Here is a 72,089-nt window from a genome sequence, read left to right as displayed (position 1 = left end):
GAATTGGTTGCAGTGATGTGTATAGTGGTGTAAGTGTTGATGGTTGATGGTGAAGTTTTGTCACTAGTGATGATTAGAATAGAGTACTTTTGTAGAAGTCGTTTAGGGTTTTAAGATAAGAGTGAATATTAAGTAATGAGTGATGTAGAACCACCATGACGGTGATGGATGTTAGGTATATCTGAAATGTTTGTTGAGTGACTTCGTGATGACATGAATAACCGAAGTTATCCCTGGAGTGAGGGTGCGATATGTAGTATCTTTTGGTCTAAATGTATACCATGTAGTGGCTGATTGGGGTGAGTATTTGGATCTTTTCAGACATAAATTATGCTGGCTTTTAGGGGAAAACTTGCACCAGCGACGTGTGTAGTGAATTGATGGTGAAGTATGGCACTAGTGATGTTTACACTTAAGTACTGTTTGTATAAAAAGCTCTGTTGTAGGAGACATGTATGGATTTAAGAACATGAAGAGTGAATAATTAGTAATGGTGATGGATGTTAAGTATATGTGAATGTTTGGTAGGTGATGAGATAGCTAACCATAGGAGATGAATGTTAGGACTGGATTCAGTGTTCTTGGAGATGAATGTTAGGAATGGATTCAATGTTCATAATGTGGTTATGAGTTTGATTAGGCTTTCAATAGCATGTATCACTTTGTTGCAGCCTTTAATGCCTATTTTTAAAATCACCTTTATTAACTTTTACAATTATCATGAAAGATTTACAGTGGCATTATTAAAAAACTTACCTTTTAGTTAAATAACACTTCAAATCTATTGTTTGCATGCACATAAGAGGTTATTTTTCTTTTGCTGAGCTTTTGTCTTGGGTCTTTTAAGTTATGTTTTTTTTTTTTTTTTTTATTTCAGTTACAAAGTCAAGTACTTTTTGCATGTTTTTCTAACTAGATCTTTGTGAACTTAATACTTTTAAACTATGTCAACATGTTTGTAGCCTTTTAATGGCAACACAGCTGTGTTTTTTTTCCTTAAAAAGACTGTTCTATTTTGTTGCTGTTTGTTAAGCTTTAAGTATCATGCCATCAACTTTGTTTAGAATTAAGGTTGCATGCTTAGGATCTTACATTCTGACCGCTCTACATGATTGTCAATAGCTACATGTTGCTTTAATGGTTTATACATATCCTATGTTATTGTTGGATCTAAATTATTTGTTCTGGTGCTTTAATTAAAGCTCCAGAAGGAAACCGATAAGGCCAAAGCAGAAAGGAGGAAAGAAAAGAAATTAAAGAAGGAAAAGAAGGAGAAAAAGAAAGAGGAGAAGGAAAAAAGAAAGAACGAAGAGAAACTGAAATCACAAAAGAACCAAAGTGAAGTTTCTCACAAATTGTTACAGAAAGAAGCTGGTATTACCGAGGCCGAAATCAATGGAAAAAAACCCAACACAGAAGTACTGGAGAAGAGTGATTTGACTGAAGAAAGTGGTCAACCCATCAAACCATCCTACTCTTCTGATAGCACACAGAACAGTAACAAAAGACGAAGAGACGATAACGATAATGATGATGTCTTGCTACATGATGACTCCGCTGGTCATGGTATGTTGCATTTGTTTTTTCATCCTTTTTGTGTTCATTACAATTGTTACTAATCTCGCGCTTTTTGTAATAATAATCAGGGAAACACATCAAAATTCGATTACTAAAGAAGCTCAAGGAGTCCGATCCCACCACCAGTTCAGGTGAAGACGCGAGATTAAAAACTGTTTCTATACCACCGCCTAGAAGAGAAAACAATGCTGCACAACGGGCTCCTTCGACCCAAACAAAGTCAAACGGGCTTCGTCTCAGTAGAGAACCGTCTCCAAGTTCTTCTGCAAAACCGATTCTTCCTCCTGTATCAAGAAAGAGTGGCGCGGAAGCACTTAAACCAGGTTCATCTTTATCAAGACAACAACTGTTGCAGCAACAACAAAAACACCAACAAATTGCAAGTTTTGCCAGACCAGTTGTGTCCGAAAGTCAACTGAAACATGATATACCAAGTTCATCTGCATCAAGAAACATTGGTGTGCAAGGACCCAACTCAGCTAGACTAGGCCTGGTTCAAAGCAAACCAAGCCCGATAACTACGGGAAAGAGGCCTATTAATGAAATCCCAGTTGCTGGTAACATCAGTTTTCAAAGTAAACCAAGCCCGATAACCACAGGAAAAAGGCCCGTTAACGAAATCCCAGCTCCCGGTAACATCAGTCTTCTAAATAAACCAAGCCCAATAACCACTGGAAAAAGGCCCGTTAATGAAATCCCAGTTTCTGCTAACATCAGTCTTCTAAATAAACCAAGCTCGATAGCCACAGGAAAACGGCCCATTAATGACGCCCCAGTTCCTGGTACCAGCGGGCCCACAAGCCTCGGGAAGAGAAAGGAAGGCTCAGAAAAACCAGGCCCGTCACGAGCCGAGAAAAAGATGATGAAAAAGCATGCCAAGTATGAAAAGCTGATTGGAAGTTGGGTCCCACCTCCAGCTTTTCAAGCTTTATTACCTCAAGTTGTTAATGATGAAGAAGATTGGCTTCCGAGAAGGATTAAACCTGCAAATTCATTGGTCTCCAAGGGTGAAGTGGAAACATGTGGAGCAGGTGAAACAGGGTTGTGGCAGCCACGCGCACGATTCTTGCCGGAAGCAGACATACACGCGTTGCCCTATACGATTCCGTTCTAATATGGTGGTAGTATCGAAATGTGTACAGTTTTTTTGATTTGGTAGGCGAAAGACGAAAAAAAGCAAAAAAGAGATTTAGATTCTATAAATGTTCCAAGAGGAAGGCATATTATGTGTTGCCTCTTTTTTTAAAGATGAAATGTTTTCAAGTGTATGAAGACATGTATTGACATTATTGTGTCTAGCATGATAGTTTAATGATGATTGTAGCATTGTTTTGGTAGAAATTTACATGCTTAAAATGGTAATTAGTTTGTTGAGATGGGAGTTAATGTCATAGTCAAACTAACAAGTGGAAGCTTCCACTTATGTATTTCATTTTCAGAGTGTCAATTTGTAAGTGTTGGATTTAGTTGTCTTAAATGAACCGACTAAAAAGACCAAATAAATGTTATAAAAGGTGTGGTAGCTAGGACTTGACATAACTGGTGAGGGACCCTAAATGTGGGCAATTATTTTTGTAAAGGCAGTGTATTTATTTGAAAGATGATGAAAACGATAGTAGCATTACAATATTTTATTCAATATTATGAGAACATGAGATTGAGATGTGAAAAGGCCATTGCGCATGCCATTGAAAATGCAAAATTTGTGACTACGGATTAAGTTTCGGCTTAAGCAACAAGTGGTGGAAGGTCTGACATGTTAAAAGAGTCTAAATAACGAACCATAATGTAAGACTCTAAATAAAAGGCCCTTCAGTTAGGTTGTGATGAGAGAAAGAATACGGCTTGCTCTTGGAATAAGTGTGTTTTCCGGGTCACTTGGAACATGTGTGTTTTCCGGGTGTCAAAAGGCAGTTTGATGCTATTTGTTACTCTAAAGACAAATTAACTCTATTTTTAAAACTGTAACGCCCCTCGGTTTGCATGGTGTGTTTTGACGAATTACCTCTCATGATACAATCTTTTAACATGATATTCAACTCTACAAGAACATAGTTTCTATAACAACAAAGTTAGATGTAATTTTGTACATAAGGGTAAGCACTAGAAGAGTTGGTGTGTGTTTCTATAACAAATTGAATATTAAATTAATAAGAATCAATATTATTAAAAAATATATATATAATTAAATTTTGTACAACGGGGAGAGAACATTTACATCTTCACTGCTTGTAGGAAACACACTTCAATTGTATTGTAGTAACTAAATGACTGAGTGTTTGGGGATTTGGCGCCCCTCACACTCCACATGGGTCAATTTTATTGGATTGCAAGTAGAATGGGGCTTTGGCGAAAGACATAACAATTATTCAAAAATATTTTTCTGTAATTCAGTTTTACTTTTTATCATACTCAATTAATTATGACTATGGTATAGGGTAACTGAAAAGGCTAATGAAAATATTTTTTTAAGATAACAAATAATGTTCTCTTTATCAATGGGGTGGTAGTCTATTGGCAAATGCAAAAGCTTTTAAACGTCTAGGCTTTAGAGGTGCTCTTGGGTTTAAGCCCACAATTAGGATTAAAAAAATGTAGCTGTTTAAAAAAGATAATAAAAATAATAATGTTTTCTTTATTTGGAAAAAGAAACGTGGCCGAAGATAGAAATTTAGGGTCCAATCTCCAAATATGAGAAGTTGGCTTTATGGTGTGTGGAATACACGTTGGAGACATCGTATCATATGGTGGTTTTGACCATTATACTTTACGATTAGAAATTAAATATCATATATTATTTTATGGTTGAAAATGAGAAATTAAAATAAGTCCCTTTTAATTAGTTTGTGAAGAAATTCAAGACTGATTGCTTATACACATTAATGAAAACTTTAAATATACACTATTATTCTAATTCATACAAAACTCAATGATGTGAGTTCAAAGCCTTGAATAAGTGAATTGATAAGCGTATATCATCAACCTTAATTTTAATTGATGACAAACAAAAGGTGGACCCGGTGTATTGCTAGGGGTGTTCAAGAAATCCGAAATCCGAACCAAAACCGAAATAAACCAATCCGAATTCATATTTGGATATTCGGATCGGATCAGTCCGAATACCCGAATAACTAATTCGGATTCAGATATGGAATTTTAAAATATTCGGATTGTTCGGATTATTCAGATATCCGTTTAATCCGAATAAAAAACATGTTTTTATTAGTATTTTCCAGTTTGGTATATTTATTAGACTATATTACTTGAAGTTTGAAATTTAAATTTGTGTTCAAGAGTGATTTGTATTTTCCGGTTTGTATGTTTATTATGATTGTAAACTATTAAATGTTAGGAACAAAAGATTAGGAAATTTTTTAGGTTTGTTTCAGATAATTTCGGATTATTCGGATATTATTCGAATCCGATCCGAATTGAATTCAGATAGATTTGGATCGGATAGGAATATTCCTAATTCTGATCGGATTGGATTTCGGATAGGGTCCTAAAATTTTCAAATCCGAATAACTTTAACCGAATAATCCGTTATCCGATCTGATGGACACCATAGAATGGATCGCTAGCAGAGTAATAGTAGAAAGCATTCATTTTACACATGAGAGTGAAGATTTGAACCAAAAAAGTAAATAAAATAAATAAAACCTTTATTTGAGGAAGCCATTGCTTAACTTGAACAAATGGATCTTTCAGGTTTATCAATTATGCTCAATGGTGTTTATTTTCCACTTCCTAAGTACATAGAGGATTCTGTGTTGTGGGCAAGGCTGACAATTAAACCCGATGATCAAACTCGAAACTCAAAAGATTCGAGATGGGTATTCGGACATGGGCAATAATGGGCCTAGGTATGAGTTTAATTTTAGAAACTTTTTGGACACGAGATATATCCGAAAAAATACGTAATTTGTAACTTTTATTATCAACTCATCTACTCTAGTAAGAGCATTCACATCCTTTTCTTTATCTTTATATATAATTTGACAAAAAGTCAACTTTAACCTTAAATTTTGTCTCTCTTAAAAATCCTTCCCATTGCATTCCTTATATTTATCTCTATTCAACTAAATCAATACACTTTTAATAACCTTTAACAATGATTTATATCTTTTCTATTCACAAAAAAAATTATATGGATGTATGGATAGTATAAAGAATGGGATGGAGTGATTTGTTTTTTCAATGTCTTCCATATATATTTAAAAATTGTGAAAAATTATAAAGAATAAGGTATCAATGATCTAAATGCTCATTCTATTGGCTTTATAATATGATTTTTTTATACTATTTATATTTTTTATGGTATCAAGTCCTAACTTATTATAATAATAATTTTACATATTTTGTTGGTGCATTTTGTGACAGTCGCTATGCAATTCTGACCAGCGGAACGCTACAGGCGAAGTTAGCACAACTTCGCCCACTGAAGCCCAGGCCCGAGAATGTTTTATATATATATACGTGTGTCTTGTTTAGGTTTAGTAATCCAGAAATTAGTGTGTGTTTTGAGCAGTTCAAGTAGCTAGAGAGTGTAAGAGACAAGGAGAGTCGTGTGAGACGACCCGAGGTAGAGCTCACCTCGGGTCAGTCGTGTTTTCTGTTTGGTTACGGTATGTAACGTGTTTGTTTGATTATTATATAAGAATCTGCAAATTTGATTATCCTGTTTGTATTTGTTCGTGTATTTGTTCGTGTATGTGTTTATGTACGTGTTTAATCGTGTTCTTCGTCTTGTACACCATTAACGAGTCTAGGAGGATTCCGCACTCCTAGACCTCGTGCGGATCTCGTATCGATCGGCGACGCCCCGGGAGGACCTACATGTGGTATCAGAGCCTTCGGCTCTTATGCTATGGTTCGAGATCGGCGTTTTGGTGTTTCTGGCACGAATCTGATGCGTTCTTGGCTGAACAGCGCCGCAGGCGAAGTTATGGAATTCAGGCGAAGTTGCCGTCACTGTTCGTAGGGTTTCGGCGATGTTATTGGCCAGGCGAAGTTAGCAGCCAAGCGAAGTTATGGCCAGGCGAAGTTATTGAGGGACGAAGTTGACTTTTAGGCGAAGTTGACTTTTAGGCGAAGTTAACTTTAGGCGAAGTTAACGAGAAAAAAAAAAAGAGTATTTTGGTGTTTTCGTCTGTATGGCCCGGTGTACACGATTATTGTGAGACCGAAGATGTTGTTCCGTCAACGAGTGATCTTGTTATCTCTTGGTCTTACGTGTGAACAAATACGTGTCAACTCTGGATTTGGAGTTGAGGTTGTGAATGGGATATTGTTTGAAACTGGATATTGACACATATTCGGGTGTTTGTGGGCAATGAAATTGTTGTTGTTCGAGGTTGACCGACTGAAGAAAGTCAAATTGAACTGAAGGTTTTCGTCATTACTGGATTGCGGTCAGAGCATATTATTTATGTTATTTTCAAGGCGTTCGAGAATTGGATCCTGAAACGTGATGCTTATTTATTAGAGTGAAAATTCTGGAACAAGTTGGATTTAATCGGGAATTAAAGTGTTTATGTTCTTGATCGTTATCCCTGGTGATTGAAGATGCTTCGGATTAATTAATGGTCACGTGTTAGATTCTGTCAAGGTGGTTTTGTGATGAAATTGATCACTTGATGTTGAGTAGTTAAAGATTAAACCTTATCGTATGCCGACGAGTTGGTGAAGTTGTGGAGGAAGCCCAACTTCACGTGTTGGTGAAGTCAGATGGACTCACGTGATTGGTTGAGATGATCTATTGGCACGAGGATGCATGCATTTCAAAGACCTCAATCGTTATAGTCGGAGAAGCTTACACTGAAGGGAAGATCTGATATGGAAGACGCTGGGTGATTGGTAGATTTGTGAAGCTACATGACAGATTCAGACACGACTGGTTGACTGCAAACAGAAGATCATCAGTTAAGAGGGGGACTGTTGGTGCATATCGTGTAACAGATGATCTTTTGTGTTTGTTAGAATTGAGAGCAATGGTCAAAGGGGAGACTGTTGGTGCATTTTGTGACCGTCGCTATGCAATTCTGACCAGCGGAACGCCACAGGCGAAGTTAGCACAACTTCGCCTTAGGCGAAGTTAGAACAACTTCGCCATAGGCGAAGTTAGCACAACTTCGCCTACTGAAGCCCAGGCCCGAGAATGTTTTATATATATATACGTGTGTCTTGTTTAGGTTTAGTAATCCAGAAATTAGTGTGTGTTTTGAGCAGTTCAAGTAGCTAGAGAGTGTAAGAGACAAGGAGAGTCGTGTGAGACGACCCGAGGTAGAGCTCACCTCGGGTCAGTCGTGTTTTCTGTTTGGTTACGGTATGTAACGTGTTTGTTTGATTATTATATAAGAATCTGCAGATTTGATTATACTGTTTGTATTTGTTCGTGTATGTGTTTATGTACGTGTTTAATCGTGTTCTTCGTCTTGTACACCATTAACGAGTCTAGGAGGATTCCGCACTCCTAGACCTCGTGCGGATCTCGTATCGATCGGCGACGCCCCGGGAGGACCTACATATTTTAATATTTCAAATTGTTTCTAGTCATCAAATAATTTAATTTACTGTAGTGATTATGAAAACACAAATTAATGACAGTTAGAATGGTAATAAACTTGTTATTATTTATTTTTAATTTGAACAGATTAACATTATGAAGGTATATTGGATGATATGTTTTGATTTTACAGCATAGTATAAGACTACGATTACCAATAACTATGCTATTGTCATCCTTAGTCGTGGTCTGGAAATATCTAGAGAATTCTCTTGGTTTTATATTATAGTTGTCCTATTCAATGATCTTTTATACGAATTAAAAGGAAAAAATTAAATGAATTAAATAACATTAGTTGTTTCAATTGGATCTCAATGAACTTTCAAATATTCATGCATTTAAATCCAAAACATTCAAAGCATTTCATTACAAATTGAAAATCAACACTAAAACAATTCATATATTACAACTTATAAAAATCAATCTTGTACACCACCAAGAAAAAAACTCAGGCAGCCAACACAGATTAAAAGTAAATACAACATACCATAAGAACCCTAATTCAACACTTTTAATTTAAAATAAAAATACAACAATAGAACACAAAAGATAAATAAAGCCTCAAAAACCAGCCTTATTCTCCTCTTTTTGTTCTTACATACATGCTAAAACAGTAATAATAATAATAACATGCATAAACCAGGTAACAGTAAATTATCATTTAATCATTTATCAAATTCTCAGAAGCCGCCTGAGACCATCAGTAGCTCCGGCATCCACACCGGCCGCCTACGCCTTGCAACCGAGCTTCGGCCTAAGCGAAAAAGTCGGCAACGGCACGCTGCTAGGCGGTGGAGAAGGTGTGAACACTACAGACCCTGAAAACTTATCAACAATATCAATTGACTTGTTATTGTCAATAGACGAATTTAAAACCTTAGACACAATATCCATAGGTAGATCCTTGGGATCTAGAGCAACCAGATCCGGTTCAACTACCTGAACTGGATCTGGTTGCTCGCGTTTTGAATTCCTCTTCTGGTTCTTGGATTTCTTCGGGGTGAGAGACTGGTCTCTCACTCGGGTTTTCATGCCTTTGTTAACGTGAATAATATTATTGGTTACACCACTGTTACTACGGTACATATTCGTATTAATATTCGGATGATGTACCGGTAGAGGGAGAAGGGGCGGTTGTTGTAGGTGGCGCGGGAGATTTATTGGCGGATAGGAATTATAAAGAGGCAATAATCCACCACCACCACTAGCGAATATACTCGAGAAAATCAAATCATCATATGGGTACGAGTATAAATTGTTACGGTTAGTAACAAAATTCGGATTCGGGTTTCCGATCCGGTGTTTGTAATTGAGAGATTTGTTGTTCATGTGAACTTTCTCCATTAGGAAAATACAAATGAATATAATAGCAACAAACAACTTTGAGAAATAGGAATATGTGAATGATCTCAAATAAACACGGATCAAAGGCACATAAAATAGGTAAAGAAAATAAAAACTAATTAATAGTTATGATAATTATGATATATTAATATGAATATGAAGTTAAATCATAATAAGAGAAAAGGGGATCTAGAGAGGATGAATACCCAAGATAGGGTTTTTGTCATGAACTGCCCGTACACCAACGCAAAGGATCTTTAAATAGTGGAAGATTACAACGGCTACTTATTATTTTATTTATTTTTATTTTTATTTTTATTTAATATTTGATGGGTCAATTGTAGGTTTGGTTTCTTTTTTTTTATTGAGTTGCCTACCAAGAATATGCTAAATATGTATTAATGTCACGTTTTTTAGATTGTTATACTATTTATGGAAATTTGTATGAACGTAGAAATTAACGTAATTAATTTTTTTGAAGTTTATGTAGGTGATTGTTGCGTCTGTTTTAGGATCTTTTCGTATTTTATGTTAATTTGTGTGCTTTTAAGTGGTCTTGAGATACGGTCATATAGATAAGTTCTTACGAAATTAACAATTTTAAAATGAGATTTGTTATCTAATCATAATTTCATACAAACAAAATCTAACAAAGAGATGGACAGATACATACATTGTTCACGACAAAGGAGATGTCACGATCGTAATAATCGACGTTTTTGAGACATGCTAGTGAATCCTATCGAAACTATATTGTTAAGCATTGCATGGTACTTATAAGATGATTACTTATTCGGAAAAACAATTGTGGTCTCGATCACAAACAAAATCTTTGAAGTCATGTCCAAATATACCATTCTATAGAGCTTAATATAGTGGTTTGTGACGGCTAATGCGTTACAAGTGGTATTAAAGTAACCTTTGCGGATTGTGAGGGCATGTAACACCAGTCAACGAAGACATTGAGTCGTAATGAGGGGATGGGTTATAAATGTTATTATAGAGAAAGCTCACATAGACATCACGAGTACTCAAGAAAGATGTTTGATCTTGATGAAGCCTTGGCCATCTAGATACTACACATTTGGTGACATCTTAAAAGTTCTGAGTAAAAGAGAAAGGCCTAGAGAATCAAAACTATGCTAAAGTGTGATTCAATATATTTTCAGAAAAAAAAAACTATCAAAGATGATTTTGATAAGATTATATAAGGCATACATGCTCAATTAAGTAACAATTTAAAATCAAGTAATAAAACTTTTAAAAACAAATTAATCAAAACTTGATGTAATAATGATTATTAACTAAATACATATATTTTAATAGCATATGAATATATAATTCAATATTTTTAAAAAATTAACCATGAAAAAACTTCATGAACCATTAGGATGTGTCTTTTACAGTTTATTTATGTATATTATAAATGTTTAATAAATTAACTAAACAAACCCTTAAGAATAAGTCAAATAAGATTACTAAAAACCGAAACGAACTTAAAACTGTGTGGTTGACAACTTTCTAAAAACCGATTGTTGTGGCTCGGTTTGATATCATTTCAATTATAATAGTGTATACATAAAAAAAGAAGGCAAACATGCAACATGCTACACTGTTATCCCTTTTTGAATTGCAAAAAGGTTTTGGTTGATGTAAGTCATAGCCGAATTAACTGAACCAAAACAAATGTCCCATATTTGACATACATTCCTTCAATATATATGATGTAAACTGATCCAAAATGAATGTGGTCACTATGATAAAAATGAATGCGGTCATTGTGATCGTTGTAGTCGTGTTAACTTTTGTATATGGGCACTGGATCAAAAATTTTCCAACATGTTTGATTGGAGATGTGAATACTGAAATGTTCTGCAGTAGCTACAGCCTACAAATGTTGTTTAGTTGGTTTTACAATATTTTCGTTTATTATTAATAAGATGCTGAATTGTATATGATTCAAATTTAAAGGATTAATTAATATGAAGATGTGAAAATTGAAGTATTGGGAATATACAGCCAGCATTGTTGTTGATATGGGAATCAAAAAAGAAAAAGAATAAATTTTGTTATAAGAAAGGTTTGCAATATTGAAGAACTGTTTCTTAATGTGTGCATTTGTCTATCCTACATTGGAGGTTTTATAAAGTTCCCACTCAGGATTTCCTTTTAAAAATTTATTAAACGAAACCTAGTGCTTACATTGAAATAGAAAGCAAACGGACAACAAGCTGTGTCGCTACACATTTTTTAATTTTAAAACCCGGTTTTAAAAAAACTACATTAGCTCACAATCTAATTATATTAGGTTATTTGTGATGTCTAGTGATAAATAAAATAAAATAAAATAAAATGGTTGCATGTACATTATAATAAATTAACAATTCATTACTTCTTATTAACGAGGATCAACAACGTGATTTTATGTGATTTGGTCAATGGAAGATATTGTATCTTTAGGCCATTGAATGACGTGAATTGATATTTCAATTTATACGTAGAGGAGTTATTTTTGTCTTGGTAGGTTAAAGATACATTTCATCATTTAAGTTCAACAACTTTTTATAAACAACATTATTTAGATGGTTTAGTTTAATTTATGTATTTGTTTTATAGTATGTGTATCATGGTTTTGTTGTCTGCGTGTATCTTTATAGCATGTGTATGGTTGTTTGTGTTGAATCAACTATGTAGGATCTTGAATGTTCGATCTTAATTAAAATGACTTCTCAAATGAACTTACTCTCTCCCTCTCAATTATATTTTGTCTATCTATTGTCAAATTCTAAAGCAAACTTAGGTTACTTTTGATCTTTTAACATTAATGAAGAAAATTAAAAAAAAAAAGTATTACTCCTTCCGTCCCTCTACAAGTGTCATAGTTTGAAAAATACAAAGTTTAAGAAAGTTTGAATGATTGTACTTTTTGATTAAAAAATGACTATAATGCCCTTAATATATATAAAAAGACAAAATTTAAGAAAGTTTGAATGATTGATTTATGTAAGGGTAAACTTGGAAATTAACTAATAATTTTAAAAGTGAACATTTGTAATGAGACAAACTAAAAAGGAAATGTGGACACTTTCAAAGGGACAGAGAGAGTATCATCCAACATCATCAAAATCTTTCTTTTCCATAGATAACATTCCAGCTATTCTAATGCTGATATATCAAGAGCATGTAACATTTTAAGCATATATAGAAAATAAAACCCTTAAATCATGTAACATTGATACATTATTATTAATCTTACATACATTTGGTTTCAAATCATCCAATAAATTTTCTTTCAAGTCTTTTATTCATTCAAGATCTTTCGTATTAAAAAATTTAATCGTGTAAATAAAGTTTTATTTAGTTTTGTAAACATTTCCTAAGCACCCTTAAGCGTGAAGTTTTTTTAACATACAACTTTTTAAATTTACACTACTTTACTCACAATAGGAATTGAAAGAGACTCTACCTTATAAAACATGTTAATGGCATGGCATTAGGCTAATAGGTTTCAAAGTGTTTAGTTGATGAAAGAGACTCACCATTTCACTTTTCGTGAGGAAATCCATCATAGGTAAAAAATTCTATAAAATTCCATACTTATTTTTTTGTCACGGGTGAGAATTGAACCCAAAACATACACCTTTTTAAATAAAAATCTTTTAATATCGTTCCTCAACCACTTAAACCAAAGATCCTAGACAATTTTCTTTTTAAATCATCATTTTAAGATTTTTAGTTATAACTTTAAAAAATACATACATAACAATAATAAAATGATACACCCATATCTGATTCTGCTTAACCATTGGATGAAGGTGGTATAGAAAGTTAGTCGTCCTGGAATTTAGCGACGACCGTTTGACGTCACAATTAAAAAATAGGGTTTAAAATATAGGAATCTTTTAAGACGAAAGATATTATGAAACTGGGCGGCAGCCGTCACTTTAATCGTGACCATTCATCAGTCAGAACCGTTGGAAGAACAATAGCCGTTGATCTATACTTACGTTCTTGTAAAGTTAAGGTGGTCGGAAAGCACACAATTTTTTTTTTTTTGAACAGTTTGGCTTACTGGCAATGCACACCCCCTAACACCTAAAGGACCCGGGTTCGAATCTCCCAGAGAGAGGGACCTTTCAACCTAAAATGGTATTTTTTTTTGCCTCCGCAGAGACTCGAACCTAGGCCACCACCCGGGCGGGACCCTCGCAAGCGAGTTATCCCCCCCACCTCCGACCAGCTGGGCTGGACCTCATCGGCACACAATAAGGTGATCCCATCGTGGTCATGTACCCATTCCCTCACGTGGACTGATTTGCATTGCCAACACATTCTCCAATTTCTAGTTTTTTTTAACTTTTCCTCTTTAATAAAGCAGGTAATAAAAGCAATACATATCTTAACTTTAAGATGTTCAAAGTAGAACGTTTACTATTTTACAAGTATTGTTATAGATGTTATACAATTATTAGGATGTAATATTGCCTACTAATTCACTTCATTTGTAATCTTGGACAAAAACCGAACCATAACTCAAAATTGAAAAAGTTATCAAATTAACTATAACCGAATAAAACTGACGATTATGGTTAAGTGAATTTGATTAACCAATCGTTTGGTAATGGTTACAGTAATGTGTATTCATTACCCGACTTAACCGAAACCAAAACCGAATCTTGCATGTTTGTGCATTTTCAAATTTTATCTCTATTTCCATATTTTACATCTTCATTTCTGGCTTCGAACATTTAACATTATGCTTAAATTGTTTATAACGTAGCTTAGAACACCTTAATCAAGTTTGAAGCCGACATATTTTAGCTTTAAAACTTCATAATTGACTTTGAACACCATAATTGAACCCTTTTCAACTAAAACTAAAGAAAAAAAAAATACATTGGACGGCTAACTGAACTTAAGCAAAACCAACCCATAATCAGCGGTTAACTGACATATGGTTAACCGACCATTCACTTATGGAATTCGGTTATGGTTAGGCAATCTTTCATAACCAAAGCTCATTTATGGTTATGAATAAGCCCCTGTAACCAAACCAAGTTTGCCCCAGGGCCGGCTCCGAAAAGACGAAAATTTTTTTAGGCCAAAGGTGAATTTTTTTTGGGCCTTAAGCACAATAAATATTTTGTTGGGTTTAAACAATTTAATTATAAATAAGCTTATTTGATTATGATTTAAGTTGTGTAAAAAACTTTTGTATAAAATAAACTTAAAATTGTTTCAAATAAGACTAGAACCCACAACCTTTTGGTTAGATGCATACCCCTTTACCATTAGACCAAGCTAGTGGTTATGTAATTGTGTTGAAACATTGATTATACACATGTTCTTGATAAAAATACATATATATATTTTTTGATAAAAAAAAAATTTCGGGCCTAACGGAGTGTCGGGCCTGTGACCGTCGACTACCCTGTCATGCTTCAAAGACGGCCCTGGTTTGCGCACCCCTACTTTTTAATACTACGTATATGAAAATTATGTGAATTTTTACACTTCTATATTCAAAATCAGTTATATATTTAACATGTTCTAATGAATGGAACAAAACCTTGTAAACTCGATTAGTTAGACCTACCAAAAATATGTTTCATAAAGAGAACTTATGGAATACCATGTTATCACATTACAATATTATCCTTGTATCTTTCCAACTAAAACAAATAATATTAATATCAAAACTCGCTCTATATCACAAGTTATGATTGGACAGAAACAATAGTATCAACACCAATGTAGTCCCATTAGTATGTCAAGTTTATTCAAGACGTCTTATTCATATAAACAAGACAAACCTAATATGATAGATGTGACTCGCTTACAAAGTTATATAAGCAATAATCAATTACAATATTTACTAAAATAAAGTAATAAACTCGCATTTAGGAAGAGAATTTAAGTTGTAAAATTAGAAAACACAATTAAGGGAGCACTTTTAGGACTATTGTTCACCTTTAAAAAATGGTGATGGTGGCCGTGGATGATGCTGGTCAGCTAAGGCTATGTGAAGATAGTGAAAAGGGATGATGCTATATTTTGTATTTTAATGAATGTTTAAAATTACAACTACTCTCTTACACATGACAAGATTTAACGGCAAAAATTAAAAAGATTAGAGCAACATGACATAACGTGTAATTTTTGATACATTGGATACAAATCTCGTCAATTTTATGTACATACGTTAAATTTGGTACAATAATAAAGAACTTTTTTACGGTTAATAACTACTAAAAGTTATATAATCTATATAACCATAAACTAAAGGGAATAAATTACAATTTTTTTTATTATTTTAGACGACATAAATTATTATAAAAAAGTAAATTATATTTTATTACTTATTGAAGATTTTTAATTGCAGGGTTTTGATGGACTTAAAAGAGTTTAATGATTTGACATCAAACCGATTATATGGATAAAAACTTGGTTTGAGTTGTATGTCCTTAAAATTTAACTGATATGATTTTTTTAACAACCAACTAATAAAGCCATAATACATGGGTAACTTAATGGTAAAAGACGACCTATATGCCGTATCACGTATGTATAAAACCCTATATTTATTTGTTTATAAAAACAGCTTATATTTTGAAGAGTAGACTTAACAACCATATGCTTCGTACTGTCGTAGTTTTGGTCGGTCCATTATTTTATGATGCATTATACTTTGTATCTATTATAAATCAAATAAACAACTTGTCATTTATTTATTTATATATATTTTTGATTTGATATCCTCTTCCTTCGCTCGGTGGAGACAGTATTTTTAATTAGTTGTATATCCTACGATCATAACCTTTTATTTAGTATATTCTGTTTCTTATAAAAATATAATATATTTATGGTTTTAAATTGTTTGAAAACTTTAAAGATTCTCATTCATTGTTCAAGTCGTTCATATCTTTCACATATTTATTAATATGAAAATTAAGTTTATGACTTTGAATCCGTATCTGACTCGAATTGGCAACTTTTTATGAATCCATTGAAAGATGAGATATAAAGCTACTAACGAGTCAAACGTTTATAAAGTATTTGAGACTAAAGATCAGAAGTTACTGAGCTCTCACATTTTGGCACTAATTGATATTAAGGGGTCCGTTTACAGCCGAGACATTAGAATTCATCAAATATTTGTTATTACTTATAAGTTATAACAATTAACAACCAAGTAATTAGAATCCAACATTCAATTCAAATTAGCAAAGGAATCAAATTATCCGAATAAGTTTTGTCTAAATAACTAAATCCAAAAAAACAACTAATTTAAAACACTAAACAATCAAAATATCAAATGACTAATTTCAAACTATCAGAAAGTTAACATTTATATAATCAATCAAACAATAACATTCAAATATATATGAACAAGAAAACACACTTAAAAGTTAAAACTGGGGTTGTTCGGGCATATATGTCTTTTAAAGTTGTGTAATTGATTTAATAACTAAAAAATGCGGTAAAGTAAGTAAATTACTTAAAAATTAATAGATTATATTTTGTTAACTTAAATGTGAGTTATATTGTAACTAATTGCTTTCTTGATAAATCAATATCTAAAAAATATAAAAAATAACTAAAATTTCGGTGTCAAAAATATCTTTTACTTGCGTTTCAGTTACATATATAATACAGATTAAAGAATTTCATAATTGATGGGTGACACACATACCACCCTGCTAGGCCTCTAGTGATTAAGAGTGAAGACAAGAAATAAAAGATAATAAACAATTTTACAATGTTAACTTTAGGTGTTTTGAGTTGACACTGAGATTATTTTTAATGATTAGGCACTTTATTAAAGGAAAATAATTGTTTTCTATAATATAAAAAACAAGAACAAATAATGTTATAAAAAATGCCTATTAAATTAGAAAAGATCTTTTTGGGAAATTATAGCAGACAAACGTAATCATAGTCAACTTGCATTTCCACCGACCAGTTAATTTTAAAACCCCCACGACTATATGTGATTCACTTTGTCTCCCAGATGTAAAGATAATCTTGTAATTTGATTTTGGTTTGCATAACTTATCATAAAGTATATTTATTTAACAACTACTAACTTGGTCGGTCTAGTGTTAAAGGTGTATGACCTTCAACCAAAAACATTTATGTTCTCGAGATTTTAACGATTGATAGTTAAAAAAAAATATAAAATAAATCTCTCAAAATTTTTCTTTCAGAATGGGTGGATTTGAAAAATAATCTCCCCTCTTGGCTTTCTTAAAATATACGTAATTTATTTTCCATTCAAATTCTAGAACAAGAAATTTAATTATATCCTTTCATTATCTCACATATTTTTTCTCTCTTCTTAATTCCCTTTCCTTTATTTTGTTTATTAAACTTGAGATCACAATGTTAGTTTGAAGGGTTGATATTTACAAGAAAGGTAAGACTTAAAATATGTAAATGATGTGTATCAAATATAGATTAGGCTGTCTCTAATTCGCATCGGTTTCATGAAAATGCTAATTGATATAGATATAAAAACACTAATATGTTGTGAATTCGACGCTAATAACCATTAACCATACATGGTCAAGCTAAGAAAAGAGCAAAATAGAATGTGTTTATAGAGAAATCTCATTTTTGTTGATTTTTGTGTCATCAATAGCGTTAGTTTAATTGAATTTACTTATTTACCAATGTGAACAGAAATAAAAATTGTTACATGTTTGAAGGTGTTGACTACACATTTGTATAAGATTATTCTCGTCTTCAACATCTTAGAACATGTGGTTCAAGAGTGAACAGGAAGTTGCAAGGAGGCATCGTCGTAGTGGGGTCGTTCAATGGGTAATGCCCTTGGTGAGGTCCTGGAGTAAGCCCTTTATAATTTTGATTTAAATGCGTGTGATGGATAAAAAAATGCATGAAATTGATTGATAGTTGAAACTAATTATTAATAGTAAGTGCTATCAACGAATAATGAAATCAGCTTCAACTTATTCAATCCGTGACACAACCGGTCAGTAGTAACAAATCTATAACAACTTGATTACCAATTTCAATTGACCCGTTAAAGTATGTGTTGTGGTTTGGTTTGGCCTGCCCGTGATGTATTTTAACAAAACAATGTATCAGTTTGGAAAAATAACGCCTACAATTTGTCACGTGTTATCAGGCTATCATTTGATCTAGATTTTTTTATTTTATTTTTTATTTTTTTACTAAAACCACCTTCATAACCTTCATGAACTCAATTATTTAGGCAAGGGATCCTTCCACATCACCCTGGATCTTCATACACCATTTTTTGTCCTATACGGCTCGTATAGGGTTATACGGTCGTATAGGACCTGAATCGTGTCAGAGGTTGTCTGCCATCGTTTATTGTGCCTCGTATAGGCCTATACGGGTCGTATAGGCCTATACGGCCGTATAGACACTTTTTTTTATAAAAATGATGACCATATATACAATATTGTGATTTATACGGGTCGTATTTGGCTTGTTTATAGACACTTTTTTTTTAAAAAAAATGATGACCATATATACAATATATGTGATTCATACGGGTCATATTTGGTTCATTTATCTTAACGAGTTTAAATGTTGAGCTCAAGCTTAGCTCGTCAAAAGCTCAAGACTGTCTAGACATATTTGTTGCTTACATATAATAAAAATTTGAGGTTTTTTTAACATCTAGTCAACATACATTAAAATAAAAATGCACCCCAAAATTTGAGGTTTTTTTTTAAATCGTTTTCCGGCAGCGATTAAGGTAGTTTGAATGTTTCTGCAAATGTTTTCTATACGGTCGTATAGCCCTATACGACCGTATAACTTTTATTTTCTATACGGCCGTATAGGCCTATACGACCGTATAGGCATTAAATGTCTCGTATTGCATTCAGACAAAAAAGCTGTTTTTTTGTCCCCTTGTCAGACATATGTACCCTATACGGCCGTATAGGCTGCAAAAAGCTGTTTTTTTGTCCCCTTGTCAGACATGTGTACCCTATACGGCCGTATAGGCCTATACGAGTCGTATAGGCATGTGGGGGTGGTGGGGGTGGTGGGGGGATCACATCCCATTATTTAACATCCTATCATAAAACATTTAACACCATCTAGATATGAAACTTTTTGTTGGGCTTCAAGGCCCATTTATTAAAACATTAAACCCATCCGGCTACCTGAAACATGTGCTTCCAAATTTATGGGCTACTTGTTTCATTGTCTTGATGTCTTCCCTCATGTCAATTTCTTTACCTGTTAATATTATATGTTTGATCTTGAGCATAAACTTTACCAACTATATACAATTATAAAAAAATTTACTTAAAAACTGTTATATCTATCAAGATTGTATATGGCTGGAATGATTATACCATTCTCATTCAATAATATATATAGGAGTACACCCATAACTAACAAGGAGTTTACATATGACTTCTACAACAACCTTGACTAAGATTTAAATTTGAATTTAAATATAATTGACACAATTAACACATGTTAATTATTTGACTATTCCTTGTGTCGTGATACGCCCCCGCAAGATGGAGGATCCATCGGAGACTCCAATCTTGGACCGTAAGCGGAGGAACGAAGCTCTTGACAGCGGTTTTGCTAGCACATCCGCGAGTTGATGTGATGAACCTTGAGGGAACCTGTAGCTACCTGGTCTCTTACAAAATGGTAGTCCAAAGCTACATATTTCATGCGAGAGTGATACACGGGATTAGCACATAGGTATGTGGCACCTGTGTTATCACAATAAAGGCGAGGAGGATCCTTAATCATTAGACCAAGCTCTCTGAGAAGATTTTTGACCCATGACACTTCCGCCGCTGCATTTGCAAGTGCTTTATACTCTGCTTCAGTGGAGGAGCGTGAAACTGACTTTTGACTGGCTGATTTCCATGATATTATATTGGACCCAAGGTACACGATATAAGCCGTGGTGGACCGACCAGCTGTGTAGATTCCTCCCCAATCAGAGTCTGAAAAAGCGGTTAGTTGGAGGGGTGACTTCCTGCTTAAAAACAAACCGTGATAGAGTGTGCCCTTTAAATAACGCAAGAGACGTTTGAGAGCCTACCAATGTGTTTGTGATGGGGAGTGCATAAATTGTGATAACCGATTGACTGCAAAGGAGATGTCGGGTCGTGTAAGGCAAGATATTGTAACGAGCCAACAAGCTTACGATATGGAGTCGGGTCTACCCGTGGGGTGCCATCATCAAGCGTAAGTGTTTGGGAGGAGTTCAATGGTGTAGTTACCACTTTAGCACCATCCATGCGATGAAGTGTAAGAAGGTCAAGAATATGTCGATGTTGTGAGAGAAATAAACCAGTGGTGGTTGGAATTATCTCAACACCAAGAAAGTGACCAGGGAAGCCAAAATCTTTGATGGAAAACCGGTTAGCAAGGCTAGTGACAAAGTGATCGATGAAAAGAGAGTTGTTACCCGTAAGAATTATGTCATCAACGTACACCATGAAGTAACAAATGACCCCCTCACGATTGTAAATGAAGAGAGAAGCATCGGCAAGTGATTTTTGAAAACCTGACTCAAGTAGAAAAGCTGTTAGAGCCATGTACCAAGCTCGCGGAGCTTGCTTAAGACCATAGAGTGATTTTTTTAGTTTACAAATGTGGTTCGGGTATTTTGGATTATCATAACCTGGTGGTTGAACCATGTAAACTTCTTCTTGCAATGTGCCATGCAAGAAGGCATTGTTGACATCGAGTTGCCGAAGAGACCAACCCCGGGATAGAGCAATGGTGAGAACAGTTCTGATGGTTACGGGACTAAACGTATCAAAATAATCTTTCCCATATTGTTGAAGAAATACCTTAGCCACTAGTCGGGCTTTGTATTTAGCAACGAAACCATCCGGGTGTCGTTTAATACGAAATACCCATTTACAACCAATCGGGTTATGAGGAATATCCTAGAAAGATGCATGGTTGAGAACGAGGCTGGAGTTTGGATGACGAGTAAGGTCGAAGCCATGGATAGCAAAGACATCCAAATGGTTTAAGTTTCATGTAATTAGGTGATATGCCATATAAAGACATAAATGGGCTTTTGGATGCAAGAATAGGAGTCGGTAGACGGTTAATGAGATATGTAGCGGTTTGAAAAGCATGAGACCAATAAGTAAGAGGAAGGCCCGCGTAGTGTAGTAATGCAAGGCCGGTCTCAACAATGTGCCGATGACGACGCTCGGCGATTCCATTTTGTTCGGGTGTATGGGGTGGTGTAGTGTAATGCGATATGCCCATGGATTGAAGAAATGGGGAAAGACCTTGGTACTCTCCTCCGTTGTCCGTAAAAATAGAAATAATAGGAGTTTGAAAATATTTTTCCACAAGCAGTTTAAATTGAGGAAAAAATTTTGAAACGTCAGATTTATATTCATAGGAAATAACCAAACATATTTGGAGTAATAATCAACAAACACCACATAATATGAATAGCCATCAACCGATTTTTGAACCGGCCCCCACACATCCGAATAGAGAAGTTGTAATGGTTTGGAAACGTTAAATGTGTTTTGACCAAATGGCAACTTGTGACTTTTATTAATAGCACATGATTGACAATGCAAATTAAAATTAGACAAGGAATTAAAACGAAGAACGAGGTCTTTACAAAGACACTTAAAGGTACGTAAGCAAGGGTGTCCAAGTTTGTGATGCCATTGGATAGGAGAGGTCGAGACAGTGGAGTTGACTTGAGGACGAGGAGCTAAACGATTGATGTAGTACACATCATTTATGTTCTCCTCCTGCATGAGAGGCGCCCCCATTTTGAGATCCTTCACAAAAAAATAGAAAGGAAGAAATTCAACAGATACGCGGTTAGTACGACATAGTTTAGCAACAGAAATAAGATTTTTTTGAAGTTCAGGTACACAAAGTATATCGGGTAAAGCTAATGTTCGAGAGGAAGTGTGAATATTAGCCGAACCCGTGTGAGATATAGAAAGGTTTGTACCATCACCTAGGAGAATTTCATCAGGTCCCCCATATTCTGAGACCGAGTGAAGTGATGACGGGCATGAAGTGAGGTGGTGTGATGCACCACTGTCAAACATCCATGGTTGAGACGCCGGTATCGAATGAGCACCCGAGGAGACAGCATTTGCAACCGGGCTTGCAGGGGATGTATTAAAGGCAATGTTATTATCTTTCAAGAATTTTGCAAGTTTCCAATACTCACGTGTGTCATGTCCCGGAATGGAACAGAACTGGCAAAACAGATGTGACTTGTTACGATTTGAGAAATCGGTTGATTGATTAAAGGATCGGTTTCCCCTTAATGCAGGGCCTCCTTGGAACCGAGGGGTTCTTTGTGAGTATGAAGTTGGGCGAGACTGTGAGCGACCCGAATGGCGCTGGGAGAAGTTGGCAGTAGCGATCAACGGTGCAGTGGCGGTCTCGGTTTCCTTGAGACCCCTTTCAAAATCAACGAGATTGTCAAAAAGTTCCGGTAGGTGATTGGTTGCTCCCGAACTTTGAGGGCTGCAGTAATTGAGTTGTATTCCTCACCAAGTTGGCTGAGGATATGCACAAGGAGATCTTCTTCATGAACCGGACTCTGAACAAGCGCAAGCTCATCGGCTATGGAGCGCATTTCATTCAGGAAGTCGGTTTCGGGCGGTTTCCCTTAGGGTTTTTAGCAAGTTTCGATTTCAAGGAGATGATTCTTGATCGAGAAGTGCTGGCATAGCTGGATGTGAGGCGATCTCATGCCTCTTTTGCAGTGGATGCTGAGGCAATTATCGGTTGAATCGCATCGGAACAGGAGCCAAGAATAGCACTGAACACGATTTGATCTTGGCGATACCAGACTGCATAGTCTGGGTTGTCTTTGTTGGATACGGTTTTTGGTGGTGGACCATTATTTCCGGTGATGAAATCATCAAGTTCGAGTCCGGTGAGAGTAGACTGAACTAGCTTACGCCACACCGTGAAATTTGTTGGTGAAAGCTTGGTTGGGATGTGGGTTGCGGCGGTAAGATGAATTACGTTTTTTTGGTTTGCCATAAGGATAATTGACAGGGATGATGAAGAATTGAAGATGGCAGGAAAAAAAATGGATCGTGATTTCACTCGTTAGAGTTTTAGAAAGGCTCTGATTACCATAACAAGATTGTATATGGCTGGAATGATTATACCATTCTCATTCAATAATATATATAGGAGTACACCCATAACTACTGGAGATAAACAAGGAGTTTACATATGACTTCTACAACAACCTTGACTAAGATTTAAATATAATTGACACAATTAACACATGTTAATTATTTGACTATTCCTTGTGTCGTGATACTATCAACAACATCCATACTATGCTTGCAGCTATCCAGGTTCGGTATTTTAACACCTAGTGAATCTTAAACTTGAAAATTATAATTTTAAATGTCTGGCCAACGTTTTAGAATACACATCATATGATAAATATATTCAGCAACAACCATTGGATTAGAGTGAAGCCCCTATTTGTCGGGTTACTGAACATTCTAGTTTGGTTTTTGAATTGTTGGGGCATTGTGTGGTGATAAGGTGTCTCTCCATTATCTTAGAGTAAAGTGCCCAAAGTCTTCGAGGCAAAGGTATATTTGGCTTTTGGAAATATCTTGGAGTCGGTTAGTTCGCCATTAAAAAAAACTAATATATTTATTTTTTAAATCTGAATATTTAGTATTCGTATTATATTATGTAAAACATTCAAGTCCTCCCTTAAGTCATCGTAATTTTTAAGATTTTAATACAGAAACAATATCAATTTTAAATTTTTTATATGAATCATGATAGACAAATATTATTTTAATTATGTTTTGATTTTATATATAAAATTTAAGGAAAACATCATCAATTTTAAACGGTTTATAAAGAACATGAATAGCAAATTAGCAAATGTTAGTTAGATGTCATGCCTTCTAGTGTTATAAATGTAGCCATATAACATAACCCATTGGCTTCAATTGACCAGACTCAACCATCACGAAACAAAATGATCACATGGTGAACCCAACAATTTTCATTTTTTGACAACTACATATCCTACGTTCAAAATCAATGAATTTATATTTGTGACCATCATGTGATTGGTTAATTAATTCATTGATTGTACATCATGTTATTATTTTAATAATCAGGACCCGCTCAAATTAAGAGTGGTGTTTTGTAGTTGAAATGTGACGATTACCATCATGTAACACGAGTTGTGTTAATGTATACTTATTGTTTCATGGTAAAAGAAAATCCACACACGTACATGTTTAGTAATGAAAATAGAAGTAAAGCAAGTTAAAACTTTTAACATAAGAAGCGGTGTCAATGGGGAACACAACCCATTTGTTAAATTCGTCGTTGAATTGATGCCGCTGGTGGGTAATACAATTTTTATTAGTAATTAAATGGCTCAAGAACGAATATGGTTTTTATTCAAAATAACACGAACCGAAAGCTTTAGTCGGCAAGCTTCACGCTTAAAATTCTTTAATCAGAGCATAATCAACTTATCAAACAAAAGACCAAACATCCCATATTTATAGTTTAAGAAAAAAAAAACAAACTAAAAAAGTGATAATTATGAAACGAAATAATCAACAAAAACATTAAAAATAGTCGTCATAAATAACTTTGTATCAGTTGGTATCTCCACCTCATCGATCAAATTAATAAACTTAAAAGAAAAATATTCGTTATTGTCTTTTTTAATGTTCGAGAATGTTTTTAATAATTTAAATTTTAATTAAATTATGCTATTGTTAGTTCGAAAAAGTACCAATGAGTTTCCAAAAACACATTTCCTAATCCCTGGTAACAAAATTTTAACTTGCCTAATTTCTTCCATTTTTAATGACATTTTTTAACAGTCAACGAATCATTTAAATGAGCTACTTACCAAATTCACTATATCGGGTTATACTCATCTTCTGATATGGGAAAAACCTCACTAAAGGCCAACCCCCGTGCTTTTTTTTAATAAGTACTTTTCAAAGTAATGTTAATATAATTTCATAAAAACCTCCAAATAAAAAACCGTTACCCAAGAACATTAAAACACAAACCAAACCAAACCAAACCAAACCAAACCAAACCTGATGAGTATGGATATCCAATGCACGATAAAATGTCATTTTCCTCGTACTAGTATCACATGTACGAATTATAGTTTTAATTAATGTTACAATTATCAAAGGACCACAATAAATATCGCTTGGCTTTCTTTAATTTTCCCTTTTGGTGTTGGCAGTTTCATCTTCTTCTACCTTGTCTCCTTTATTATTTCCGTTTCCTTTTTTTTTAAAAAAAAATCTTATATGTTGATGATAATCTCTTGATCCCTGCAACAATATATACACATATATTTATTTTCATATTATACAATCTTGAATCACAAATTTTAAATCTCTTTTTTATTAATATTTTTCGTATAATACATGCAATTTGGATCATATTAATCTTTTACATTATTTGTTGGGATTATACATAGAGACAAATTGTGTTTGATCTGTTACAAGTGTGAAGATGGGTGTTATAAGCACCATTTTAGGGGCTTTTGGTTTTGGTATTGGCATTGTACTTGGACTTGTCATTGGTTATTTTCTCTTCATGTTCATCCAATCATCTGATGTTCAGGTTAACTTCTTATTAATATTTACTCACTTTACGTTCTAAATCGATATGTATACGTGTTTCTTGGTCCAAAATGAGTGGATAGTGAGCTTTAAGGTTTAATTCATAGCTTAATATTGTTTTTTTTATTTGTTTTGCATCAATCAAGACTCCTGAAGTAAAGCCTTTGGTCGAACAAGATGAGCCTACATTGCAACGAATGTTCCCGGAGATACCCGTTTGGGTGAAAAATCCTGACCATGATCGCGTATGTTTTGTGTGTTTTGCTTCTTGTTAAATAAATTGTTTATATGCTAACTTTGGTTTATGAATAGGTTGATTGGCTTAACAAGTTTATTGAACTAATGTGGCCATACTTAGACAAGGTGGTTTATATTTCGTGTCTTGTTTTCATTCTTTAACATTTGGGTAACGGTTTAAAACTTTAAATGAATGTTTGCAATGTTTTTAGGCAATTTGTAAAACCATACTCGCGACAACCGAACCTATGATCAAAGAACAAACTCCTCAGTACAAAATTGATGAAGTCAAATTCGATTCACTTACATTGGGCACCCTACCGCCTACTTTTCAAGGTTAAACTTGTATAAATCTTGAACCATAGTAAACTTATTGATGTTCTTTTTATTATGTTTTTTTATGTTGCTAGATTATGAGATATTAGTTTCTTTCAGGAATGAAAGTTTATACTACTGATGAAAAGGAGATGATTATGGAACCATCATTCAAATGGGCCGCAAATCACAACATTCTCGTGGGTATCAAGGCGTTCGGGTTGAGACCGACGGTTCAAGTGGTTGATTTGCAAGTGTTTGCTGCTCCAAGGATCACATTAAAGCCATTAGTGCCAACCTTCCCTTGTTTTTGTAAAATTCTGGTTTCGCTTATGGAAAAGGTGAAGTGGCAATCCTTTTAAATTTATATGCTAAAAATTGTATGCAACTTTAATATTTTGATGTTAAAACCCCTTGTTAACATTGCTTATTTTTCCAGCCTCATGTTGATTTTGGATTAAAATTAGGCGGGGCGGATCTCATGTCGATTCCAGTCTTGTATGGATTTGTGCAGGTTTTGTATATATATTTTTTCATCCCTTTTTTTTACTTGATCTTCAAAAACACCAATCTAAGAGTAAAAGATTGTTTTTTTGGTAAAGATTATTCAACAATCAAGAAAAACAATGGAAATTATTATTATTATTATTATTATTATTATTATTATTATTATTATTAACATTTACCAAGAATTCAACTTTTTTTATAATTTCATCATCAAGATTGGTCTAGGCTGACTTTTGTATTTTTCTATTTCGTCAGGAGTTAATCAAAGATCAGGTTGCAAATATGTATTTATGGCCAAAAGTACTTGAGGTAGCGATATTGGATCCTGCAAAGTAAGTATGATCTGCCGCTATATGTTTTCGTTTGTTAATGCATAATAATGATATATATTTTGAAATGGCAGAGCTATGAAACGACCTGTTGGAATGTTGACTGTGAAAGTGATAAAGGCGATGAAGCTTAAAAAGAAAGATCTTTTGGGTGCTTCTGATCCATATGCAAAACTGCAACTAACCGACGAAAAGCTTCCATCCAAGAAAACAACTGTCAAACACAAGAACTTGAATCCTGAATGGAATGAAGAGTTCAATCTAGTTGTGAAAGATCCTGAAGTTCAAGCTCTAGAAATCATGGTTTACGATTGGGAATCGGTATGTTTTCACGAGTAACAGAAACACGAACGATAGTTTTGAGTCAAAAGGTTGACCAGTTTGACTTGAAAAGTCAAAGGCCTGATTTATGTTTGTAATGCAGGTAGGAAAGCATGACAAAATGGGCATGAATGTAGTGCCATTAAAAGATCTTACTCCTGAAGAGCCAAAGATACTAACGCTTGATCTCTTGAAGAATATGGACCCGAACGACACACAAAACGATAAGTCACGTGGCCAAATCGTGCTTATTTTGATTTACAAGCCGTTTGGAGAAGATCACATGCCAACTGATGCCGAAGAAGTGAGTGCAACACAAAAGGCTCCTGTAGGAACTCCTGAAGGCGGAGGCTTGCTTGTCGTTATAATCCATGAAGGCGAAGATCTTGAAGGGAAACATCACACGAATCCATCCGTTCGTATGCATTTCCACGGGGAAGAAAGAAGAACCAAGGTTTGTTTTTTTATATATAAATATATTTGCAATCCATTTAATGGATAACAACTTTTGTCTTTTGGTTGTTGAAGTTGTTATCTGTGGTGGCGACTTCACCTTATAGTTGGAACATCAGCTATTAGGTGTAGTCGCTACGTCAGATAACAACGTTAGAAGCTCAACTGCTATATAACAGAAATCTGAAACACTATTTGACGTCCTCGGTATTCTTAACTACAAGACATAGAATTTGCTATCTTAAAAAAAACACCCTCATATGTCATCAAGTTTTTTTTAAATATAACTCATTTTTGAAAGAAAAAAAATTGTAAATTACTATTTAACTAAATCGCGAATTGTTTATGGAATTTTTGCAGCCTATGAAGAAGAATCGCGATCCAAGATGGGAAGAAGAGTTCTCATTTACGTTAGATGAGCCACCGACTAACGAGAAACTGCATTTGGAAGTCGTTAGTACTTCCAAAAGGATGGGATTCATTCATCCAAAGGTACAATGGATCCTTAAATTTCACCACAAGATTTAAGTTTTGTATAATGTTGTCTTTGCTTTTGTTAGGAATCTTTGGGTTATATTGATATAAACTTGGCGGATGTCGTAGAGAATAAACGAATCAACGAGAAATACCATCTTATTGATTCAAAGAATGGCAAGCTTCAAGTGGAGCTGCATTGGAGAACTGCCTAGATTTGAATTCATGGTAGCCAAATTGTTGCATTCATCAATGGAGTTTGTTTAATAATATTTGAGTTGCTCTAATAGGATACTAAAATCTTTAACAAAAAAAAAATCACAAAAAACGTTCGGATGATTTGAGTTAACTATGAATCTTTTAGTCAGCAGATGATTGTACCCTCAAATGTAGTACAGATTATGTTAGTATAGTCAATTACAAACGACTAAGAGGAACTAATTTAAACTTATGGTCCTAAATATAACATCCACCACACTTTTGAATATGTAAGCTTCTTGGTCATTTAAATGTTTTTCTGTTAACAATGTTTGAAACTACCCCAAATGGCCAAATACGTAAGTGAACCTTTTTGAAGTGAAATGTTAACCGCCTATACTGATTTAAATGTATTATGTACAAAGTGTTATAGACTTGTGGTTAAGAGAACTTCCTATCTTGATTAGCATTAAGTTAACAAGTGTCTAATTTGGACTTTGGAGGCATTAAGTTAAACATGTTCTCATCAACTTTAACTAATAACCAAGAAAATAAACATTTGTGAATCAAATTATTTGATCAAACACTTGGTATGCATCTATACTTAAATCATAATCATGTTCCACATGTTCAATTCAAGCTAAAAGCACCAAACAAGATTCATCATAAACTCAAAGTCAAATGCAAAATCTAAAAAAAAAGTATTTAATACCTTCAAGCATTGGGTGCAGTGAGTATCGATCATAGTATCATTAGGCCTAGAATCAAAGCATTAATCCTTAATGACGAAAATTTAAAGCTATATTGATGTTAAATTCAGTTACGAACAAGTAATCAAGTGGTTCGGTCTTCAAGTACAACTAGAAGCACCTAAACCGAACTCGACATCTAAAATTGTCTCCTCGGTTTGGTGCAAGGTTCGACTAGAACCGCTGTTCGAACCACATAAATCACTCATACAATTATAGGTAGTGTAGTAGTGAGTCAAGAGTTATGTAAGCACAGTCTGAATCAAAAGATACAATTAAGTACAAAAAGAATATAACTTTCTATATCCAGTGTTGTAAAAATCGCTAGTTGGTAGTCGGGCAGTGGGGTGGGGACTAACGATTAATCAGGCTTAATCGAAGACTTTAATGTATATTTTTCAGTTTTATATATACGTGCACACATTTACATATGTAATTTTCAGTTATATACATACACAAACATATTTTGGCCAGAAATTGGTTGGAATCCCACTAGAAATAGCTAGTTTTTGCTCAAATCTCGCTGTAAACCGCTAATTTTGGTCGGAATCTCGCCGGAAACCGCTGATATTGTTCAGAATCTCGCCGGAAAATGCCGATTTTAGCCGAATTTGACAGTTGACCGATTAATGAGCCGACTAGCCTAAAATTAATCAATGAAGTGGGGACTAACGATTAATCGATGCCTAGTCGGGATTTTTTTTCAAACACGGTCTAATTGTCTATATCTATATTTATTAAGAAAAAATATTACAAAACAGACTGGACAGTTTGGGCCGGGCCCAATTTCCTATCATTTTATACAACAAAAGGCTTGAGCTAAACCCTAACCCGGACTGCGTTCGTTGAGTAAGGCGAATTGTTATCTGCAGAAAGCTGCTACCATGGTAAGCAGTAATCTATCTCTATGAATCGATAAGTTAACCTAATTCTTTCTTATTATCAACGCCGTTGTTTATCTTCGATAAGTTGTTAGTGGATCTGTGATATTATTAGGTCACAATTTTCTTAATTCATTTTTAACAAACAATGAGGTTTTTACTTATTGCTTTTTTTTTATTTAGTTTGCCCTTGGTTAATTACATTAGATCATGCACTTGTAGATGCTGATAAAATTTGTTTGTTGTAAATTAGATGTTGTTTGTAAGTATTTAATTTGTTAGTTTTATGGACACTGGATGGATGGCTAGGTTATAATATTTAACAGTTTTTCACCTGGTGCATTATCTAAATAGTATCTCTTTGTATTGGTTTAATTACTCATTAATAATTTTTATTAATTTTGTTAGTCGAAGAGGAAGACGAGAGAGCCTAAGGAAGACAATGTGACCCTCGGACCAGCTACCCGTGAGGGAGAACTTGTTTTCGGTGTTGCACACATCTTTGCTTCCTTCAATGACACCTTCATTGTAAGTTAGTTTAAACCTTTTTAATAATAATAATAATAATAATAATTTAATCTCATTTTGTTTTGAATTGTTTACGTGTTATTTGCAGCATGTGACCGATCTCTCTGGAAGAGAAACGATGGTGAGAATTACAGGTGGGATGAAAGTGAAGGCTGACAGAGATGAGTCTTCACCTTATGCTGCTATGCTTGCTGCACAAGATGTTACCCAACGTTGCAAGGTTACTTGTTATTTTAATTAATTGTTTATTCATCTGCTGCACAAATTGTTTTACAAATATCATGTTTTGATTCATTTTCAGGAGCTTGGCATTAATGCTCTTCACATCAAGTTGCGTGCTACCGGAGGTAACAAGACCAAGGCACCTGGCCCCGGTGCTCAGTCAGCTCTCAGAGCTCTTGCTCGTTCTGGCATGAAAATTGGCCGCATAGGTATGTAAACGCGCACACATATGTTTGTTTATGACTCTATGTATGTATGTGAAAACCTTGGTTTTAAAATGTGCGTGTTATGCGTGATGCGCTAGTGAGACTGCAATGCATTGTGTGTCCATTTTACGGTGAAAATCCGCTTGTTGCAGTTTACGCCGTTTAAAACCAAGGTGAAAACAAGTATTTGATTAATGAGGTGACTTGTTTTGTTGTTGTTGCAGAGGATGTTACACCAATTCCAACTGACAGCACCAGGCGAAAGAGTGGTAGAAGAGGAAGAAGGCTGTGATTTCTATCTGCTATATCTGCTGCATTTTCAGATCTGATGTTGGATCGAGGTTGTTTTTGGTTGCATGTTATCTGTTGTTTTTTTATAGACCAGTTTTGTTTCTAATTTGTTGAAAAAGAATGGTTGTTTAAGTTTTTTTGACCAGTCAAAAAATTTGCTTAAGTTTTAATAGTTTTGCTGGTGATCTTTAACGAGAAAATGAAATTATGATGTTTTATATATCACACACACACACATATATAATACTAATAAACAAAAACACACACCAGGCAACAGTTTTTGCTGGTGAATTTTAATCGTTTTGTTCGGAAACTCGACACAATTTGTTCGGAAACTTGGCTCGATTCGTTCAAAAACCCAACTCGATTTGTTTGGAAACTCGGCTCAGTTTGTTTGGAAAAACTTGACTAGATTCGTTTAGAAACTCGACTCGATTCGTTCGGAAACTCGACTCGATTCGTTTGGAAACTCGACTCGATTCGTTCGGAAACTCGACTCGATTAATCTGGAAACTCGGCTCTACCCCTTGGACCCTGCTAGGGGTTGTAGCCCCTATGGGCTTCTATAACTTAAGAAGTGTGATCTAGTTAGAATTAGTTAATTGATACTTATAAATTGTTACACAGTTAGCCGTGCGCAATTTAGGAGAGGTGTTACAACTATCTCTGAGAGAAACAGGATCCAAGTGAGTTTATGTTATGTTTTTGGGGCTGTGTGCATACCTGATGTGAATAGTCAATACACTTACGTTAAATAATTTGTGTATGTCATATGAATGTTATATGATTTAGAAAGTTAAAGTTATGTATATGGATATATATATATATATGATGTATATGAATATAAGGGAGGTTTGTATGCGTGGATGGTTGTATGGTTGCACAATTGTATGGTCAATGAGAAAACATACCCTTATAATAGCTGTGAATGTAGGGAAGATACCCTAATAATATGGTCAATGAGAAAACATACCCTTATAATTGCTGTGAATGTAAGGAAGATACCCTAATAATATCCGTGGATATATGGAACATACCCTAATAATATCTTTGAATGCGTGAAACATATCATAATAATATGGAGGATTAACTTGCAAAATATTTTCAAAATCACATGGATTCATCATGAATATTATTTATACTACTATTAAAAGGCTACTTATAAAGTCTTTATATTAGCCACAAAAAGTTTTTATTTCTACTTTTATCAAAGTTTGATTTTTGTATTTTTGACCACCAAAGTTGTTTTTTGTATTTAGTCCGAGTTTTGTTATTTATGCTTCGGTCAGTATAAGTTTGTTCTTTGTACTTTAGCCACCATAAATTTAGTCTTCAAACTTTTTTCAAAAAAGTTTCATACCTTTAAATTTTGTTTCTACTTTAATTAAAGTTTGGTTTCTTATACTTTGGCCACTATAGGTTTTTTCATTGTACTTTAGCCACCGCAAGTTTAATCTTCAAACTATTGCAACAAAAGTTTCACACTTTTACTGTGATTGGGTTTGAATTCTTTTAGGTTTCCGACAAGGTAAGTAACGGAGGCGTTAGGGTTCATTTGCGCATGAAGTTCGAGCCGTCGCAATGCGCGGGTTTTCCAAATCTTCTCATATACTAACATTAATTTTTGAAAAATTCATATTAAATTGGCACTTAGCCAATACTTCCATTCATTAATTAACGGGATTCATTACATTTTAAAAATTGAAAAACTTAAAACTTAAAACAAACAAAACAAACATGCTTTATGTGTTCCTCTTAAAACACTCCTCCATGCAACTCCACACTTCTTCCCTCACATTGTTCCTTGAATCTATGATACCAAACCAATCGCCGTTGCCAGATGCATGGACCCCAAGATTCACCTACAGAATCAGGCTAAGTTTCTATGGACTCCCATAGTGGTATTTCCCTAATGGGAACACCCAAATCATTCAGCACACTCGAATTGTTGAACCCGGTCTCCATGAGCTACCCATATTAAAATCTGGAGGACCTGAAATGGGGACTACCTTCAAAAGGTGATATTTTTGCTACATGATGTTGTTCCAGTGGTTTTTTACAGCGTTCTTGGTCCTGCCTTGCAAATGCTTGGCAATCTCAGCCCAGTTGTTGCCAAACTCTTCATGTGCCCAGAAGATTATCTGCATGCTCCCAGAGGATTACTCGGTCCTCTTCTAGTGTAAATGAGGGCATTGCATTGAATGTTGACCCCGATGCAATCTGTGTATCATTTAAGCAGGTTAAATGATGCATATCTTAGTAACACATTTAATAAATATATTAAATCGATATTAATCACTACATATTACCTCCCCCCATACCATCACCCGCACCTATACCGTATATAGCAAAAAAAAAATATTAAAACACAAATCTGGTTATAATAAGACACCAACAAAATTAAATGACTAACTATGATTAAACCATAGTGATTTTCTCACGAGTACAATATAAGCCGATAAATTCTCAACATTTGTACGGAGCTAGTCAAAAACAAAAGTGTAACAATTACTAAAATCTACGTTTATAAACCAAGGTGTTATAAGATTTGATACTAATTTGAAGTTTGAACCACTAGTAGACTTACCATCTTCTTTCTCGACAAAATGCAAATCATCAAACGGTGATTTTGTGGCCAAAGATCCTGTAGGTAATGAAACAATCTATGTTATAAACAATAGCAATCATATTCAAAACATAAATTAAAAAAATAACGTACTGCAAATTAGATCTTGGACCACGAAAAGAAAGAACTTACGATTGATAATGGTGGTTCATTGCAAACGATGCTTTGCCACAAAGAGTAACCATGAACTTTTACCCAAATTAAATAACACGCGTCTGATTGAATCTCCATTGATCCTTCTCTAATTCTCGAAGATCCAAATACTTCAATTGATATATTATAATTTGAGGTGTTTTCGCCTCAATGTGTATCTCTACATTCGATTTGTTTGCATCTTTAAGTAGCCTTAGTTTCATGCTTTATACCCATAACAACTTGTATACAGCTAGTTGATGACATGTCATAGCCAATAAAAATGTTACACGTTGCAACTCATGCAATTGTAGAGTGCCACGTTGCACCTTTTAGTCACATTGACACGTTTATTTCCTCTAATTCAATACCAAATAACAGTCTGGAATTTCCACCTCGGCTTTTCTTAACTTCACCATATCACTTCTTTGATGACTTGTCATAGCCAATAAAAGTATGACACATTGCAACACGTGCAATCATAAATGTACGCGTTACACCTTTTAGTCACATTAGTGTATTTATTTTCTCTAGTGCAATACCAAAGAACAATCTATATTTCCTGCCTCAGCTTTTATTTAACTTTTTCGTATCGCTGCTGCTATTATTAATTGATGACTTGTCATAGCCAATTAAAGTGTGACACGTTGCAACTCATGCAATCATAGAGTAGCACGTTGCACCTTTTAGTCACATTGACACATTTATTTCTTCTGGTGTAATAACAAAGAACAATATGGATTTCCCACCTAAGGCTTGATCTATTTCACCATATCACTAATGTTATCTATCTTTAACTTCACAAACGATGGTCCTAACTAAATTTTCCTATATTAATTTGATGACTTAAATTCTAACATTGAATTCATCATAGAAAACTAACCTTCTATTCTATATCAAGCCATCGTTGAAGCACATATGTAGCATACCTAGTGAAACCAAGTAGAATCGGAAACAATCAAATAGTAAATCAATTGATTGAAGAATTAAAGGAAACACTTCTCATCATAAACCTTGGTTGGTTGATATATCTATAATTATTGTAAATTGAATTACAATAACCAATGAGAGCACTTGACTTTTGTTTAATAGAGACCTATCCTTTTACATTGGTAATTTCTAAAGAAACTAAAGAAATTAATTGGACTCGTGTACCACATGGGCTAAACATATAGTAAAATTAGGGGTGGCAAAACAAACCTTAATAGGTTGTTTTGGGTCAACATGGATAATTTTTAAAATTTGAATGAGTTAGGAACTTAAGATAGAACAAAAGAATTTTTCAAGGAGGTTATTTTTAAAATTTGTTGGTATATGGTCATTATTCATGATATTTAGTTTTAGGCTTAAAGGGTGTCTAGTGAAGCTTCAAGCTAATATGCGTCACTTTCTCGTTGAATGTGTCTAATCTTAAAGTCTTGAATTTTATTCCTTGGCTATTTTATGGTACGACCAATGAATAAAGTTCGGTCATTCGGGGTAACCAAAGACAAAAGGCGACCCCAAATGCCCGCGAAAGCAACAACGTTGGGCAGCCCAAGCACACCGTGTCTGTTCCGGTGAAAACCCACTACCCGAAAGCCTACTGCGGTGAAACTCAGAATCATATTCGAACTTGAGATCAAATGGTATTTAGCCCAAATCTTTAGTTCTCCCATGCCAATTGAAGTAAAGCTCATTTTAGAAAATTGCTTTTGTTTTAAATTATTGGTATATTGGTTTTAGTAATCTCAATAATTGCATTTTGATCACTGCCAGTCCCAACTAACGAATTGCCTGCTGACGGTCCCAACTTTTAACGATTTTGTTTCTAACGATCCGCGACTAACACAATCATAACGACGTCAGTTAAGGTCGCCAGAAAAACGCTTTTGGCCGGAAAAGTCACTTTTTGATGGTAAACACAACATGAACACCGCCACCACTACCAATTGACTCACCGCCAACACCACATGAGCACCATCAACCGATTCCGATGATGGCTCTAAGGTTCCGACAACCTCAATAATTTGTGCTTTTACCAGAAAAAATCTTTTACATGTCCAATACTAAGTTACCAAGATGTCTAGCTTCTTGAGTTTTTTATTTAAGGGATTGGAAAATAAAAGATAAGAAAATTTTTTTTTTCATTCTTGAGTTTTTCATTAAAAGAAAAGAAAGAGAATGAAAAGAAAAGTTAAGCCTTTTTTCCTTCAAAACTTTCCTGCCAAATATGGCCGGATTGTGAAGGAAAGTTTATATCTCGTTACCATATTACCAATTTACCCTATCTTAATTCTCTTTTCCATGTTGTTCTGAGTACATAATTGTAAAGTTACAATTTTTTTTCTATCTTTTCATTTCAATCTAACTCAAGAATGTAATAAACACTTTCTTTTCTTTTATTTTCTTTTAACTCAAGAATGTTTTTTAAGTATATAATTTCTTTTCCTTTCTTCCTCTATCCAATCTCATCATTTCTTTTCCTTGTATTTTAAACCCGAGAATGCAGTGTAGGACAAAAATGTTGAGTTTTTGGGAAAAAAACGCGAGTTTTCACGCAAAAAAACGTTTTTTCTGCAATTTGCAACTAACGATGTTAGGATTATGTTAGTCGCAGACTGTTAGAAACAAATACGTTAAAAGTAGGGACCGTCAACGGTCAATTCGTTAGTTAGACATTGACTAAAAGACGATTGTTGGAATTAATAAAAACCAATATTCCTAAATTAGTTTATGTCTCTTAACTATTACAATATTTAGTTATAGCTTACTAGTTCATTTATTAAAAAAAACCCACTCCGTCTCATCACTTCGATTGTTTGGCAAGGGGTTAGCCAATGATGCAATGCGGATCTGATTTTTGCTTTCACGATCAGACACTTTTAAGCTTCACTTACCCTACACTCGATTTAACTCACACAAATATGGGAAACCGAAACCACAAACATCATCAGCAAAGCCATTAAAATTCAATTCAAAACTTTAATGCAAACTTTTTGACGAAGTCTGGTTAAAACGGGCAAACTTAAAACAACCAATTCTTTTTCAACAAACTAGAACCGATACTGGTCTATAAAACAACATAAAAAACATGCGACCAAAAACAGCCTTGATCCACAAAAAACCGCATCTGAAAATGCAGCAGATCAGCAGATATGATGAAATCACAGCCTCCTCCCTCTTCTACCACTCTTTCGCCTGGGTGCTGTCAGTTGGAATTGGTGTAACATCCTCTGCAACAACAACAAAACAAGTCACCTCATTAATCAAATACTAGTTTTCACCTTGGTTTTCAACTGCGTAAACTGCAACAAGTGCATTTTCGCCGCAACATGGAAACACAATGCATCAGATGCGGTCTCACTAGTGCATCACGCAATACACGCACATTTTAAAACCAAGGTTTTCACATACATACATAGAGTCAGTCATAAACAAGCATGTGTGTGCGTTTACATACCTATGCGGCCAATTTTCATGCCAGAACGAGCAAGAGCTCTGAGAGCTGATTGAGCACCGGGCCCAGGTGTCTTGGTCTTGTTACCTCTGGTAGCACGCAACTTGATGTGAAGAACATTAATGCCAAGCTCCTGAAAATGAATAATATCAATCAAAACCACGTAAAACTGTTTGTGCGGATGATAATTAATTAAAATAACAAGTAGGTAACCTTGCAACGCTGTGTAACGTCTTGTGCAGCAAGCATAGCAGCATAAGGTGAAGATTCATCTCTGTCAGCCTTCACTTTCATCCCACCTGTAATTCTCACCATCGTTTCTCTTCCAGAGAGATCAGTCACATGCTGCAAATAACATGCGTAAATAATTATAAACAAAATCAGTTTGAACTATTATTATTACTATTATTAATAAAAAGGTTTAAACTAACTTACAATGAAGGTGTCATTGAAGGATGCAAATATGTGAGCGACACCGAAAACAAGTTCACCCTCACGGGTAGCGGGTCCGAGGGTCACATTGTCTTCCTTAGGCTCTCTCGTCTTTCGCTTCGACTAACAACATAACAAAACTTATTAATGAACAATTAATCCATCACAAACCTTTTTAACAAACAAATTTCATCAAAGATCATAAAGTAACCTACCAACAGCAAACTAAATAAATTAATAAATAAAAAAGCAATAATCAAAGGCCTCAATTTTTGTTTGTTCAAAATCATCAATTAACAAAATTATCAGCCTAATATCACAGATTTACAACAACCTAAAACTAAAACATAAACGCATATGAAATTAAACAAACGTAAAATCAATCGATAAAATTCAGCCTACTTTAAACACCTCAAATCGAAGATAAACAATCAGATAATAAGAAATAGAGACGATGTATGTATTAATTAATTACCATGGTAGTAGAAGCAGCTTTCAATTCGCCTTCCTGTGTGCAAAGTGACGAGTGAGTGAACGCATGGTAAGGGTTTTAGGGCACATTTTAGGTAGTCAGTCAACCCTTTTGAGCTAAATGAAGAGCCCGGCCCAAACTCTGTTTATACTAATTACGTGGGTGATGCAGCTAGAGGTGCACATAATCGGGTATTGTTAGAAACCCGAACCGGTTTTTTCACACCGGGTAGAAAATAGGACCGGTTCCAGTCAGGAACCGGGTCGGTCGAGGAGGTCTTTCAGCCTGTCTATGCTGTCCTCTTCGTCCGCAAGCTCTGATATCTGCTCCGCAAGAGAGAACTTTAAGCTTTAATCTCATAATCTCATACACGTGTTTTCTATTATGAGATATCATATTTGCATTTCATATATGTTTAAGCCATTATTTAACATCGAACTTTCGTTCTGCATGTGTTCGCCGATCATCTATGCCCCTGTATCCGATATGATATCGTCGTTAGCTAGCTAGAAGATTCTTCATCGATGTAAAACAGTGATGTGACTCTAACTTCAAATGTTGTCGGGTTCGAGTTTTGAACCCTAGGCGAAGATGGATTTCTGGTTGTCTATGGATGTGGCCAAAGAACGATTTGGCTATGTTTGCAACCTTTGTTGTTCAAATTTCGACTGTTTTCTGGTTCCATTTTGTAACCTGATGGTCGGGTATTATATATATATATATATATATATATATATATATATATATATATATTAGTGTATTAACTATGTAGTTTTATTTGAGTATTGTTAGAACTTTGTTACTTTATGTGTGCTTTTGTATTTCAGGTAATTGATCAATAAAGATGCTAAATTGGAGACTTGTACGAGTAGGGGTGTTCAAGAAATTCGAAATCCGAAAAAATCCGAAATCCGAACCGAAACCGAAACCCAAATAAGCCGATCTGAATTCTTATTCGGATATTCGGATCGGATCAATCCGAATAACTAATTCGGTTTCGGATCGGATTCGGATATGGAATTTTAAAAAATTCGGATTGTTCGGATATCCGTTTAACCCGAATAAAAAACAAGTTTTTAGTGGTATTTTCCGGTTTTGTATATTTATTAGACTATTATTTGAAGTTTGAACTTTAAATATGTGTTAAAAGTAATTCGTATTTTTCATTTTGTATGTTTATTGTGATATTAAACTATTAAATGTTAGGAACAAAAAAAATAGGAAAATTTTTTAGGTTTATTTCGGTTTATTCGGATAATTTCGGATTATTCGTATATTATCCGAATCCGATCCGAATTGAATTCGGATAGATTCAGATCAGATAGGAATATTCCTAATTCGGATCGGATCGGATCGGATTTCGGATAGGGTAAAAAATATTTCAAATCCGAATAACCCGAACCGAATAACCCGAATAATCTGTTATCCGATCCGATGAACACCCCTATGTACGAGCATGGAATGATTTCTCGGCGGAGCATGTTTTGAAGTATTGGGAAGTGTTAGAAGGATTCAGGAAGAGTATGGATGAGAAGTCATAAGCCGATGCTAAAACTAAACAAGATGGGCTGACAAAACGCGACCAAGAAGTAAAACGAACATATCATAGGCTAGAAAATGAGTTACGAGACCCATAATATATGAATTTTAGGTTTCTCGACGAGAGGAATCTGAATATGAGGTTATATTTGGTCAAAGTACGCGAAAGCATTAGGCTATGGCCATCGCGATACACGATGTGCATAAAAACGTGAAAAAACGGGTTTTGACCTATATCTTCTATTTTACGAACCCTAAACCATAATTACGACTTCCAGCAGCTGTTAGGAGATTTTGGGTGAATTCCAGGGCTACCAATCATCTCTTGATCAATTCTAATGGCATTCCTCATCATAATTGAAGATCTATCGATGACGATGCTCGGCTAGTCTTCTCGAATCATAGTTGGGATGTAGAGTATTGTATTTTATAGTTTTTGTCATGTCTTAAGAACGAATGATTTGTAATTTTTTATGATTAATCTATGAGTATTGATGTTTGGTATTACTGTGCACTCAGCCGGTTTAGGTTTATTTCGATCAGAACGATTAGCTTGCCAGTTGCTATGATAATTACTTGTAGACTTGTTTTGACTAGTTTGAATATGATGAAACATAGAATTGCCCTTAGTTGAGTCACATTGGCAGGGACTGTTTGATAACCAGTGTCGTGTATTAGCGATTGTTGATGCCTAAGGTTTGCCTAGTTAGTCAATTTGATTTGATCTTTGATATTTAATCTGTTAAGTGAACATGAGATCACTGTATATTTGCTTACTTGAAACTCGGGTGTGATTTGTCTTTATTAATTGTTTGAAAGTTGTTTAATTGCTTGCTTAATATTAACCCAAAACTTGTTTGCTTGTGTGATCAGCTCTATAAATTATTACTTCATAATCTAGAAATTTGTTATATGTTACACTGCCCACATATTCCTCGTGGTTCGACACCCTACTTACCCTAGCTTGCTTAGGTGATTAGGAACTTGAATTAGTTGTTTTTAACTAGATAGCAACAGTCTAGCATCAAAATGCCGCTGTTGCCGGGGAGTTAGTGCGCTTAGTGTTTCGTGTTATTTGATTTTCTTGTTTATTTTGGTTTAAGTTTACTTTTAATTTTTAGTTTTTAGTTTTAGTCTTATTTTCACATTTTACACGGGGTATGTTGTTTTGTGCAAGTAACATGTTTATGCACACCCGCCACTCAGGCTTACGGTCACCGCTTATTTTTGAGCCCGAGATTGAGAGATTAGCCTAGCAGAACCGAGCTCATAACAGAGGGTAAAAAATGGAAGACCAACCTCAGAATCCGAATCCGAATCAAAACCAAAACCACAATCAGAACTAAGACCAAAACCCACTACCATAAAATAATGTTTTCAACCCACACAACAATTACCAAACCGAAGATCATAAACTTCCACCCATAAACACAACCAACAACAAAACCCAAATAACTCGGCCTGCAACTCCAGAAATCAAATTGTTGACTGACACGGACCACCAGTTCCACACAACACACCTAACTGCATAATTCCATAGAATCATGATGAAGAATATGTCAGTGTCCACACTGAAGATGAAGAAGATGGGGGGGGGGTGGAATGATACTAATCATGGAAATGATGGAAGTAATGGGGCAGACTGGAGAGTTAGATATAATGACGAGTTTAAGCCGATAATTGAGGGGAATAATACTTGGGATGAAGTGGTAGAAGAACCGGTAAACCAGGGACATGGTGAATTTGTTAACCGAAACAGGGGTAGAAATCGTATTGGGAGAAACAGAGTTAACAGAATTGATAGAGGTCACTGGATTCAAGTTAACAAAGGAGGCATGGTTAACCAGATAGGAAGAAGGAGAAACTATGTGGCCCCAGTTCACGGTGTGAACAACCGCTTCAGATTGGCTATACCAGATGGAGTATCCCCGATTGTCCCACAGGTACAAGTGCCAGGACACTAGACATTTAAGTCCCGACCATCTTACATTAACATCGTGCCACATTTTCACAGGATGACTTCCGAGGGACCGTATTCACACTTGTCCGATTTTCGGCTATTTTTTGGTCGATTGACGATGGTACATTTGACCATGATGAGTCTCGGTTACGGTTGTTCCAGTTCTCATTGAAAGACAAAGCAAAACACATGTTTAATTCATTACCAATGTATAGTATCAGAAACTGGGCTGAGATGCAACAGGTGTTCCTGAATGAGTATTATTCACAGTCGAAGACAAACAAGGCCCGAATTTAGATTCACCATTTTTCACAGTTACCATGCGAGCTGTTTCACGAGACATTTACCCGTTTCAAAGAGAAATAAGAAAGTGCTCGCACCATCATATTGAGTTATGGTAATTAGTGAAGTGTTTTGTTGACACGTTAACCTATGAAGATAAAAAGCATTTGAAAGCCTCGTGTAATGGTTAACTGTTGAACCAACCTAAGATTTTCATGAGTTTATGTGTGAAGATTCTTAGTCAGAAGCAGCTGCAAAAAGAAGAAGGAAACATGTTAGCACCAAAACAGTAAGATTAGGCACAAGTGAATTTGAATGGATAGTTGAGTTAGAACTGGAATTGGCTGTGTACATAAAGATAAGAAGAAGGAGGTTGGTAAAGTCGGGGTGAAATTCCCGTTTTGTGAGGATTGTGGTACCTCGGGCACAAGGCAGAAAATTGCCCCAAGTATGATGATGATGATGATGAGGATCCCGAGGAGGTTAACTATGCTTACGGGGATTCCAAAAGCGAAGGGTTTAACTCAAACACCTATCACCCAGGCCTGAGGAACCACCCGGACTTTAGATACGGAAATGCAGCTACCCAGTCAAACCTATATATTCAGGGTTCGAGCCAGAACTGACAGCAGGGAAATTACCGCCAAGGCGGTTATCAGCAGGGTTTATATAATCAAAACAGTGGTCGTGGCTATAACAGAGATGGTAATCGGGATAACAGTTCATCGAGTGGCCAGAATCGGGACCAGCCGAAAGGGTATTCAGGAAATTCAGACGAGTTGGTGCACTAGAAATTGGACACTTTGCTGAAGCTAATGATAGAGAATCAGAAAGATACTCAGAGGCAGTTCGAGTTAAGAGATAAATCTTCAAAAGCGATGGCAAAGCAGATTGGTCAGCTAGCCTCCAATTTGGCTAAATTGCAGAAAAATGTGGGTTAGCTTCCTATGACACCACAACCAACCCGGAACATTACTGCTCTAGCTCCAAGAAGGGAAACAATGTGCACATCAATGCGGTAAGTCTTTACCGAATTTTGAAATTTCTAACGTTGAAGTGGATTCACCACCACAGTTTGTTGAAAGGGTGGTGGAAGATATTAGTGATGAGAGTGATTGTGTTGGTCAAAATGAAATGATTTTCCAAAATAACTCAAAATTAAAAGCAAATGAAACATCTTTTTGTGAAAATTGTTCTTGTGATAAATGTTTAAATGGTAAATTGACCAACACAAGGGATGAAGGGGTGGAGAATAATACCACCCTAAGTAAATTCCAAGACCCGGGAGTGCCGCTTTTATTAATTCAAATTGGGGAATTTAAACTGATCGGGCACTTTTAGATCTTGGAGTATGTGTTAGTATCATGCATGGTAGTTTATATGATCAGTATGAATTTGGCCCGTTAGAAAGGGTAAAAACCACCATGGTGTTGGCGGACCAAACTCATACACTCGCTCGGGGCATGGTGACTAATGACCCAGTTGACTTCTTGTACTTGACTATGCTAAACGTGTGAATAATACACAACCGCAAGTCATATTGGGTAGGTCATTGCTTGCCACAACACATGCGGTAATTGATTGTGCTAACAAAGTATTGGGAATCAAGTGTGGAGATTGTGATAAACAGTTATCATTGTTTGAAAATGCTACTAACCCTCTTTTTGACAAGTGTGTATCCTTGGACAAGGATCACACAAAAAAGGAATGCTTTGTGATTGACAGGTCAGTTCAGAAGAAGGGACTTGAGAAACAACAGAATGAGAAGGTGGCAGAGAAAGGTAGCCGACCAAGGAAGAAGAAGGCGAGACATCCACCCGACCAAAACGATCTAGAGTGGAGATTGAGGATGTTAGGGCCAGAAGCTGGCCTATCGGAAGGTTGGGAGCAACCTGTTCGTTAAGTTTTGTTTTGCATTTTGTTTTAGTTTGTATATTACTAATTGTATTTCAAGCGTACCATCATAGCAAAAGCTAAGTGTGGGGATACCGCACTGGAAAAAATTGGGATTTTGATATGTTCGTTAAGTTTTTGACAGAATACGAGGTTTTAATTAAGCTACCCAGAGTGCTTTTATATTCTTTTTGCTGTGGTTAATCTGGGTACATGTATATTTTGTTGTATTTGGAACTTTATGGGTGTAGTTCACTATAAACTCTCACGAGACCTCACTCGTCCACCCGGGCTACCGAGGGGTTTAAAGGGCTTGTTGCATACGCTAAATGCAATCGTGATTCCTACGAAAGTGAGTTAAGTATTTTAAAACTTTTAACTCGTTTAACAAAATTTATTATGAAACTAACTAATTCGGCTCGGTAATCGTCTTATAAAATTAATAACAAATCATTTTTTTTGCAAAAATTTTAAAATACCTATGTCTTACACTTGTGAGAAGCTTTCTTCTACACGTTTTGAGATTTTGCAAATTCGATTATGGTATTTAGGGAGACGAGTGTTCACGAGTGTCCATGAGAGTTTACGAGCCACATTGAGCATGCATTATCATTCATATTAGGTGATTTCGGTTTCATAATATATTTTGTTGTTTTAGTCTAAGTGTTGTAAGTGTAATTGTATATTTTAGTGTCAGAATCATCACATTAGAGCCCCGAGTTTTTTTTTAAATTGTTAAATTGTCAATTTCAACCCGTCCTCCAAATGTTCTTTAAATGATTCATATCTTTAACATTGAGGACAATGTCAACTTCAAGTGTGGGGATGGGGGAAAATTGAAAATTTTAGCCCAATAGTACCTCGAAGAGTGCTCGGAGACCAAAGTTGTGAACTGTTAATTATTGTCATTAATGGCAAGTTATATGTTTCTGGTTATGATTGGTTTTTCAGCTTCTCGATAGTTTTCCTAATAATTTTTTTTCAAAAAGAGAAGTTGAAAATGGGGTCGTTCAGGCGGAGATAACGAGTCAAGGGGACGTGTATACATGTTTCATATCGGCAACCCATATTTCCAGACATATTGTGAGATTGCCCATTTACTTAACACACATATTATATAATAAGTATAAAACATGTCTTATCATTTATTCAGGGTAAGTTGTATGTTTCACAGAATTAGAACTTGCTTGTGATATGCTATTCGAGATCTTAATACCACCACTTGTATGGAGATTAGGACTTTAGAAAACCCGTACATATACTTTCCCCTCTAAATAAAATTCCTTACCGACATTATCCCCTTAGGAGCCCATTTGGACCTTATTCCTTTTTAATTTGTTAAACCAACATTACACATCATTTCAGCCTTGGCCTTTATTTTATTTTAACCCTATGTGATGAAATCCAGTCATTATCGAGTTGTATATAATCAGTTGTAGAGCATAGTACACAATGTACATATGTCTCAATAGAGTTGTAAATATTGTTTTATTAGTATTGATGATTAAAAAAAGCCAAAAAGAAGTTATCAGTTTATGTTAGTCATTGTAAATAGCAGTTTGTTTACATTAGATTGGTTAATGGTGTATTTGTAAAGCTGGGTTTCATCCACCTTAGTCACTAAATATGTCTAATCCGCACCCAAACCTAAGCCTCAGCAAAACCCTCAGTCTGAGTCTTTATACAACCGGTGGGTAGGGTGGAGATATGACCGACCTGCAAGCTTATTAAGTTGTGGTTCATATTTGGTATTTGAGGGCAGAGACATATACTAGCACATCTTTTGCTAGTCCAGATATTAAACTAAGAGGAGTGTTGATAGTGTGAGGGGTATGAACATGTATGCCTTAACCGGAAATAAAGTACACTCATATGGTCGGCTCTATTGTTTATTATAGAAACATTTAAATATGTTTGTGGGTTGTCATTCTAGAAAGTGTCAGTTTGGGAAACTGGGTATGACGTTAAACCTTACTAGTATCGATGGTGGTAATTAACATACCTATGATAGAGGTTGATGTTTGCATTAGAGTTTTCTTGAGGGCAAGCAAAAGATAAGTGTGGGGATGTGATGGTCGGGTATTTTGTATATATATATATATATTAGTGTATTAACTATGTATTTTTATTGAGTATATTGCTAGAACTTCGTTACTTTATACGTGCTTTTGTATTTCAGGTCATTGATCGTTAAAGATGCTAAATTGGAGACTTGTACGAGAATGGAATGATTTCTCAGGAAGACCGTAGCATGATTTGAAGTCTTGGGAAGTGTTAGAAGGATTCAGGAATAGTATGGATGAGAAATCATAAGCCGACGCTAAAAATGAACAAGATGGGTTGTCAAAACGCGACCAAGAAGTAAAACGAGCATATCTGTGCTTTTTGAAAATGAGTTACGGAACCATAATATATGAATTTTGGGTTTCTCGACGAGAGGAATCTGAATATGAGGTTATCTTTTGTCGCAGTACGCGACAGCATGAGGCTATGACCATCGCGATACACGATGGACTTAAAAAACATGAAAATACAGGTTTTGACCTATATCTTCTATTTTACGAACCCTAAACCATAATTACAACTTCCAGCAGCTGTTAGACAATTTTGGGTGAATTCCAGGGCTGCCAATCATCTCTTGATCAATCCTAATGGCCTTCCGCATCATAATTGAAGATCTATCAATGACGATGCTCGTTTAGTCTTCTCGAATCATACTTGGAATGTAGAGTATTGTATTTTACAGTTTTTCTCATGTCTTAAGAACGAATGATTTGTAATTGTGAGTATTGATGTTTGGTATTACTGTGCACTCAGCCGGTTTAGGTTTATTTCTATCAGAACGATTAGTTTGCAGTTGCTATGATAATTACTTGTAGGGTTGTTTTGACTAGTTTGAATATGATGAAACATACAATTGCCCTTAGTTGAGTAACATTGGCAGGGACTGTTTGATAACCAGTGCCGTGTGTTAGCGATTGTTGATGCCTAAGGTTTGCCTAGTTAGTCAATCTGATTTGATCTTTGATAATTAATCTGTTCAGTGAACATGAGATTAATGTATATTTGCTTACTTGAAACTTGAGTGTGATTTGTCTTTATTAATTGTTTGAAAGTTGTTTAATTGCTTGCTTAATATAACCCAAAACTTGTTTGCTTGTGTGATCAGCACTATAAATTATTACTTCATAATCTAGAAATCTGTTACATGTTACACTGACCACATACTCCTTGTGGTTCGACACCCTACTTACCCTAGCTTGCTTAGGTGATTAGGAACTTGATTTAGTTGTTTTTGACTAGATAGCGGCAGTCTAGCGTCATAACCGTAGGCGATGACTGTGATCGGGGTACGACGGTGATAAAGGGAACGGCGGTTGATACATGTATGTTTTAGTTTAATTATTAATTTTTGTTTACTACTTTACTTTAGTCAATTAGCAATGGGTCTAGGAGTTAGTAGTGGGTAGTTTAATATTCATAGTGGTTATAACAGGTAGTAGGTAAGTGGTTTGTATGACTATTTGGTATGGGGTAATGGAATGGACGAGGGAATGAAATGGATGACGGAATGGAATGAACCATTACCATTTCATTGTCTTGTTTGATTACCATGTAGAAAATTAGGAATGAAATGAATAATTAATTAATGTTGTTAGGCACGCAAAAAAAAAAAAAAAAGAAAGAAAGAAGGAATAAAATAAATTTGGCGGTAAGCGGTGGTAGATATAGTGGGTGGTGGTGGTGGTAATGGCGAGAGTGGGAGGAGATCGTTGATGGTGGTTGGCGGTGGTCAATGACGGTGGTTGGCGGGGGCAGTTAGTGGTGGTTGGCGATGATGGCGAGGGCTGGTGTTGGTAGCGTGAGGTGGTGGGTAGATTGTGGTGAAAGTGGGTGGCAGTTGTGTAAGGTGATGATGGTGGGCGGCAGTGAATGTGGTGGTAGTGGTCGGTGGCGGTGGCGACAGTGGGGGTGGTGGTGGGGGCGGTGGTGGGTGGTGAAGGTGGCGGTGATGGTGATCAGTGGTAATAGCTAGTGGGAGGGTGGTGGAGACGAGTAGGGTGAAAGAGGGGATGAAATGAAAAAAAAAGGGGGTGGATGGAATGATTTTGGGGTGTTTTAGAGGGAATAAAATGAACTAGGTAATGGGTGATTCTATTCCTCTAGCCAACCAAACACACTTTTCTTCATTTCTTCGTAATGGTCTTTTCCATTCCACCTCTCATTCCTGCATACCAAACGCTACCTTATAGTTTATTTGTATTTGTTTTTAGTATGAATGAAAAATATAAAAAAATGGCGGCAATGTCTCGTTCACTTCTCTAATTTCTTGCGAGTTCTTGCCTACTACAAAAGGTTAAATTGGAAGATTTACCATCATGAATCGGTCCTTATTCCTCCATAATCGGAATGGCCGAAAATTAAAAAGTTGTCGGCCAAACTTAACCAACTTCGACCCACAGAAAATCCGACATTCAACGAGGCCATAATGACGGAAAAGCTTCACTTATGCTTGGTTATTTTGGCCCGCCTAGCCGGAAAACAACACCATATCCACCACAACTATACCGACCCGCAACACCAACACCCACTTACAACACCACAACGCGTAATTTATCCCTACTTCCGGCCCCTCAAGAATAAATCCAACCCTCGTACCGCTCTGTACCAAAAATACCTAAATCACCTTTTGTGTTATCTGTATTACTGACTTCAAGACCCTCTTCAACACATATCATAGCCAAGCCTAAGGTGAGGAGAAAGATATATAAGAAACAAGTTTCCAAATCTCATCTACTTTCAAAGGAAAATGTCTTATCCAGCACAAACGTAGTTGCAAAGCCTAAAGCCACGATTACCAAGGTTGTACCAAAGGATAAGTTTCATGTGACAGCAACAAAGACCTTCACAAGATCTACTCCGGTTCACATGCTTCGGAGAGACAAGAGTGGCGGCCACCATGGCGACACGTTGAAACTGCACCGAATTCCGTTGGGAGATTCGAATGGCGACCACCATGGGGCAAGCATACCAATACCATCCTTGAGGACAAGGACGTTTTTAGGGTGGGAGTATTGATACGAGCATGTTTTAATTTAATTATTAATTTTTATTTACTACTTTAATTTAGTCAATTAATAATCGATCTATGTGTAACATCCTACTTTTCAAATAATAATAAAGAGTTTTATTTATTTAGTTAAAATGTCATTGTTCAGATTTTGTTAAGTATTAATATGATGAGTTGTGGGCTTGGAAAATATTAGATGGATTAGGTGATGGTTATGGACCTTAGGTCCATGAGCTTGGGGTATTTAAACACCCTAAACCCTCCCTAAAACCCTCATTTCCATCATCCTTGCCTCCTTACACACTCAAAAACACACACAAACACACTCCTTCATACCATATTCAGATCTCCAAAGAACGATAAATTTTGTGACCTAGCATCATCGATCAGCTAGTAAAATACCTAGATTCATGTGTTACATCAGGTCCGAAGCAAAAACTGAACCGAAAGAGGTACGTTTTAGTTAAGAGGTTGAGGTTTTTAGGTCGGTTTGCCATCAGATTTGATACTAAGGCAAATCGGGTCGTATCATGTAAGAAAAAAACGTAAACTTGATCATCAATGAGTTGTTTGGAATGAGTCGAGATGAACGAGTGACGTTCGGACCGTATTTAAGCAAGAAAATGAAGTTATTATGGCCCATAAGTCGTTTTATCAGTAAAGTGGGCATTAGAGGGATGGAAGGAAAGTCTTATAATGAAAAGACACAAAAACCAGTTTTGATTCGAATTCTTGATTCGATTCGTTTGAATAAAACTCGATTTGTTTCAGAATTTGGTTCAATTCGTTTCAGCCAGGGGCTCTGCCCCTTGGACCCAGCTAGGGCTGCCGCCCCTAAGACCCCGCTGCCAGAGGCGCTGCCCTTGGACCCCATTCGTTAGGGGTTTCACTAATCTAGAAATATAACCTGGTTAGGGTAGTTAAGTGATGTTTGTAAATTGTTACACAGTTAGTCATGCCCAGCTGAGAAGAGGTGTGACCATCAACTAAGAAAGAAACATGACTAAGGTGAGTTTCTATCCCCTTTTCTCTATTATGTTTTCGGGGCTATGCACATACTCTATGTGATAGGTTAATACACTCACTTATATAGTAACTGTATGATATAAGAATGTTGTATATAAAAGTGTATGATTATGTAATGGTATATATATGTAGAACTATATATAGGAATGTATGTATGGTTGTATGGAAAGAAGGGCACCGAACCCTAATAATATATGTGGTATGCGATTGTATTGTACGAGAAGAAGGGCACCAGACCCTAATAATATCTGAGGAAGAAGGGCACTGTACCCGAATAATATCCGAGGAAGAAAGGCACCGGACCCTAATAATATCTGAGGTATGTAGGGCGAAATGGTCTTTAAAACATAGAGACAATTATGCATGTATTAATAGACTAAAACAAGAAAGTATGAAAGTATGAAAGAATGTAAGTATGAAGTTAAAGTATGCGTGTATGAATGAAGTATAATCAAGTTAAATAACTGATATGTGTCTCTGGATACATATAAGTATGTATGTGAATGATATGTATGTTGCTTGATTAACTAGAACTCACTCAGCGTAGCTGGCTTTTAGTATGCACGCATGCAAATAAGTTTAAGCAGCTGACTTGAGGGAGGCATGTGTCATTGGACTGAAGAGGCTCGCATCTTGAGAAGAATGCTATGATGTTTTATTTATGATGTTTAAGTTATGTTTAAAGACCATATTTGAATGTTTTGTATTGAATGATATTTAGAACTATGTTTATGAGTAAATCAATACCCATTGTAGGTCACCGGGCTTGGGGCCTTACACATTGAGTTAGTAACGGGTAGTTTAATATTCATAGTGGTTAGTTTTTGAAGTCATATTAGCAGGTTTGTAAGTGGCTTGCATGACTATTTATTATTTGTTCATAGCATGAATGACAAATGTAGAAAATTGGCATCTATCTTTGTTAATTCCTAATTTTTAGCAATCATAATATACATTCTATCTCACATCAAGTCTATCAGTTACAAAGTGTGTTTCCAAAATTCACAAGTAGAGACAACTGTGTGTTCTTCTTCAACAATAATTAGCATTGTGTAATCGACAACAATTTTCTCCTACTAATCATCGGTGGGTTTTATAAACATCAATCGCTTTCATGGTTGTTATACCTTCTCCTAATTCCGAGTGTTATTTTGTGTTTTTTTGCTTGATTTAATGTAATCGTTATGTGATATTGTAGATAATGGATAAAAAAGCAGCGAACAATAGCACACTATACATGAAGATGAACAATAACACACTTTGTATTAAGATGAAACTAAACAAAACCTGCATCATCAACGAACAATAACACACTTTGTATAAGATGAACAATAACACGCTATATATGGAAAAAAAACACCACAACATTATTCAATTTATTAAAACTCGTAGAGTTATAAATTTGAAATTAACACATGAATGAAGTAGAATTGATTAATTATTTAGTTATATTCCAAAATGAAAAATATATGCCTACTGAAAAATCTCAACATCGTAAAGATATTTAGCAGATTGACTAGGATGATTGATGCTGAATATATTGAAGATATTGAAAAAGATGCAGCACAATGTTTTTTTCGATAATATTGAATGGTGCTAAGCACGTATTGTTAGATATAATATAATTAGTTATAACTGATTCCTTGAAAACTAGTTACAATTGATTGTATGTTTGTTTTAAGAAATTGTTGAAAAAGTCAGATCATATATTATCCTAGTACATTAATCATGTGGTTGTTCATATCTAATATGACATAAAGAATGATTTTAATTTAAATCAAGCTTGAAAACGGGAAGATAATAAATATTGATATTAATTCCTAAAATAAATGAAAACAATATGAACCATCCTATCCATGTGTATTTTATTCAATCCAATGGCCCTAATTACTTCCTACATTTTTAGGAAATATCAACATTTTATTTTAACCTTGTTCTCTCTCTCTCTCTCTCTCTCTATATATATATATAGGGTTAGTATCATTTAAGAACTCTAAAAAAGTTAAGAACTTTTAGGAACTCTAAACAACAAAACATTTTTTTAATTTTTGTTACATGTTAACATTATTTGAGATTAGTTTTATCATATTTTATATAAAATTTTTGATTACATATATTAATCACAAGTTTACATATGTGTAAAATTTGTGTACTAACAATTTACATAGGTGTAAAACAAAACATAGATATGTATAAAAACTAATTTTTAAAATTGTAATCGTACATATAGATATAAAAAAAATGATAAAACTACATTCAAATAGCATTAACATACAATTGTTTTTATAAAAAACGTTAGTCTTCAAGGGTTCCTTCAAGTTCTTAAATAATTTAACAGTTCTGTAATGATACTTATCCTTTATATATATATATATATATATATATATATATATATAAAGGGTTAAGATCTTAAAAGAACCTTTTGAAATTAAGAACTTTGAGAACCATTTTGGACCACAAACAAACTCATTAAAAAATTAACGAAAATACGACAAACACAAAAATCATAGCATAGAATTTTGCGTGACCCGAAAAACACTACAAACAAAAATACAACAAGGACAATTATATATATGATGTACCAACGGCATATCCACCATGCTTTTATCATACCACATTTGCATAATTGTCCAAAACACCCTTGATTCTAAGTTATGACATACAATCGTACGTTTTATGATTTGCATGTGAGGACTTTGATAATTATGTTTTGGACCATAATTACTTTCATCTTCGGATGGTCCAAATGATATGTCACATTGTATGGGTTATAAAAATAATAGTTATCGATTAAAATATGTATTGAGAAAAAATATTAAAATAAAAAAGTTAACCAATGGACTTTAGTGAACTAAATAAATAAATAGAAACCAAAATATTGTCATAAAATATATGAAGCATTCAACAAATATATAATTTCAAATAAAAAGTAAAAAGGCCGTTGTTACAAAAGTCGACACACCATCTTGGAACGAGAATAAATATGTGAAAATTTAAGAGTATATTGAGATAATGAAGTCTTTGGGGTCAAGAATGTACATTCGAACAAGATTACATGAAACTTTAGACGAGTTGAGCTTGGATAGATGAGAAAAGTTTTGACTTAATACAACTGAGATTAAAATTACACAAACGGCTTCTATTAGTTAGATATGATAAAAAACGTCCGTAGCCCCTAGTTTTAATAAGCAATAAATGCTTGTTGTAACCGGTCATAGGTCACTAGATTGAGTAGTAAGTTTGCGTGAGATTTAGAGAACAATGAGGATGGTCATAGAATAATAGAGGATCCTTACATAATTAAACAAAATAGAATGTGCGAGCGGTGAGGATAGGCACATAAACATAATGATAGAAAATTAAACTTGAGATAAATGGTCTTGGGAATTTGAGTTAAGCATAAAAACTAAAAAATGAATAACTAAAAAGTTGAAATCGATGAGGGGCTTTGGGTAACTTAAATCGTAGTGGTTGACTTAGAACATTTTGCCTTGTGCACCTTGGAGGGTTGAGTATTCATGAAGATGATCGATTGGGCTCGAATAGGGTGCATGGTTGGGGTTTGATTGAAATGAGCTTGCTGGGTTTGGGCTTACGGTTCTTAGGTTTGATTGGCTTGGTTTTGGTTAACTTGATTTGGAATGGACTTGAGCTCGATTCGTGTATATAAGTCTAGGGCATACATTGCGAAGATAACTTGGATCACCACAATTTGTAGCAAGCTCGATATATCAAGACTGATTGGGTAAAGGGTTGAGTAAAAGGCGGAGTAACAGTTTGAGTCATAGATGGGTTGAGTTAGGTTCACATGGGTTCATGACATGGAGTGATGATAGTTGGATGTTGAGAGTTACACAAAGGGTGCGGTCAAATGTACGGCTTCTTGTTGGTTATGATATGAGGTTTAAGTTGGTTTAGTTACAGTTCTTGTGTTTCTTAGTGAGGGTAGCGGAAAGTATGATAGTATCAAAGAGTGTTTGGGGATCATGACTCAAGAGGAGTGGCCGAATGAGGGACTAAAAGGATTAGGTTATGGAATCAATTATTGCAAATTTGTAGGCGATGAATTGTTTCAAATGGTTAGGGTAACAGTTGAGGTTGTTGACTTATTGGTATTGATAGCTTGGATTTGGGTGAGCAGGTTCAAGATCATAGCGGATATTCCTTAGGTGATGCGAGCTACCAAGCGATGGTAACGATTGTTGTGATGAGAAGACATCCTTTAGGGCACCATGTGTAAAAACTTATGAGATGGAGGAAATTTTGCGAAAATACATGGGGTTGGTAGCTACGATTGCGGTGGCGTTAATGGTTTGGAGTTGGTGACGAGGACATAATGTGTAGATCTTATGAGATGAGGGTAAGTTGTGAACATATGAAATTGTTGGTAAACTAGAAAATAGATTATAAAACTAGTCACCAAAATAACTTTAACTAAGGTTGTGGGTAAACTTGAAAATTGGATAAATCATGAATAAATTGTCGGGTTATAATTGAGGTTGAGATTGAAACATTAACTTAATAAAGTTTAAAGAAATTAGGTTTTGTGAGAAGATTAAATCATTCATGATGAAAAATAATTCCAAATATGATTTTTTTTTCTTGAAAATTGAGGCATTCATGAGAAATAAATAATACAAAGTAGGACTCCATTTGAAAATGAATACTTTCATGAGTAATAGCATCAAAAATAGAATTCCATTTGAGGATTAAAAACACTAAAATAATAATTGTAACATTTTAGAACCTATTAACGTAACTTGTGAGGTTCCAAATCCCTTGAGATAGAAGTTTGGAAATCTATATAACAATCAACATTAAACGAAACATGAGTAACATGAAATAGTTTGTAAAACTTGAGAAGGTAGCTTGTAACATCAATGATATCGTAGCATTGGAATTGTGAGTTTGAGATGAGATAAATTCAAATTACAAAATTGAAGTATTAAAATAAATGGTAAATAATAATTGAAACATTAATGCGAAAACTTTAGTATTCGAATAAATTGTTAAAAGATTAAATCGGGAGGCGGATATTCTCGAATCACCGAGATAGTTCTATTCCAAATAAATATTTAAAATTAGATATAATATAAGGTGGGTCATTGGAGTATCCACTGAGGGATATTCCTAGATCCACGAAATTGTTACAAATAAGATGAAATAAGTAAATTCAATTATCATGGTTTATCATGAAAGTTCAATCAAACAAAAAACGAATATTCGCTAATTAGTGAAAATGAAAATGGATTATGAAATACTAGTTGAAGAGTCAGCGCGTTGCGTCGGCTGACAGGGGTGTAACATCCCGAAGTTTTCATGAATAATATTAAATATTAATTAAGTTGGAAGAATTAAATTGAGTTAGTAGGAAAATAATAGTAAAGATAAAAGGATGGTAGGCTAAAATAGATGGAATTAGATCATGGACTTAAAATGAAGATGAGCCTAAAGTCCATGGCCTATGGAGTATAAATACCCCTTAAACCCTAAATCCTTTCTATCTCCATCATTCTACACCTTAGCCTACACCATCAAAAACACACACTTAAGCCAAACACTCTCTACACTATTCTATTTAACGATCCAAGACCAACCTAAGGTAAGAAATTATTCATCTCAGTTGACCAAACATTTTAGAACCCCGACAACGCATCCCCGGAATGCCGAAGTAGCCGTTTGAATCTAGATCTAGCTTTAATCGGGTGTTTAATCAACCAAAAACGAGCTTAAGAGCCACCTTAGCTTGGATCTGGACACCCCGAAGCTACCTGAGTTATAAATGATCAAAATCCGGCCAACCATGGTGGCTAACTGCGGCTGACGGCGCTGGAATCGAAGAAAAACCTTAAAAATACGAAGAAGGCTGGTCTGAACATATACGGGCGAATATGTATACATGGCCGTATATGTATGTAGAACGCATATGTATGTATTCCGTGTATGTATGTATGCCGTATATGTATGTACACCGTGTATGTATGTACGCCGTGTATGTATGTATGTATGTCGTATATGTATATATAGAACGTATATGTATGTATGCCGTGTATGTATGTATGCTGGACGTATATGTTTGTATAACGTGTATGCATGTATGGCGTATATGTATGTATACCACATATGAATGTATACAGTGTATGTATGTATGCCATGTATGTATGTATGTATGTATGTATGTATGTTGTATATGTATATATAACGTATATGTATGTATAATGTGATTGTATGTATGCCGGACATATATGTATGTATAACGTGTATGCATGTATGTCGTGTATGTATGTATGACGTGTATGTACGTATAACACATATGTATGTATGCCGTAATTGTATGTATGTCGTATATGCATAACGTGCATGTATGTATGCCGTATATGTATGTATGACATATATGTATGCATAACATATGTGTATGTATGGCGTATATGTATGTATGACGTATACGTATGCAAGCAAAGAATATGGACTTATACGGTATATACGCTTAGAGAAAGAAACTAATTATTAATGAAAGGTAAGGTTTAAAATGAGAAATACCTAGAAAGAAGGGCCAATGACACAAACGAGCACTAGAGTAGTAGTTTACTTATGTGCCTTATTATAGTCAGGCGTGCACAGCTAAGGAAGGGGTTTACGACTAGCTCCGAACGTAACAAAATCCAGGTGAGTTTCTAGCCCCATTTCTCTATTTATGTTTTCAGGGTTGTGTGCATACTCAATGTGGTAGTTGATATTATATATTGCTTGTTAGTAATATATTTGGTATGACGAATGTAGAATGTGTACACCTATTAAGGTATTTATGTTGGTATGTTATATTTATTATACATGAGGTACGTGTAAACAGGTGTATGTACGGTATGCGGGCTCTACATCTGACATAGTAAGTTAGGATGAAAAATCCAACTTCCATTGGACATAGACATGGCATGCCATAGCGTAGTTATGGACCGTGGACCTTATACGTGTTATAGATGATAGATGTCAACGCAGATAAGGACTGTGGACCTTATACGTATTGTAGATAAGTGTCAGCATAGGAAAGGACTGTGGACCTTAAACGTGCTGGAAATGTAGTGTGGTAGCATAGGGGAGGACTGCGGACCTCGTACATGCTATGATATAGGCGACACCATAGGGAAGAACGGTGGACCTTGTACGTGTTAATGGTATAGGGAAGGACTGCGGACCTAGTTCGTACCATGAATGGTGAACATAGGTAAGGACTGCGGACCTTTTACGTGTTCACGACCTTGAGTATAGGTATAGACGACGGACTATGAACATACTCTTGGTTGACCAAGGTAGGTATGGAAGTATTGATGGTCGGTTAATTTGTATGCGTTTTAGTTCGTTTATTATTTAGTTTCAACTGTTTATTCTAGAACTATCGATACTTCATACGTGTATTATTGGATTTCACGTCATAGGCATTAAAGTACTCATTGTGTGGACTTGTTGTGACACGGAATGAAGACCCGGGATGTCCAGCGCGCAAAACGATAAAAGAAGTGAAGGTTGCTGTGTCAGGGTCCCATCGCGTGTTTGCTGAAGTCCCCATCGCGTTCCGCGATGGGAGATAAATTATATGTTGACTCTGGTCAATCGCGGTACGCGATCGACCCAGAAGAAGACCCGTCGCGGTACGCGACGGGAGTGCAGACGGGATTTTTTGTTTATAACTTCTTTTTCATCAACAAGAAACCCTAACTCCGTTTTGACGAACCATAGGCGATTCCAGCAGCTCCAAGAGGCGATTTCCACCATTATAGCTTGTGCCAAGACCTTCCACATGATCCATATCATCCGTATCGAAGATTTGATGATGTCTCGGCTCGGCTAATCTCTTAGAAGGACTGTTTGATAACCAGTGCCGTGTGTAAAGTAATTGTTGACGTCTAAGGTTTTGTCTGGTTGATCAGTTTTCAGTTAATCGTTAATAATAAATCAGTTAGGTTGCATGAGATACTGTTTGGTTGCTTACTTGAATTCCCGGGTGTGGTTTGCTTTGTTAACTGCTTAATACTCGTTTACTTGTTCGTTGCTTAGTTCTCTTAATTTAAACTATTGCTTGTGTGATCAGCACTAAATATGTTACTTCATAATATTGAAAATGTTACACGAATTGCATTGACCACATACTCCTTGTGATACGATACCCTACTTGATCTAACTATTTAGAATAATTAGGTTTTTGATTGACTCAAACGACGGTCATCAAAATGGCGGCGTTGCCGAGGAGTTAGTGCGCTTAGTGTTTTCGTGCTATTTGATTTTTTGTGTCTAATTTTAATTCTAGTCTTAATTTTTGTTTTTATTTTTATTTTTAATTTTATTTTTCTGTATTTTACGCGGGTTGTGTTAGTTGGGCAGATTACTGGTTTATGCGCACCCGCCATTCGGGCTGACAGTCTCCGTTAAGCCCGAAATCGAGAGAGTAGCTCGGCAAAACCGAGTACAAAACAAAAACTCACAAATGGAAAATCAGGACCAGAACCAGAATCAGAACCAGAACCAAAATCAGAACCAGAACCAGAACAATAACCAAAACCAAGATCCACTTCCACAAACCAACATGTTACACCTAGAAAACATACCCGATCCACCAAACTTCAATAACCATAATAACCAAAACAACTCAGCTCATGCTTCCAGAACCCGAAATCAAAACCGAAACCGAAACCTAAACCTCAACTTTGACCAAGCCGGACCATCCGCTCCAAACAACAACTCAAACCGTCGAGTTCGGATAAATATTGATGATGTTCGATCGAGTGTTCCGACTGAAGATGAGGATGAGGGTGAAGATAATAATGGAAATAAAGGTTTTCGGGCAGCTGATGATGAGGTAGATCGATGGGTTAGGAGGAATCGGGCGGTTGAGCCCGTGCATGAGGTTGATGAACCAGAGGCTAAGGGTGATAATCAGTATGAAGAAGAAGTGGAAGAGCCGGTAATTCGAAGACGGGCCGAACCCGTTAACAGACACTGAAGGGATCGAGAAAGGGTAAATCGGGCGGAACGGCCCGAGAGAGTTCGTGGTATTCCGGTTAACCGGGGCGATATGGGAAACCTCGGGGGGCAAAGGAGAAATTACATAGCCCCAGCTCATGGTGTTAACAGTCGGTTCAGACCGGCTATCTCAGACGGAGCATCCCCGTTGGTTCCACAGGAACGAGTGCCGGGACAACAAACTTTCAAGTCCCGACCATCTTACATCAACATCGTTCCTCATTTCAACGGGATGGCTTCGGAAGACCCGTATTCGCACTTGATCGATTTTTCAGCTGTTTGCGGGTCTATTGGTGATGGTACGTTCGATCAGGATGAAGTCCGGTTGCGGTTATTCCAGTTCTCATTAAAAGACAAAGAGAAACTGTGGTTTAGCTCATTACCAACACACAGTATCAGAAACTGGGCCGAGATGCAACAAGTCTTCCTAAACGAGTTTTATTCACAGTCGAAGACTACCGAGGCCCGTTCAGACATTCGTCATTTTTCACAGTTACCAGGTGAGTTATTCCATGAAGCTTTTACCAGGTATAAGGATATGATCAGAAAATACCCACATCACCAAATCGAACTGTGGGAACTGGTAAAGTGCTTTGTTGATGGTTTGACATACGAGGACCGAAAGCATCTTAAGGCCTGGTGTAATAGTCAGTTGTTGAATCAGCCTGAGGAAGATGATTGGGAATATTTGGAGTTCATGTGTGAAGATTCCAAGGCAGAAGCAGCGGCTGAAATACGAAGACGTGGTAATTCATCCAGATTAGTTAAGTCAGTCACGAGTGAGTCTGAAAGAATTGCTGAGTTAGAACGTGAACTGGCTGGGTACAGAAAGGGTAAGAAGAAAGAAGTGGGGAAAGTTGGAGTGAAATTCCCGGTTTGTGAAGATTGTGGTGAACTCGGGCATAAGGCAGAAAATTGCCCCGAGTACTATGTGATGAGGAGGATGACACCGAGGAAGTTAATTATGCTTATGGGGATTCCAAAGTTCAAGGGTTCAATTCAAACACATATCACCCGGGCCTGAGGAATCACCCGAATTTTCTTTACGGGAACACGTCTTCTCAGCTGAACCCGAACTTTCAGGGATCGAGTCAGAACAGATCGATGGGTAATTACCGCCAGAGCGGTTATCAGCAGGGCTCGAGTAATCATAATCGGGGGTATAACAGAGACGGCAACCGGGGGGGAAAAATTTCGGGTAATCAGGATCAGCAGAAACGGTCCTCGGGTAATTCGGACGAGTCAGTACACTCGAAGTTGGATGCGTTATTGAAAGCCATGACTGATCAAAAGGCCGAGACGAAACAACAGTTCGAGTTACGGGATAAATCATCGGAGGCAATGATGAAGCAAATTGGTCAGCTCGCTTCAGACATGGCGAAATTACAAAAGAATGCGGGCCAACTTCCGAGTGACACCACAGTCAACCCGAATAATCACAGTTCAAGTTTGAAAAAGCACGTCAACCAGGTAAGTATTTTACGTAATGGTAAGAAATATTATAACAAGGTTGGGGGGGGGCCACCACCTTTGGTTGATGAGGGTGGTGGAAGAGATTGATGAAATTCTTGTCAGTGATGACGAGCCGGAACCGATTGAATTAAATAAACCTAACAGAAGTGAAACTAAAAATAATAAATCGGTTCCGAAGGATGACACCAACAACTCTAAGGATAAGGAAAAGGTAAAAACTGTTCCATATCCCGATGCTTTGTTGGCGCCATCAAAGGCTAAGATGGCATCAAAACGAGGCCCGCAACAAGAATAAATGTGGGAAACGTTTAAACAAGTCAAAATTAACATTCCTCTTTTAGATTCCATAAAACAAATTCCCGCCTATGCTAAGTATTTAAAAGAATTATGCACACAGAAAAGGAGTCATAAGATTCCTAAACAGATTGATTTTACCGATAATGTGAATGCAATTCTTTCGGGTGCTCTTCCACCCAAGCTACAAGATCCGGGAACGCCCATTATACCCATTCAAGTGGGTGATTTTAAAATGACTAGGGTGCTTCTAGATCTTGGAGCTAGCATCAGTATTCTCCCGGGCAGTTTATACGACCAGTACGATTTTGGCCCGCTTCGTGCGGTTGCCACCACGGTTGTTCAGGCTGACTAGACACTGAAATTGCCCCGAGGAATATTGACTGACGTTATTGTCAAGGTGGAAGACTTTTACTTTCTAGTTGACTTTTTAGTCCTCGATTATGTTTCGGGCGAGAGGACTAAACAGCCTACGGTTATCCTCGGTAGACCATTTTTGGCTACAAAAAATGCCAACATTAATTGTAGAAATGGTACTGTTGACATGGGATTCAGTAACCGTAAGCTGAGAATTAATGTTTTCAGATGTGGAGGTAACTCTCCGGTTGATGACGAGTGCTTTATGGCAGATGTCATTGACGAGTGCATTCCGCTATACGACTCTGTCGTCAGTTTGGATGGCACAACGGAGACGTGTTTTTTGTTTGACAGGTTACAGGTGGAAACAGACGAGTTGCTGGAAGAGGAGGAAAGAAAAATGGAGATCGTAGCTGTGGAGGAGACCGTCCACCATGGTCAGTTCAGGTGGAACTGCTCCCCGAGAAGATTGATACTGGGTTGAAACCATCAATGCTAGAAGCACCGAAAGTCGAGCTGAAAGAACTCCCAAAGCATTTAAAATAGGCTTTTCTTGGTAAGGATAATACATTGCCTGTTATTATAGCTTCTAACTTATCTGTTGAACAGGAAAATGCTTTGATGGAGGTGCTGGTTGCGAATAAAGAAGCAATCGGGTGGACGATAGCGGATTTGAAAGGAATCAGTCCCTCAATTGTGATGCATAAAATTTTAACAGATCCGGCTGTCAAACCCGCGCACGATGCTCAGCGGAGGTTGAACCCGAACATGAGGGAAGTAGTGAAGAAGGAAGTGTTGAAGTGGTTATATGTTGGCATTATCTTTGCCATATCAGACAGCACGTGGGTGAGCCCGACACAGACAATACCGAAAAAGGCGGGCATCCAAGTCGTCAAGGACGACTCAGGTAACGAGGTCGCCACCCGGCCGGTAACCGGGTGGCGCATTTGTATTGATTATCGTAAGCTGAACGTGGCAACATCAAAAGATCATTTTCCGCTTCCGTTTATCGATCAAATTGTCGAAAAGCTATCTGGTCAAAAATTTTATTGTTTTTTTAGATGGGTATTTCGGGTACAACCAGATAGCTATTCATCCTGAGGATCAGGAAAAGACCACGTTTACGTGCCTGTATGGCACATTCGCGTTTAGGCGAATGCCATTCGGGTTATGTAACCCCCGCCACCTTTCAGAGGTGCATGATGAGTATCTTTTCAGATATGGTGGGGGAGTCTTTGGAAATTTTGATGGATGATTTTTTGATTTTCGGCACATCTTTCGAGTCATGTTAAACCAACTAGAAAGAGTTTTGAAAAGATGTGTCGAAAAGAATTTGGTTCTTAGTTGGTAAAAGAGCCATTTTATGGTCCAAGAAGGAATTGTATTGGGCCATGTTGTTTCGAGTCGAGGGATTGAGGTGGATCGGGCTAAGGTCCAAGTTATTTCCACTTTACCTCATCCCACGAATGTTAAAGGCATTAGATCATTTCTGGGGCATGCCGGGTTTTATAGACGGTTTATTAAGGGTTTTAGTGACATTACCAAACCCTTATGTAATTTATTGCTTAAGGATGCCCCGTTTGACTTTAATGATGAATGTGCTAAGGCCTTTGACATTTTGAAATTGAAATAGTTGAAGCCCCGATCTTGCAATCACCCGACTGGAGTTTACCTTTTGAAATAATGTGTGATGCAAGTGATTATGCGGTCGGGGCTGTTTTGGGTCAACGGGTTGACAAGAAACCCGTTGCTATATACTATGCAAGTAAAACCCTCTCGGATGCTCAATTAAATTATACCACAACCGAGAAGGAGTTACTAGCAGTAGTATATGCTCTAGATAAATTCCGGTCTTATATTTGGGGTAGTAAAGTTATTATATATTCTGACCATTCTGCTGTCAGGTAGCTCATGGACAAAAAGGATGCAAAACCGAGGCTTATCAGATGGGTTTTGTTATTGCAGGAGTTTGATCTAGAGACTCAGGACAAGAAAGGGAGTGAAAATGTTGTTGCAGATCACTTGTCCCGTATTATGGTGGAAAATGGGAACACTGATGGGCCCATTAACGAGTCCTTCCCGGACGAGCATATTCTGGCAGTTTCACAAAATCCCTGGTTTGCTCATATTGTTAATTTTAAAGTTGCAGGTGATTTACCAGAGCATTGGCCAAGGAGAAAGAAGAAACAGTTGATGTCCCAAGCTAAACAGTACATCTGGGATGATCCGGATTTGTTTAAAATTGGTGCAGATCAGATGATCAGACGATGCATACCTGAGGAGGATGTCAGATCAGTTTTGGAACACGCGCATTCGTCTGCGTGTGGTGGTCATTTCAGTGGCCAGAAAACCGCTCGAAAAGTTTTAACGAGTGGTTTCTTTTGGCCTTCATTCTTTAAGGATGCTCACGAGTTCGCGACACACTATTTAAAGTGTCAACAACTCGGGAGTATTTCTAAGCGGAACGAGATGCCCTTGAACCCGATCCTAGTTGTTGACATTTTTGATGTTTGGGGGATCGATTTCATGGGCCCGTTTCCGAATTCACACGGTAATTTGTATATCCTTGTGGCCGTCGATTACATTTCTAAATGGGTTGAAGCAATAGCCACTAGGACAAATGATCACATAGTTGTTTCAATTTCGTTCAAAGTAATATTTTCTCGAGATTTGGAGTCCCCCGAACCATCATAAGTGATGGGGGATCTCATTTTAAGAATTTTAAATTCGGAAAATTGATTAAACGATATGGTGTTGATCATAGAATTGCAACTCCTTACCATCCACAAACATGTGGACAAGTTGAGGTTTCCAATAGGAAAATTAAACAGATTTTATAGAAAACTGTTCGGACGGACCGAAAGGATTGGTCAACCAAGTTGACCGATGCCTTATGGGCCTACCGAACCGCTTATAAAACGCAAATTGGAACCACTCCTTATAGACTTGTGTATGGAAAGGATTGCCATTTACCGGTTGAAATTGCACAAAGAGCGTTTTGGGCTACTAAACAGGGTAACATGGATTATGATGATGCAGGTAAAGCGAGAAAATTGGATTTGTGCGAGATTGAGGAATTGAGAGACGAGGCATACGATTGCGCGTCCGCTTACAAGGCGAAAATGAAGAAAGTTCATGATTGGGTTTCAACTATTGGTAAAGCGGTCATACTTCCTTCACCTAAAATAGAACTTAATTTAGCAGCTCTTTCCAAAAGGCGTGAATGTAAATAAAAAACATCCCCTGGATAAGCCTCGCGCCCAGGCGGTCTTCGTAATAGAAGAGACATTTGACGATAAGCTTGCGCTTGTTTAGAGAGATCATCATAAATGATTAAAGTGTGTCGTTCACGGTACATAAAATATGCCAATATCCGGTTGAAGAATTTTGAAGTTGGTCAACGAGTATGGTTGTACAACAAGAGGATGAAGCTCTTCCCGGGTACGTTGAAAAGTAAGTGGACGGGCCCATATTTGATTGTAAGGGTTGGAAATCATGGTCAGTACGAGATTGAAGACTTTGATGATCATTTGAGACAAGTGGTAAATGGCTATAGACTGAAGCCATATTTGGAGATGAAGGACATACACGAGTTGGAGAAGGAATCGGTGAATTTTATTTTGACTTCACCGATTTATAAAGATGACTGAGTTCGAGGCATTGTCGAACTGTAGACTTTAAATTCAGCGCTTACGGGAGGCAACCCGGGGTTTGTAAGTGTCTGTCCAGTTTTGTTTTTATTTTATTGAGTCCTGTACTTAGTGTCGTCTCGAGTTTTGTGCAGTAAACGCCAAGTGTGGGGAAGCTTATTGAAGAATGGGAAATTAGAGAAGTTTGGTAAGCATTGGTGCAGTACACGTCACTCCAGGTATGTAAAGGTATTTTCAGTTTTGAACGTGTCCAGGGTGATGTTGGGATGCCAAAACAGGTGCGTTTTTGAAAAATTTCAAATCTGACTTTTGGTCCCATCGCGGTACGCTCCCAGTCCACTTTAACCCCCATCGCGTACCGCGATGGGGTTAAAACCCTAATTTCTTCCTTTTGGGCGGCGGTACACGACCAGTCCTTTTCAACCCATCACGATACACGATGGGTCATGGATACCCGCCTGACCCGATGGGTTAAATATCTTCTTCTTCTCTCTTTCTTTCTTCTTCGTCTTCTTCCCTTCTTCCCCTCCTGTTTTTCTTCTCCGACGAACACCGCACCACCACCGCCTTCTCCATTCATCACCATCCTATCACCACCGTCTCCCTTCTTCTCCATCCAACCCCTCACCACCCCCGTCACAACCACTAGACGAACCCCCCTTCACCATCTCTGAGCACCACCGTTATCACCACCGTCAATCCATCATCACCATTACCCCTCACCGCCGTCTCCCTTCTTCCCCAGTCACACCCGCCACCGCTGCTACCACCACCACCCCACCACCCTCGCCGTACCGTCATTCACCTCAGCCACAGTCACCAGACCTACCAACCACCACCGTCGTATTAATCGTGCCGTTCGTCGACTCTGAGGTATGTTATTTTAATATTATTATTTTATTACCTCCATGTGCGGTATGCGGGACTAGTGCGGTTTATTAGGATTTATGGTTGTCGGGTTGTTATGGTAATTTCAAATTCTGGTTGGGTTGTCGGGTTATTCGAGTTTAGGTTAATTAGTTACATACTGTCGTGTGGGGACTTTATTGGTTGTTAATATCGATTGTCGGCTTTATTGGGTGTGTCGGGATGTTGATTCGGTTTAATTTTCATACTTTGGGATTATGGTTTATGGGTTGTTCGGGTTGATTAATAGAGATTGTTCAATATGACGAGTCGGGTTTTGATGTTCACAATTAAAAAATCATTATTTTATTATAAAATAAATGATAGTGTTTGTTCGTTATTAAATGATTTATGTGAACATATTTTTATAATATTTTATTAATACTTTAAAACCTGAATCGACATATCACTTGTTTGCTTTGCACGTTTTTCGAGACAGTTGGTCAGTTTGTGTCACGTATGTCAGTTTGTATTTTGTTTTGTTTGGTTGGGTGTGGTTAATCGAGTCGTATCGAGTCATGTTGATTTTCTTTTGTTAATCGAGTCTTGGGGACACAATCATACTTTGAATTGTGAATGGATTCCCGCTCGTACTCAATCTCCATTCGGGCGGGTTAATCTGGTTTTTAGATATACGCACAGGGTGTCCCCGAATTTTTCGTCTTTATTTATTTTTATTTTAATATTTTATTAATATTTTAATATTATTTTATTATATGGGACGACCGCGATCGAAATGCTATACGGTCTTCTCTATATTAACATTTCTAACTTGCTTGCTTGAGTTTGCAGATATGGCTGATGCACCAGAGTCTTCGCGCACCCGGCGCAAGAGGCAGCGGACTAACCCTCGTGTTATCCGCTATGACAGTGACGAGGTGCAGATTGTCGAGGGGATCGAGCCAGCAGACATTATGGGTGATGGACGTATTCCTCATCAGGTTCTCCGATTTTACTTGACTACAGATGAGTACATCAGATTGCAGAGGATCCGACAGATGCAGCTTCTTCATCACTGTTCATTTGACTGGACATTGCTGCGTCAGTTGGGGATTCACGACCAGGTACGTGATTTATTGACAGGTCCGTGGGCAGCTGTACTCGCGTGTGACTCGCGTTCAGATGTCGAGCTCACACGTGAGTTCTACTCGACTTTTGACTTTACGCCCACGGACTTCAGTGGGCCACGCGCGGTATCATTCTCACTGGGACGACAACTATACGAGTTGTCAGTCCCAGATTTTGCCGTGGTCACTGGATTTTATACAGCCGATGAGGTTCAGGCGCCTGCATTCCTACAGAGTATACGTGGTTACACGACACATGCTCAGGCGTCCCGTGAGCACTGGCTCACGGAGACCCAGCTCGGCCAGTATTGGGCGGAGATCACCGATGGGGCCCACTCCAGTTCTGTTGTGGAGTCGTCTATTAGGGACCCCGTCCATCGCTACATTCACAGGATCGTTGCCTGTACTCTCGTCGGACGACATTCGGTCCACGAGAAGTGCAGCAACTTAGATCTGCTGTGCTTATATTCTATCCTTGGCCAGCGACCGGCCAATGTGGCGATTCTCCTACTCACATCTTTCGCTCGGGGTAGCAGACTTCAGGGATCTTCGGCACGCTTACCTTTAGGGCCGTATATTACGAGGATCGCCGAGAGGCTTGGGGTTTTTGAGCGTTATCCGGCTGGATATTTTACGCGGGGGCCAGATACAGGTGTTTTTGGGATATCGGAGGCCCGTTGGGCCGGGATTGTTGAGGAGCAGAATCCAGTAGCTTTGGTCCCGGTCCGATAGGGTCTACAAGCACCACCACCAGATGGATCAGATGCTGCAGTTTCTCTTCAGATAGGTATTCCGACACGCCGGTAGCGTCGTCCGACTCCACATATCGAGCTACCACAGCAGCAGCATCCGCTCCGAGAGGCTTCAGCATCTTCCTCACGCTAGCCGCAACAGCCAGTCACATTGGATATGATTTATCAACAGCAGCAGCAGATTTTAGAGACCGTACTGGCACAGTGAGAGCAGACGCGGGCCCACTTGGCCCGCCATGGTGATTACTTTTGTTTATTATTTGTTGCTTCACAGGTACCACTTCCACAGTCGTTGATCATTTCAGTGGAGTAGCCGGTGGATCCGCAGGACGGGACAGATGATGATCCGCCGGTACAGTAGCTTTTTGGTTACCCTTTTTCACTTGATTTTGTTTTTATTAGTATCATGGTCTGTATTATATTATATTATATTTTGGGGGATCATGTGTGGGTAACTGGTTGGGATTATAGGTTTATATATCTTTTGATTGCTGCTGTGTTTGATAAACTTTGTGGGTGTAGTTCACTATAAACCCTCACGAGACCCCACTCGTCCTCCCGGGCTACCGTGGGGTTTACAGGGCTTGTTGCATATGCTAAATGCAATCGTGATTCCTACGAAAGTGAGTTAGGTCTTTTAACGTTTTTAACTAACTTAACAGAATTTATTATGAAATGAATTAATTTGGCTCAGTAATTGTTTTAATAAAATTAACAATTATTCATTTTCGAAACTCTTAAAAGACCTATGTCTTACACTTGTGAGAAGCTTGCTTCTACACATCTCGAAATTTTGCAGGTTTGATTGTCAGTTTGGTAATTGGATGAGACGAGAGTACAAGAGTGTTTTTGAGAGTTCACGAGCCGACTGGTCTTTCTCCAGTCACGTTAATATCAGGTGATTTAAGTTTCATAATTTACTTTTGTTTATATTACTTTAAACGTTAAAAGTGTAATTGTATAATTGTTAGTAGAACCGCCTCACATAAGCCCCGAAATTTTAAAATTGCTTAATAGTCAAAAAGTCAATTTCAACCCCGTCCCTCAAATGTTTATTAATCGTTCTATCATTTTTTTAACTTTGAGGACAATATTAAGTATTCTTACATTGAGGACAATGTAAACCTCAAGTGTGGGGATGGCGGAAATTTGAAAAATTTTAGCCCGATAGTACATCGAAGAGTGTTCAGAAACCAAAGTTGTTAACCGTTAAGCCATTAATGCCAAGTCATAGGTTTCTGGTCATGGTTGGTTTCTCAGCGTCTCATTAGTCTTACTCACAAATGTATTTATTACGAGAAGTTGAAAATGGGGCCGTTTAGGCGGGGATAACGAGTCATGGGGACATGTACACATGTTTATATCGTCAACCCTATTCCTCCGGTACGTGTGTGAGTTGACCCAAATATATATAATACACATATAATATATAGTACACACATGTCATTTGAGTGCTTTCACTGATGTTCATGGATTACGGGATCCAGTTTGCAAAATGTAAAAGCGATAGAGGCAACTAGGTTAAGCCTCGTCTGGATGAGTGTGAGTGTGGGTATTGGGGGGTTGGTGCCTCATTATTACACATATGAGGTGAGGTTAATGTGAGGGGCGGGGGGTTGGGTCCCTTAGAAAACATTTCTTGGACTTATTTTTCGTTTGTTTAACCCGACATTATGTTACAAGACGATCCGGCTTACTAGGTTTATTTGTATCTGTAATTGTATTTGCTTTTGTTTTGTATTTATATTTATCTCATTGTTAAGCATCACGTTATTATGCTTAAAAAAATTGAGAAAAAGACAAAAAGATGTTTATTTATATTCAGTTATGTATTCTGTAGTTCGTTTGTTGAAGTTCATTTATGTTAAAAAAAAGTGAAATCAGTATGTTGATAGTTTGCTTATTTAGATGTATATAATCAGTCAATTAGTTGTACAGTTGTTTCTTTTATTTAGATGTTTTGTAATAAGCCGGGTCGGATCGTTTGAGCTACTTAAATATTTCCCTTCCATACCCTTACACCTGGCCCCGTTACAACCCTTTTAAAGACCTCTTGATTTGCATTTGTGCCAAAGCAGCTTGATAGATTAATATGTATTTCTGAGTGATATTGAGAGCTGAGTGATACTGGCACATCTTTTGCTAGTCCATATATTAAACCGAGAGGAGAGATGTTATATTACGAGTGGTATGAGCATGTGTGCCTTAACCGGAAACAAAGTACACCTGTCTGGGAGACTTTATTGTTTTTATAATAGCATTTAACCGTATTTGTGAGATGTCAATCTAAAAACAGTGTCATTCTGGAAAACTGGGTATGACCTTAAACCTTACTAGTATTAATGTCTATAATCTACATACCTATGATGGAGGTCGATGTATGCTTTAGAATTTTGATTGAGGGCAAGCAAAAGATAAGTGTGGGGATGTGATGGTCGGTTAATTTGTATGCGTTTTAGTTCGTTTATTATTTAGTTTTAACTGTTTATTCTAGAACTATCGATACTTCATACGTGTATTATTGGATTTCAGGTCACAGGCATTAAAGTACTCATTGTGTGGACCTGTTGTGACACGGAATGAAGACCCGGGATGTCCAGCGCGCAAAACGATAAAAGAAGTGAAGGTTGCTGTGTCAGGGTCCCATCGCGGTACGCGATGGGTTTGCAGAAGTCCCCATCGCGTACCGCGATGGGAGATAAATTATATGTTGACTCTGGTCAATCGCGGTACGCGATCGACCCAGAAGAAGACCCGTCGCGTACCGCGACGGGAGTGCAGACGGGATTTTTTGTTTATAACTTCTTTTTCATCAACAAGAAACCCTAACTCCGTTTTAACGAACCATAGGCGATTCCAGCAGCTCCAAGAGGCGATTTCCACCATTATAGCTTGTGCCAAGACCTTCCACATGATCCATATAATCCATATCGAAGACTTGATGATGTCTCGGCTCGGCTAATCTCCTAGAATCGCACCCCGGATGTATAGTTTGTAACCTTTTATAGTTTTTCTCATGTGATTAAGACACTTGTGTATTGTTATTGATGATTGATATATGATTATTGATGTTTAGTATTTCTGTGTGTTCGGTCGGTTTAGGTTTACGTTGGTCTGAACGATCTGTTACCAGTTGCTAGATAATTAGTCATATAACTGTTTGGTTAGATTGAATACGATAAAACGTACAATTACCCTTAACTGAGTCACACTGGCAAGGACTGTTTGATAACCAGTGCCGTGTGTAAAGTAATTGTTGACGTCTAAGGTTTTGTCTGGTTGATCAGTTTTTAGTTAATCGTTAATAATAAATCTGTTAGGTTGCATGAGATACTCTTTTGGTTGCTTACTTGAATTCCCGGGTGTGGTTTGCTTTGTTAGCTGCTTAATACTCGTTTACTTGTTCGTTGCTTAGTTCTCTTAATTTAAACTATTGCTTGTGTGATCAGCACTAAATCTGTTACTTCATAATATTGAAACTGTTACACGAATTGCATTGACCACATACTCCTTGTGATACGATACCCTACTTGCTCTAACTATTTAGAATAATTAGGTTTTTGATTGACTCAAACGACGATCATCAAGTATGAAAGACTGCAAGTATGAAAATATAGAAGTATGAATGCATGTATGTGTGTATGTATGAATGAAAGAAGCAGGTTAATTATGTAATATGTATTACGGATACATATATATGTATGTATGTATTGTATGTTACCTGATTAACCAGAACTCACTCATCGTAGCTGACTTTTAGTATGCTCGCAGGCAAATAGGACGATTGTGCTGGCTTGAGGGGGGCACATGGGATGGACTGAGTTCATTGGCATCTAGTGAAGAAAAGTTATGATGTTTTATGTTAAGA

General features: G+C 36.5%; 3 protein-coding genes and 1 pseudogene across 5 annotated transcripts in view; 3 read left to right on the top strand and 1 right to left on the bottom strand.

Annotated features, from left to right (window-relative positions):
* LOC143581245 (uncharacterized) overlaps positions 1-3,146 on the top strand; it is a 4,053-nt gene extending 907 nt beyond the window's left edge. The window contains exons 2-3 of the mRNA XM_077064070.1: positions 1,203-1,566; positions 1,647-3,146. Of these exons, the coding sequence (XP_076920185.1) occupies positions 1,203-1,566; positions 1,647-2,692 (1,410 nt within the window). The 3' untranslated portion in view covers positions 2,693-3,146. The remainder of the gene's footprint in view (positions 1-1,202; positions 1,567-1,646) is intronic.
* Positions 3,147-25,688: 22,542 nt separating this feature from the next.
* LOC143581250 (synaptotagmin-2-like) lies at positions 25,689-29,061 on the top strand. Of its 2 annotated transcripts, none has more exons than XM_077064073.1 (11): positions 25,689-26,125; positions 26,271-26,369; positions 26,437-26,487; positions 26,574-26,697; positions 26,797-27,017; positions 27,116-27,190; positions 27,439-27,515; positions 27,587-27,833; positions 27,937-28,287; positions 28,647-28,778; positions 28,847-29,061. In XM_077064073.1, exons 1-11 carry the CDS (start codon positions 26,015-26,017, stop codon positions 28,973-28,975), a joined length of 1,617 nt encoding a protein of 538 aa, XP_076920188.1. In that variant the 5' UTR covers positions 25,689-26,014; the 3' UTR covers positions 28,976-29,061. The 2 variants fall into 2 exon arrangements, with proteins under 2 accessions (XP_076920188.1, XP_076920189.1); XM_077064074.1 differs by having other exon boundaries at positions 27,116-27,253; positions 27,409-27,515.
* A 1,495-nt stretch (positions 29,062-30,556) lies between these two features.
* On the top strand, positions 30,557-31,965 carry LOC143581248 (small ribosomal subunit protein uS11x-like). The gene is made up of 5 exons (XM_077064072.1): positions 30,557-30,594; positions 30,997-31,116; positions 31,205-31,336; positions 31,418-31,547; positions 31,769-31,965. Exons 1-5 carry the CDS (start codon positions 30,592-30,594, stop codon positions 31,834-31,836), a joined length of 453 nt encoding a protein of 150 aa, XP_076920187.1. The 5' UTR covers positions 30,557-30,591; the 3' UTR covers positions 31,837-31,965.
* Positions 31,966-37,454: 5,489 nt separating this feature from the next.
* On the bottom strand, positions 37,455-39,008 carry LOC143581247 (small ribosomal subunit protein uS11x-like; annotated as a pseudogene). Its single transcript, XR_013143797.1, has 5 exons — positions 38,940-39,008; positions 38,468-38,587; positions 38,246-38,377; positions 38,036-38,165; positions 37,455-37,808 (listed from the first exon to the last, which is right to left on the bottom strand). The product of XR_013143797.1 is annotated as a small ribosomal subunit protein uS11x-like (transcript).
* Positions 39,009-72,089: the final 33,081 nt, after the last annotated feature.

Source organism: Bidens hawaiensis, unplaced genomic scaffold (genome assembly GCF_021521415.1).
Source record: "Bidens hawaiensis isolate Kalapana, Puna unplaced genomic scaffold, B.hawaiensis_p1.1 tig00030839_1, whole genome shotgun sequence".
NCBI lineage: Eukaryota > Viridiplantae > Streptophyta > Magnoliopsida > Asterales > Asteraceae > Bidens > Bidens hawaiensis.
The sequence above is the reverse complement of the archived record's forward strand: the minus strand, read 5'-3'. Positions and strand labels throughout refer to the sequence as shown.

Coding starts and splice junctions, on each gene's coding strand:
- LOC143581250 (XM_077064074.1), top strand. CDS start 26,015: ATGGGTGTTATAAGCACCATTTTAGGGGCTTTTGGTTTTGGTATTGGC. Junction 27,018..27,115: donor TGGTTTCGCTTATGGAAAAG/GTGAAGTGGCAA, acceptor TTATTTTTCCAG/CCTCATGTTGATTTTGGATT. Junction 27,834..27,936: donor TGGTTTACGATTGGGAATCG/GTATGTTTTCAC, acceptor TTTGTAATGCAG/GTAGGAAAGCATGACAAAAT.
- LOC143581248 (XM_077064072.1), top strand. Junction 31,117..31,204: donor CCTTCAATGACACCTTCATT/GTAAGTTAGTTT, acceptor TGTTATTTGCAG/CATGTGACCGATCTCTCTGG. Junction 31,337..31,417: donor ATGTTACCCAACGTTGCAAG/GTTACTTGTTAT, acceptor ATTCATTTTCAG/GAGCTTGGCATTAATGCTCT.